Here is a 72,089-nt window from a genome sequence, read left to right as displayed (position 1 = left end):
GTTTTGCCGACGGTACTTTTTGGCATTGGAAGCAAACATACACACGCGCGCGCACTCACAGATACGTACAAATATACACGCATGTGCGGGCATATGTATTTGTGCGTACAAATAGAAAGAGTTAGAGAGAGAGAGAAGAGGAGACATTACACTTCATAACTGATGCGCACACAGAAATAAACTCAGAGAGTGAGAGAGAGAGAGTGAGAGAGAAAGAGAAAGAGAGAGAGAGAGAGAGAGAGAGAGAGAGGGGGAGAGAGAGAGAGAAAGTGAGTGGGAGAGGGAGAGAGAGATTACAATTTAATAATTGAAGGATTTTTGTAGTTTTCGTCACTGCATGTCGAAATCTTTGAAAAAATTTTTAATGCATCAAAGTTTGATAACATTCAGAATTTTCAGCGTATCAGAAAACAGCGCGTTTGCTGACGCTTCCATCATCATGTGGATGGGGGGGGGGGGGCACCGGCACGTTTAAAACATTAAACTAACTATAGTAAACAGTGAAAAAGATTAAGGCATTCGCGAGCAAATTAAATATTTAAAAGCTACGAACAAACCAACAGGAGTTGCTAGAAATAACAGAATATACATGCATGTGCGGGCATGTGTGTTTGTACGTACAAATAGAAAGAGTGAGAGAGAGAGAAGAGGGGACATCACATTTTTTAACTGAATACGATTTATGCGCGTATAGAAATATACTCGGAGAGTGAGAGAGAGAGAGAGAGAGAGAGAAGAGAGAGAGAGAGAGAGAGAGAGAGAGGGGGAGAGAGAGAGAGAAAGTGAGTGGGAGAGGGAGAGAGAGATTACAATTTAATAATTGAAGGATTTTTGTAGTTTTCGTCACTGCATGTCGAAATCTTTGAAAAAATTTTTAATGCATCAAAGTTTGATAACATTCAGAATTTTCAGCGTATCAGAAAACAGCGCGTTTGCTGACGCTTCCATCATCATGTGGATGGGGGGGGGGGGGCACCGGCACGTTTAAAACATTAAACTAACTATAGTAAACAGTGAAAAAGATTAAGGCATTCGCGAGCAAATTAAATATTTAAAAGCTACGAACAAACCAACAGGAGTTGCTAGAAATAACAGAATATACATGCATGTGCGGGCATGTGTGTTTGTACGTACAAATAGAAAGAGTGAGAGAGAGAGAAGAGGGGACATCACATTTTTTAACTGAATACGATTTATGCGCGTATAGAAATATACTCGGAGAGTGAGAGAGAGAGAGAGAGAGAGAGAGAGAGAGAGAGAAAGAGAGAGTAAAAGAAAGCTGTAGATGGCAGGATTTGGTGAGTGCGGTGCTGTAAGAACGTTGCATTGGATACCCTTGCAGTATTTAGTCTTCTTCGAGTTCTGAGTTCAAATTCCGCCATAGCCTACTTGCGGAGTAGACTTATTCCATCGCCTTGATCAACGACACTAATTGAGATCCTCGCATTTAGCGGAGTGCATGCTGTTGCAAGCATTTGGTTTAAGTAATCGGTTTGAACATATCTTCCTTCATTGGAATGAAACGATTTGACACGAGCAAAGTTAACAATGGAAAACATTAAAACGTTCGCGAGCAAATTAAATATTTTAAAACTACGAACAAACTAACAGGAGTTGCTAGAAATGGCAATCAAGCCATTGTTTAAAACATGCATTTATTAGTTTTAAAAAATTCAAGAACGAAAGTTGTGGCCATCTCGTCACTGTTCTAAAATCTCTATATCGTTCTAGAATCGAATTCCTTCTGTTATGAAAATAAACAATTATAGAACACGTTGTGGCTACACTGCTTGTGCGCATGCGTAGCATCTTTGGTTACTATGAAAACAGATTTCTTCGCAATCAGCAATAGAGCACGTGGTGCTACTTTGCTTTGGTTACTATGAAAACAGAGTTGTTCGCCATGGTAATGTGTAAAATACTCGGTTCTGATTGCCTAAAATACCCAAATTTTGCAAATTTTAAAGGCTAATAACTTTTTAATTATGGATTTATAGGGAAAATGAATTTCATTTTCCTAATTAGTATACAAAGCTTAATCCATATACCACATTTGAAAGCAATTGGAACAAAATTGTAGACAATGACGAAAACCACAAAGATCCTAAGTGAACACGATTGACATAAACATGTTACCCCCTCCTCGTCCACAAAAAAAGAAATATGCTCACACACATAAACAGAGAGAGGGGGAGAGAGGGAGGGAGAGAGAGAGAAGGAGGGAGAGAGAGGGAGGGAGGGAGAAAGAAAGAAACATTAAAACATCTGATGTTAAATAAGTCAGTATCGAATCGATGACACCACAAAGTGACGCCAAAACAGCCGTACCCAAACGTCTCATACTCTTCTTACCCCAACTTTTTACCAGTCTGGGGTGCCAACTATAAATTAGAAATAAAACGCAACAAAAAGCGATGTTTGTTTATAGGAAGCGATGTACCAACTGACCAACAGCATTAATAGATGAATTCACACTTCTGGTATTTTGTCATTTTGCATGCAGATGGAGTCCAGTACATAACATGTTCTATCTAATTAGTTATCTTAATTACGTTGATCCTTAAGATAAAATGCTAATTTGACTAATGCTGTTTGTGAACCCAGTATACAAAGATCACAATCAAAACAAAATTCACTGAGCTAACGCTATCAATAACTAAATCTAAGCTTCCATCTTTCTTCTCTGCAATAATCCTCCAACGGAACCACCTACTCTTTTCTTCGACGTCAAGTACAATGCCGTTTTCTGTGACGTCAGCGATCTGGAGCGCTATCGGTTTCTAAATTCTGCTTTATCTAGGTTAGGTGGAACACATGCAGATGTAGAAAGTCAAGCTGTTTTCCTTTTCTGTTCTTTTCCTTTTTCTTTTTCTTTACTTAAAATAGAACAAAGACAGTTAAAATATGTCTAGCTTTACATGTGAATCTCCTCGTTTTAAAAGTACTTCAATCACATGAAAATCAGCAGTGGGGTCTTTTTCAAACGCATATTCATCTTTATCTTGTTAGATTTATTCTTCATCTTTCATCTTTTAAATCATTGGACTACGGTCATGCTGGGGCACAGCCTTGAAGGGTTCAGCCCATATGGCCTTTAGGGACCATATGGACACTTCAGGCTCTGTATCAAATTTTGCTGTTAAAATTTATCTGCAATAAATTTGTTATACTTCTACAATACACAAAATGCTTCCATCTTTTCTTTATACAATTCTTAATAGCATTTAATTATAAAAATGTAACAGGAGGTTTTTTGAAACATGGAATGATTAGGAGGATTCATCCGAATAAAATAGGGATCAAATGGAGTTCATATGTAAAAAAAAAAAAAGATGGTTGAGAAACCATTTAGCCGAAAAAGTTGACCCCAGAAATTTTTTAAACTCTAGTACTTATTCTATCAAACTATTTTGCCGAAGTCGCTATTTAACGAGAATGTAAAGAACCCAAGGATTTAGTTTTTTTCGTTCGCAAAATATGCATTTAAAAGGAAGTAAAAAATCTGAAAATCGGCTATTGAGCGTCAAACTAATACACCTGTTTGTTGTTTATACACCTGTTTTCGTCTTTTGTTTTTCTGTAAATTTCAACTATATATATATATATTATATATATATATATATATATAATATATATATATATATATATATATATATATATATATATATATATATATATATATATATATCTATATATATATATATACTCGTTTGTGTGTGTACGTTGTGTGTTTGTGTATGTCATACACACACACTAGACAACTGATGTTGGGTTCGGATCTAGTCTTTCTCATTCGCAAAATGAGCCCCACTTAATGTTGCTCAGATTGCTGTGTGTGTGTGTGTAATTGTGATGGACTCTCCCATCGAAGACGACCTATGAGTGTTCAGCTTTTGTCGAAAGACCCGCACAAATGATTCGCTTATAGCGATCCAATGCCGTACATTAGCTCACTCTCTCCATAAAATCGACGTTGTCTGAACAGGTGCATTGTGTACCATGCGTCAGGTGTCGAAGCAATTACAGAACAGCGTAAGATAAGGTGTTTTGCTCTACCCTGTCCAGGAATTGAAGCCACGATCGTTAGATTGTGAGTGCAACACAGTAACCACTAGGCCATGCGCCCTCACACACACGCACGCACACACGCACACACACACACACACACACACACACACACACACACACACACACACACACACACACACAACACACACACACACACACACACACACACACACACACACATACCCGTGGCAGTGTGGTAAAATGTTTGTTTCCCAACTACGCGGTTCCGGGTTCAGTCCCATTGCGTGACACCTTATAGCCTCGAGCCGACCAAAGCTTTGTGAGTAGATTTGGTACCCTGGTACTTATATGAATAAATATCAGGCTTGAAAAACTATACTGGAGTCTATTCGTTCGACTAAAATTCTTTAAAGCGGTGTCCCAGCATGGTCGCAGTCTAATGACTGAAACAAGTAATATATATATATATATATATATATATATATATATATAACTTATAAATAAGGGCTAAAGAAAATTATTTCTGTGCAAATATGCTGATAACAGACTTTTAAATCGTCAATTTCCACAAATTATTTACTCGCTACAGAAAACACATAGAGTTGAAAACGGGGAAAGCCAGCCAATAGAATTTTTAAAAAGTTCTATTGGCTGGCTTTCCCCGTTTTCAGCTCTACGTCTTTTCTGTAACAAGTAAATAATTTGTGGAAATTGACGATTTAAAAGTCTGTTATCAGCATATTGGCATAGAAGTAATTTTCGTTCGCCCTTATTTATAAGTTGTTTATAATTTTAACCTTAAAGGTATTTTAATATGCTGCCACATTTTTTGATGGAATTTTTTTCTGTAAAAAAGCTTCATCCTATATTAATAGTAGTAGTAGTATATATATATATTATATATATATATATATATATATATATATATATATATATATATATATATATATATATATATATATAACTATATATATATATAATATATATATATATATATATATATAATATATATATATATATATATATATATATAGTTAATCCAAACATGAAAACACAAAGAGAAAACACAACAACGCGAGGACGTGGAACAAATATAGTATTATAGGACGCTCAGGAAGGAAGGTTTTACGTTTCGAGCGTATATATGTATATATACATACACACATATATGTATACACACACACACACACACATATATATATGATGGGCTTCCACGCTGTTTCTGTCTGCTAAATTCACTCACAAGGTATTGGTTGGCCCGGGGCTGTAGTAGAAGACATCCATCTAGGGTGCTACACAGTGGAACTGGACACCAAATCAGCGAGCTTCTTAACCTCACAAGCATGATGGCGTTACCAACAAAGAAAAAATGAAGAAAACAACGTATATGACTGTTAATATTTGCTTGTATATTGGTTTCAAATTTTAGCACAAGGGCTAAAAATTTCGGAGGAGGGGCCAAGTTGATTACATCGACTCCAGTACTCAACTGGTCCTTATTTTATCGACTCCGGACTGATGAAAGGAAAAGTCGACCTCGGTGGAATTTGAACTCAGAACGTAAAGACGGATGAAATACCGCTAAGTATCTTGCCCAGCGTGCTAACGATTCTGTCACCTCGCTGCCTTCATGTTTGCTTCAATATTAACCAGGCAAAAGTACTTCAATTTTCTTTTTTGTTGTTGTTGAATGAGATTTCACTGATTTGAAGTGATTTAGGCGGGTGAATTGGCCTCGCTACAGCTTATTTTGTCGATCTGAGAGAGACGAACGGGAAGAGCCAATCATGCGATATTGAAAATGGCAATCGTAGAACATCAAACTAGTTATTGTAAGGATGGAATCAAGATCTTTTATTTCTCTGGTAAATTCTTCAAGCACTATAGATGTAGGTACGTCTGCATAGTTAAGATGCCCGCTTTGCAACCACTCGGTCTCGTGTTCAATCCCACTCTGTGGCATTTCAGACATGTGTATTTCACTGTAGCTCCAGGCCAACCAATGTCTTGTGAGTGAATCTCGTAGACAGAAACTGTGGGGAAGCTCGTCGTAGACTTACCTATATGCGTGTGTTTGTGTGGTGGTGATGGTGGTGGTGGTTGTGGTTGTGGTGGTGGTGGTGGTAGTTGTGTGTGTGTGTGTGTGTGTGAGTGCCCTTCCTCCAACGCTGGCCAAACAGTATTGATTTATTTACGTCCTTGTAACAGAGTGTGGTTTGGCAAACATGGCCGATAGAATAAGTATCAAACTTTAAAATAAGTGCTGTGGTTGATTTGTTCGACTAACCCCTTCTTGTCGATGTCCCAGGATGCCCCCAGGCTAATAAGTGAAACAAGTGAAAGGTAAAACAAAGATGAAAATTAAAAAGTACTAAATAACTTGTTGAACGCGCCTGTTTTGATCACAGCTGGCTTTTCGTCCAAAATGTTTGCGGACGATCCATATTGTAAGTCAGTCATTATCGTACGTATATAAATGATAATGATACGTTTTGACATTTTTGAGCATCGTTATTTGCCCAACGGACTTTCTTCTGTTTCAAAGGTGAACAATTTCGATTCACAAGATCTTGGAAATTATAAGTGACGAGAAAACGAAACACAGTTTTTCAAGAATAGGACCAATGGCAGTATTATCAATTCAGTTTGTGACGAAGTGTATACACTTCTTTATAGCAATGACAGAGAAAGCAAAAAGAAGTCACACAAATCTATGACAAACATGCTGTTGAAAACATTCAGTAAAATGTTTATTGTTCAAGCGAGTAGTTTATTTCCGGTTGCAATCTTTGACATTTGTGATTGAAGGGGATATATCGCTGCAGTTATGAAGCTGTGCTTCATGTTAGAACGTGTTTTGGTTATATATACTTATTAACATCTGCCTAAGGATGAACTAAATCTGGAAAGTTTATGTTTTTTGTTTTTTTTTTTAGTTCTTGTTTATATGTTATTTTCCCTCCCTTTAACCTTTGTTAACAAAAAGTTCCATCTAGCATAGATTTTCACCTTATGAAAAGTATCAAAAAAGACCTTTGTTGGGAGATATTTGATTCCATTTTCCTCACTCTAACTTTTGTTAATAAAAGTTGCATTTAGCAGAGATTTTCATCTTGTGAAAGGTATCAAAAAAGATCTTTTGTTGTCGGAGACATTTGTATTATTTATTTATTGCTCGTTGGTCCTTCAGGATGCGAATCAACAATTAATTCTATTAATGGAGATTCTTAAAGCCAAATTCTTCCACTGGACACTCTCATTTATTTTTCTCACACTTTTGCAAAAATGAATGTGTTGCTATTCGAAAGTGCATTTATATATTGTAACAATAAAAGTGAATTATTTTTTCATTGCTGAAAGCAGCTATTAAAGCAATGGAACTCAACGAGAAACAAGTCAACAATTGTTCAGTTATGTGTAAAGAATCAATTTTAAGTATGTTGTGAGTATTACAGGTCACGAAAAAAGTGTCCAGTGTTGAACAAAGCTAAAGTAATTTCCTTTCTCGCGTCAGCTACTCCACGACCTCTCATCAAATTGAAAAATACAAAAAATTAAGAAAATAATAAAACCCACTTCTCTTTCGTTTGTAATGTCTTGATCACTTGATAACATCTCTAGGCACCTGGTAACTTTCAATTTACTACAAAACACATTTACAACGACAGCAATCCCTCACCATATCGCATTTTATTATTTAAGCTTACGTCGATTCCTCCGTGTTATTGTTTTGCATCTATAATAATTTTAGCCGAATGAATCGACCCCAGTACTTGTTTTTCAAGCCAGGCACTTATTCTATCGATTCGTTTGTCGAACCGCCAATGTACGTAACGCCGCTATATATATATATATATATATATATATATATATATATATATATATATATTATATATATATATATATATATATATATATAATGCAAAATGGGACAAGAACGCAAAACATCCAGATAGTTAGGTGATACAAAAAAAAAGGGACAACAGACGATACAAAGAAAACAAGGACGGGTCATTCGGAGTTTTCTTTCTTCGGTCGAGTTCCAGATTATTTTTGCAATTTCGGCTGGTTATACTTGTGTATATATATATATATATATATATATTATATATATATATATATATATATTTATGTATACGACGGGAATCCTGCAGTTTCTTTCTACTAAATCTACTCACAAGGCATTGGTCGGTCCGAAGCTACAATAGAAGACACTCGTCTAAAGTGTTACGCAGTGGGACTGAATCTGAAACCGTGTGGTTGGGAAGCAAGTTTCTTACCACACAGTCACGCCTGAGTCCTGTAGCTGTTAACACCTCCACAACGTGTTGCATGCTATGGCTGACTGAAGCCGTAAAAGCAAATCACATAATGAAAAATTCTATGACAGAATGAAGCCATGTGTTAGCTTTGTTGATAAGTAGGGCAATTTTTTTAACCTTAAAAATTGCTTTCAGACATTTCTAACCTTATTTTTTAACTTCATTGACAGATTTTAACATCATTTTAACTTTATTATTGTTGTTGTTGTTATTATTATTATTATTATTATTATTATTATTATTATTATTATTATTATTATTGAGTGAGAGAGCAGTGCATGCCATCAAAGTGACACTGGGGTAAAATATACGAAGCTCAGTATACCCATCATGACTACCCGTCTGATAAGGGTACACCAGGCACATGCATCGCAACCATATCAAGATAAACAGCACATGACCTTGCAAGTGGGGCCCAGTTAGAATTTTCTTCTGGTCGAGTAACCCGTCCCGCTCAAAAGGTCCCTGAATAAGGATTGTTTAAGGATGTTGAATGAACCACACATGTTTCCAAAGGTGAATTATTCAAACCTCTAAGAATTCCTTTCAACACACGGCTATGATGCTCCCCCACTAGTTCTGCTCATGATCAGAGATGCACATATCGTCAGCCACAAAGGGACATGGTCAACTGGTTACGGTCAAACAACTGACAAGCAAATCTGTGGTATTGAGAAGAATATTTGCTGTAGCCCATCTTTTATACCAAGACAAACAATTATTATTATTATTATTATTTTATTTTTATTATCATTATTATTATTATTATTATTATTATTATTATTTTTATTATTATTATTATTATTATTGATGATGATGATGATGATGGTAATAATAATAATAATAACAATAATAAATCCATTAACATTAGGGAGTTCACTCTAGTTTTGATTACTTTGTGATATACGAGTATTACCAAAACAATTTTAAAAAATAACTACTGTAGAATTTATTATAGTACAATAAGATGAAATGCTTTTTATTTGAAGGCAAAAAAAAATTCCTGCCTTTTGCAAGGATTTTTTTCATCATCGAAAATCTGCGTTCTACAACAGCTGATGTGCTTGGCACTGTATCAAATCTACATATTCTGCGGATGAAACTTCGGGGAATTATCGAATTGATTTCGTTTTCATTCAATCTAAAATCAATGTAATTCATGATGCATCAAGGGTCTTCGTTGAATTTCAGTTCTTTGAGACTTTTGTAAGCATCGTAGATGGTGAAGGCTGTTGGCTCAGCTTTCAAAATCAACTCTTTCAACTGCAGATTGTTCGAACAGATTTGGATGAAGTCAGTCCTGATCTCAAGATTTCGCACAGTTTCTTTTGCTCTCTGCATTAAAATGCCTTCATCCTCAAAACTCTACAATTTGTGTAACTTCTGCAAGGTTCTTGGCATAGTAATTTCAGGCATCCAAATAGCTGCCCCACCTGGTCACGATTGGCTGAAGTGATGGCGGTGGCGGTGGTGGTGGATTTATCCGATTGTGCATCATTAAAAACAATGAACTGTGCGGTTCCCTTTGAAAATGATACCAAAAACAAACAGGATAGCATCGTGATTACAGGATATTAAACACCGGATAAATATCCTAATCCACACATCCACGATTTTGTATATTCCATGCACGGCGTCACGGTGTTTTCCAAGGTTCGGGCTTATAACCAAATTTCAGTTGAAACTGCTGATGTTCGTTTTAAAAGCGTTGCGAGTATTACGGGTCACGAAAAATTGTCCAGTGTTGAACAAAGCTAAAGTGATTTCCTTCCTCGAGTAAGCTACTCCATGACCTCTCGTCAAATTGTAAATACAAAAAATAAAAATAATAAAATCCCAATTCTCTTTAACAGCTGTAATTACGCCTTTTAGACTCTTTGAATTTGAGTTTTCTTTCCATTTCCGAAATGCACCCAATTCTTTCCAGAGATTCATAGATGGACTTGTAGTTATTCGTGCTTTAGATTTTGTTTTCTTCTATCTTTTACTTGTTTCAGTCATCTGACTGCGGCCATGCTGGGGCATCGCTTTGAAGAGTTCTAGCCGTCCAAATCGACCCTAGGACTTTTTCTTTTTAATCCTAGTACTTATTCCATCGGTCTCTTTTGCCGAACCGCTAGGTTACGGGGACGTGAACACACCACCGATTGTCAAGCAATGGTGGGGAACAACCACAAAGACACATACACACACACTTATATATGTATATGTGTGTGTGTGTGTGTATATATATACACTTTTTTTTATTAAGCTGCAGGATCTGTGGTTTTCTTCACTATTTACAATTTTGTTGCAGTTGTTTTCAAATTTGGTATATGGATTGTTTCGTATATTATTATGAAAATGAAATTCCTTTTTCCTATAAATTCACAATTAAAAAGTTATTGGCCTTTAAAATTTGCTAAATTTGGGTATTTTAGCCAATCAGAAGCGAGTATTTTACACATCACCGTGGCGAAGAACTCTGTTTCCATAGTAACCAAAGATGCTGCGCATGAGCACAAGGAGGAGAAGGAAATAGATAATCTACTAAAATAATACTCTTGCGTTTTTCTCCGTCACAACATATGAATGAGAAAAGTAGGGGTGATAGATGAATAAGGAAGGAAAGGATGATGGCAAACTGGTAGTGGGAGCGTTTCAACTCTGAGTATATGAGTGTGTATGTAAAAGGGAGGTATGTTAATGTGTGTGTGTGTGTGTGTGTGTGGTGTGTGTGTGTGTGTGTGTGTGTGTGTGTGTGTGTGTGTGTGTGTGTGCGTGCAATAAAAGTGGGGTGGTGAACATTCAACGCTGAAAAGAAAATCAAACAGTGTTTCAACTCTGTGAGTGTATGTGTGTGTGTGTCTAGCAATTTTCTGACATGCCAATTCCCCCACCCCCGATGATGGAAGAGGCAGCGAACGCACTGTTTTCTGATTGGCTGAAAATTTTGAAAATTATCAAACTTTCAACACCTGCAACACTTTTGTAAAAATTTTCTGGAAAAAATGAATAACAAATTCGGAATCAGTGTCAAAAATTACATCGATATAATACATTAAAATATATTTTTAAAGATAATTGTAAACACTGACGGAATCCACAAAGATCCATCGCAAAAAAAAAAACCGCTACTCAGAGTTTCACGTTCCCGTTCGTCGGGCAGTTGTGATCAAAAATGGAATAAAACTGTATTTTATTCCACTATTGATCACAACTGCCAGACAGGAACATGAAACTCTGAGTGGTAGTTTTTTTTAGATGTTTTTGTAGCTTTAATAAAAAGCATATTACTCTATCTTCGGTATTCGAGTACTATTTTTTCCACCTTGTTTTGCATTTATGTGCTTACTCGCACGCACGCACGTACACGCACACACACACACATATATACGACGGGCTTCTTTCAGTTTCCTTCTATCAAATCCTCTCGCAAGGCTTCGGTCACCCCAGGGCTATAGAAGACACTTGCTCAAGGTGCCACGCAGTGTGACTGAACCTGGAACCATGTAGTTGGGAGGCAAGATGCTTACCACACAACCACGCCTGGCAGACAGTTCTTCCTATCACAGGATAAACATCTACAACTGACTTTTATTTGGCGATTTCAATATGATGCAGAAATGCCATGTGTTTCATCTTAAATATTCTTAGGACACGTTATGAATAAAAACGGGAGTCTACCCGCGCAAAATAAGGTGAAAATTATTCTACAGTTTCCACTACCTACATCTCTATAGAAATTTCGAGAATTCTTCGGTTTGGTTATTTTTTATAGATATATCATTTCGCACTACACTGAGACAACTTACGGAGTTATCATATAAAGAAAAGAAGAAAAATGCAAAAATAAACCAGTGGCAAACGACTTACAATAAGATATCTAAAGTTACCTTATTGACCCATCCAATACCAGAGGCATCCTTATCTCTTTTTAAATGGATGCTTCTGAAGTGGGAATCGATGTAGTTTTACAACAGCTTATTCATAACTCATGGCAACCACTTACATTCTTCTTGCAACGATAGAACCCAGCTGAAACTAAATATAGTTAATTATTTGCGGCTTATTCAATAGTTAAACATTTTCATTTCTTCGAAGGACAACAATTCTTCATATACATACCGATCATAAATAGTTGACTTACGTAGATACTTTAACTATTATCAAGTCGTCCATTCAGGTTAAATTAAAACAATTTCTCTCTCTCTCTCTCTCTCTCTCTCTCTTTCTTTCTCTCTCTTTCTTTCTCTCTCTCCCTCCCACTTTCTCCAATCCTTTGTTATTTGAGACGGAGATTAATTCCAAAGTTTCATAATACATTTTTATTTTAAACTTATAGCTTCATTTTATGCCAGTTTAAATTAATATTCTTCTGCTGCACATAACGAATTTTTTATTCAGCCAGACAGCTAATTGCAACAGCTGCGATTTTTCAACCACTGTTTTCCTACATCAGTGACAGCGGATTTTGTCTCAGCATGTAGTTGCCATTTGGTAGTTGCAACTGATGAAGCTCAAAAAGGTATAAACAAGCATCTAACAAGGCCAACAACACTGATGGACGATGTTCTCTGATATATTTTCGTGTTATTTAATTTTGTACGTTTATCAGCGATACTATTTCAAGACAAATACCGCAATTAATTTTGTATTCCGTTACATCTGTGCATCAAGTATGATACACAGATTGCTATTTTATACCAATCCTGCTTCTGTTGCACATAATAAATCTTATAATTTGATTATATTTATCTCTGACAGGTAGCAATGTGTGAGGTGTAAGTTTTACTAAAACTAATTCATGAGATAGAGTAATATACTTTTAATTAGTAATTTAAACAGAGTAACGAAATAATTTTTTTGAGATATTGCAACTTTCGCTACAGTTGAATGCCACTACCGTTATATTTGAATGCTACATATGAAAATATTATAATAATTCTCCCGTGTTCGAAACTCGCACAGTCTTATTTTACTTTTACTTAACCGAATTATATTAGTACAGATTATGGAGATAGTAACCAGAGTATATTAAACATACTGTATTTGCGGGCGTATAAGATGCACCGTCACTTTATTTTGTGGGGGAAATGTATGTTACATCATATACTTGCTGAAAGATATCTTAAAGTGGTTTTGCGAGGGTAAATCTAAGATTCTGTGCAGGTAAGTATGATGCTGTGACAGAATAGTGAAATAACCTATGACACCGCATATCTATCATAAATAAACTACATTATATGAGTGCCATATTTCATCTTCATCTTCTGTATAGTTGTTTATATTTTGATCAAGAGAATTGCCACACAGGATGTAAAACTCGTAGTTATGGCTGTGATGTTTTATGTTGCCACGATCGTCAATTGGATAGCGCACCATCGCTATGATTTTGTTGTCATCCACCCATTGCAAATAGCTGTCACATGTATGAATGTTTAACATTCCTTTCACCATTCTATGGAAATATTTCATTTAAATTATTAAAATGTTTCATAAGGGGAACAAGGTTTTTAAATGATGTAAGACATAAATCAGGAGCAGATTATGTATGCTAGGGAAGGAGGTATAATGTGATGATGTGACCTCCCCACATAACTGCTCACATACCTAAGTTGGCTTGTTTTCAGCATTTTGTTATTAGTAATAATTATTGTGCTTAGCAGACTTATGCACATTCAGTCCCAAGCCTACAGCACTTGGTCTCTCCTCTGTAATACAGCCGCATTAGACGCTAGGAATTTTTGGATACATTTACATTTTTTTTTTTTTTTAAGTGCGTTTTATAAACCAGCAAGTGCAGTACTTAACATGACCTTAATAGCAATCTTGTAATTCACTGTTAATCATTAGTTTTGAATAATACAGAACAGTGAATATATATAAGAATATATAAAATCAGTGGTATATATATATATATGCGTTCGGGATAAGAAAATGCATTACATTGGTTAAAAAGAATAGTTATAGCTTCTAATGAGTTTAGTTAGTGGAAACTATTAAACTGTGCCCAAAGACTAAAACTCTGGTCAGCAAAAGACTACAATTAAGTTGCAAAGACCTGAAGAGTTTTAAGGCTTCGTTGACAGCCTAGTTCTGTAATGTTGTAAAACATCTTAAAGAAATAAAGTAAATTGGGTCTTTTAGAAACATTCGTTGTTGAACATCTTCAAAATTAGAATGACTTAACACTCATGACAACAGCACTTTTATTTCTAAGAAATAAGTAAATGTTTACCACCTATAATATTGATAATTTCCATCAAGAAATTACATCTCTTCCCTAAAATATAAACCTTTAAGAGCCGGTGTAAGAAAGCCGCACTTTCGTACTTCATTAAATACTATTCATTTCATCTCAAAAGATGTAGAAAGATTTCAGTACATTCAACGGCACCTTATGTTAGAGCGTGTCTTATATTAAGTACAATAGCCTTAAGAATTATTCATAAAATTCATTTTCTCTTTCAGGCTCGAATATTAATTAAAATACTCAAGCAAATATATGCGATATATTGATTATAATCAAGATACACCACAAATAATTGTAATCCCTTCTATTCAAACAACAGTTATACTTACATTAGTGTTCATTTAACTGCTTTTCATTCAAGATCAAACTGAGAAGGTAGAATTAAACGTATAATATCTCTTCTCTTCAAATACTCACACACAAAAAAGCGCGAATAAATTCTATTGTGAACATACGTTCTGGAAACTTTTTTTTTTAATCTTACATTTTCCTTGTCTTTCCTTCTCTCGTTCTGCTCGCTAATGCAAGTCAAAATATAATTTGTCAGGGAGCTGTGTGAAAAATGAAGAATATATTTTAGTATGTCACTGGTGTATTCTGATGTGGCTAATAACTGCGCCTGAACATAAACTGACATAACTATAGTTAAAATGAAGGTCAATGTGGGTTGAGTCATGCTTAAGCCTTTAGGCTGCAACAACAACGACTACGGAAAGATGTTAGTTTCTATGTTGCTCGTTTTTTATTTGGTCTGTTTCTAGGCAAAAGGTATACATATATATAGGCAAAAGGTATACATACATATATATGAACGAATGTATTTTTTCTTTAAGCATCAGATATTTTCCGACACGAAGCTACAAATTTCTTATATAAGAATAAAATTACACATGTATTGTAGAAATATGTTAAACCACACCCTATTACTAAACTACTATGGTCTACATACGGCGTAAAAGAATAAAATAGAAATAAATTTTGTTTCAACAGATACCAATAATAGGCCAAAAGATGCTGGTAGTATTTTTTTTAAATGAAACATAACAGAAAGGAGAAAAGAAAATAATGTGTTAAGAAATCACGAGGAGATCCTCCCAGAATGTCGGCAGGGAGGAGTAAGGCCTTCCATAACAACTTGTATCTATCTCAAACAGCGAGATATTTCAGAAGGCTCTTTAAAAGATAACCGAGTAGTAGAAGTTATAGTAGTAGTATTGATATGCTGGCACATATATCGATGAATTGTTTCGACATTTAAAAAAAAATGTTAAATGGAAAAGACCAGATATTCTTTAACAGGCGAATATACAGATTTGAACCTAGAGTAAAAAAAGAAAAATACTCTAGTTGAAAGCATTTGATTAAGTAGGATGGGCAAATTGAAAGGGGGAAAAGGCGGTTAACGCTTTGGTCTGGTTAAAAAAAATTCGTTTTAGTCTCTAGATAGTTTACATTCTAAGGAAGACATTCTGAAGACAAGATGTTTAAATTAAAATGCACGAACTGCATAAACAACTGCATCCCTTTTATATATATGGTAGTATATTCACACAAACATGTATATAACTACGCATTTATATACACAAATCTAAACAGATTTGTCACACTTTTGTCATACCATGTCTATAATATATGCACATATACAAAGACATAGTTATTCGTGCATATTAACCCACACTGGAAATATGTGTACGTGCATATAGACACGTACTTTATACATACGCATTCTTACACTCATCTGTTTGTCTATCTGTCTCTCTTTGTGTGTGTGTGTGTGTGTGTGTATATATATATATATATATATATATATATAGTGTGTGTGTGTGTGTATACACAAATACACATTTATATGCACTCTTATATATACACGAGAGAGAAAGAAGTATGTATAGAGAAAATCAAACCGTATGGTTATATTTAAGTATGCTTAACAAAATGTATTGAGAAATTAGCGTGGCTTTATCCAAAGCTCGAGACAAAGTTCTTTGAGAATGTGAAGGTAATTTCGACAATTAGATTTAACAAACTAGTGAACAGGAAAATTGTTTTTCGTATTGTTTTGTTTTTATTCTCTTTTCCCCTTCGTGCAATTAAAGAGGGAGTGGTTCTTTCTACCGACTGGGTGTGCTATCTAGTAAAACCGCCACCAACCTACCAATCAGTACTATAATGGCTGCTACGTCTACTACCACCTAAATCATTTTCCTAGCTACTAGTATCATCTTTTCGTCTCTTTACAACGGTTCTGTTCTACAGCTTCTGTCGCTATGTCTACTACTTCTAACATTTAAAAAAAAAATATCTAGTGGCGGTTTACATTGATAACCACAATGGCAATAAAAACAACACACACACAGCCTCCTCCCCTTCATTTTATTTTATCTGTTGTTAGTTTTTACTACTATGCAATTCTGTTATTGCTAATTTCTAGTAGCAAAGGTCTTACTAGAAACACTACGTGTTGGTTGTTCGTGTCCAAAACACGTATGGACAGGCTATATATATATATATATATATATATATATATATATATATATGTGTATGTATGTATGTATATACTGGAATCGTACTGTGTACACATACGGACACACGCACGTGTCTGTGTGTGTGTTTACACAACACGGTTGCAGCACACATATACAGCAAGTAATGGGTCCACCAAGCTTGCTACTATACGGAAGCTATGAACAAACTAATGAACAGTAGTAAAAATGGATTGATAGTATCCCACAGATATGAAATGCATTTAAACGAAAGAAAGTACTCAATACTGCGAGGCATGAGTGTATGTATGTATGTATGTAGTTGTGTAATATGTGTGCATGCGCGCGCGTGTATACATAGTTACTTTGCCGCTGTATGTATTTTGCTATATTATAACTACTCGGTTTCTTCAATAAATGAATCTCTTGCACGAGAGAAAAGTTACTCTATTTTACCAAAACAATAGGCCAGCAAACCACTGCTAAATTTAAATTCAATATTACTCTGATTAAATTTTTGATGATGATGATGATGATGATGCTTAATGAGTGTTGACATAGTAAGTTAATGTTGTAAGATGATTAATAATAATAAACGGTCGCGAAGGTAATGATGTAAGTTGTGATGTAGATGATGGTGTTTACGATGATGGTTAATGATGTAAGTGATGATGATTGTGGCAACGACTGCGAAAAGGATGATGAGTGAGGCGATATACAAAAGAGGAGTTGAGTTTAAGAATGTGTACCAAAAGATAGAGCGACCCGCCCTGATCCACCGAGCTGGCCACACCAAAATGGGCGTTCGATGTTTATTGTCACCATCACCTAAATCAACAAACCACACTAAAGTTAATCGTTTAATTACATCTTTAAACACCTTGTCATATCTTCGACCCTGACTCATCACAATGTGGAACAATGTGTTTGGAGGGAGAAATCTATTCAAACTCTACTGCATCAGTACTAGCTAGCTTTCGACGACTGTGTTATGAAAAATAACTTCGTTTTATTTTCCTAAATAAGAGATTTTTCTGAAATACTATAACAATATGCAGGTTATTTACAAACTTGAATGGTTACGGGGCTAATATAATTAATAATTATGTACAGCTACTATAGAGAGAAAAAAATGTCTCGCCATTTTAAAATTCAATTAATGCGGCTGAGAAAATAAATTTCGCAAAAGCAATTTGAGTCACTAACATTTAGACTGACTGAGAAAATAAGGCGGTAATTTGCTGTCTCTTTAATTTTTGTCACATATTGTCGGTTTTATGTCTTCTATAAAAAAAAAAAAAAAGGTCGAGTGAGATCATTTAGCAACAGCATAACCACCGGCTTTTGAGGATCAAACATCAAACCTAATGACCCCACCTTCCTCAAACCGATTCAGCACTCTTAAAGATATTTCTTACGACTAATATTATGGTTTGGTTGTACAGTGATAAAATACCTAGTAACGTAGTAGTTTAGATTCAATGTGTCCTTTTCGCTGCATACATTACGCGAAACCTTATTGCTGTCATTTTCTTAAATCACACATATTAACATATAAATCGTTTATCGAAAGGAAATATGGATGTATTAGAAGTTGCTGAAGACAGCCGAAGCTGTTATTTAACGTTGAGCTTATATTTTTGAACACACGTATTTCAAGAAAAGGAGAAAAAAAACTTTCTTAAAAATAATAAAAGCGTAATGAATTGTTCTCAGTAATGAACATTTTTATTAATTTAAAAATAATATAGTTTGATGGGGTGACAGATTCTTCTTCAAGGAAATGTAAACATTTAGTCAAAAATAGAATAAGGCATAATGAGTGAATGTAAATTATATTTCTACTACAACTACTACTACTTCTACTACTACATATTGTAACAACTTAAGAAAGAAACAAACCTCAAATCATAGCAAGCATTAATATATATATATATATATATATATATTATATATATATATATATATATATATATATATATATTAATTATAATAAATAAGGTTATAAATCAAAGGGAAAAGAGAGAAAAGCCGAAGGGGTGTGATTGATTTGAGTGCACAAGCACATTGTTGTTAGTAAGACTAATTAGTTAAAGGTGATAGTGGGAGGCAGAGCTGGGTGTAAGGCGGCCGCGGAGGAACACGTACGTTAACATGAAATGGTAGTAGGAGTGATAGGAGGAGGTGGAAAGGGCGTTACAGCGACGACAACAGTAAGAATAACTGCAATCAGGCATTTTTCACACAGACCTCCCTCTTCATCGATGGCCTTATCACTTCAATAACAAAATATTTGCCATATGGTGGTCATTTTTGCTGTGTGAACGGCTATTCCACATGATCTAGTTATCATGAACCCATGGCGACTGCGAAAGGTCGACAATCACCAGAGCATATAGTTTAAAGCTATCTAGAATATGTCTCCCTGCCCCCATTAACTGTGATTTATAATTTCGCAGCTAGATACATGCTGTTCCGTTGTACTTTCTCGTTTTTTAAAACACACACGAACGCATCTTTGGATTACACTTCCACATGCGGAAGTTTCACACACACATTGCGTAGAAGTGGTTGTATTATATGTATATCATATAATGCTTTATGTATTTGCCCTCAGAAGAATTTAAAAAAAAACAGCTTCAGTTTATTCAGTATGACAAGTTCTAAAGCAGAGTGGAGAACCCCTTACCTGCTTTTAAATTTGAAAACCGTCTGTTGACGAAGCACACACAAAAAGATGAAAATGGTTTAAATCTTAAATGAAGACAGTAATTTAATACAAGTTGCGTACCTAGGAACTTATATAATTAGAGTCGTTTATCTCAGCAGAAATGCGGTTCCCTGTAGGTTCTTGTGCACTTGTAAATTCGCGCCTTGATACTAGTTACCCCCACTTCTGCTCTTGAATGCTAGAGTAGGGTTAAAGAATGAAAAGCTCTGTATGTTTAGCATATGGAATAAAAATTTAACAAGAAGAGTGTAGTTTATTGCGTTACAAATTTTTTTTTAAAGTTTACGATTTTTCTAATTGCTGATGAAGTCATCGAGAATTACTGGGCATAGATTTGTTAAATATCTCATAACTTTTAGTGAGTTCAACCACTGGACTGCGGCCATGCTGGGGTACCGATTTGAAGGGTTTAATTCAGTAGTTCTCAATCAGGGTCCATATAAGATTGGGGTAGGGGGTTTCACACATGCAAAATAGTAAATTGGGTCTATGAAATTTTTTTGTTTTCGATGTACCTATTGCAAGAAAGAGCTAGGTTTCTTTAATGTTTCACACAGTTCAACCTACACGAGTGAATATGTGAATAAGAAAACGGAATTTTGAAAGAAGTATCTATAAAATTAGTTTTCAAACATTGAATGGTTGTGGGAGTCCACTGGAATAAAACAGTAATCAAAGGGGTCCATAGGTAAAAAATGGGTGAGAAGCCCTGGTTTAGTTAAATAAACTGACCCCAGTATTTATCTTATAAAGTCTGGTGCTTATTTTATTGGTCTTTTTTACTGAACTGCTAATATAAGGTGATGTAAACAAACCAACACTGGTTGTCAACCAGTGGGAAGAACAAACATGAAGACACATATACATATGTATACGACAGTTTTCATACAGTTTCTTTCTACCAAATTCACTCACAAGGCATTGGTCAGTGTGCCATGCAATGAAACTGAACCCAAAACCACATAGTTGCAAAGCAAGCTTCTTAACCATACACCCATACTACACTTATGTATAAGCAAATATTTAATTTCCATTTCGAAAAAGTAAGGTTGAAATCTCAATCATTTGAAAAATTATACAAAATCTCAGAAGCTGCTTATTTTCTATCTTCGTTTTATTGAAATGGTAAAATCGGATGTTACTTGCCATAGGATGGGAGGAAGTTGTGACCATATAACTAAACATAGGTGCAGGAGTGGCTGTGTGATAAGAAGCTTGCTTCCTAACCATATGGGTCTGGGTTCAGTCCCACTGCATGGCACCTTGGGCAAGTGTCTTCTACTATAGCCTTGGGCTGACCAAAGCTGTGTGAGTGGATTTGTTAGACGGAAACTGAAAGAAGCTCGTATATATATACATCCTTCTTCCTAGCTCTCCTGTCTGACCACCTCTCCAGCATTCACCATGATTGATCGCTAGCCACTAAACCTTTCTTATTTTCTCTCTCTGCTTATTTCTGTGTTCCTTTCTGTTGAAGAGCATAGGCTCGAAATGTAAAAAACTTTCTCACTTCCTGAGCATTAAACTAATACATCTGTTTGTTGTTTACACACCCATCTTCATCTTTTGTTTTGTTTGCTTTTTTGTAAATTCCAACTATGTGTGTGTGTGTGTATCCCCCCACACCCCGGCATCGCTTGACAACCAATACTGGAGTGTTTACATCCCAATAACTTAGTTTGGCAAAAGAGAACCGATAGAATAAGTACTAGGCTTACAAAGAATAAGTCCTGGGGTCAATTTGCTCGGCTAAAGGCAGTGCTCTAGCATGGCTGCAGTCATATGACTGAAACAAGTAAAAGAATAAAAGAATACAAGTATATGACACAAGTTGTGATGATACAAAAAGATTGACTCATATATGAGAAAGGTTTTTAACAAATTTCCATGGGAGTAATATAGTTCATCTTAGTTTATCAACACTTTTGAACATAAAGCTGAGATTAGCCAATTTTGGCATTACTGATTCAATGATGACTTATTTGACAATAGACACTTTAATGCTTCTCTTGTTTTCTTTCTCTCTCTCTGTTTATGTGTGTGCACATATTTCTCTTTACATGTATAGGGAGAGGGAAAATTATTATATCAATCATGATCAATTAATAAATTGCAATGCTTCTTTCTCATTCAATGTGTATATTTCTGTGTGTGTGTGTGTTTGCCTCCAGTGTCAAAAAGTACTATAATCCAAACGGTTTCATTGTTCTGTCAGCCATGCCAAATCACCAACATTCAAACAGCAGGCAATTGTCTTATTCTATTGTCAAACACATCTGAAATGTTGAGCTCTGCACAGCAAGCTAATGAAACTGCTATCAGTAAAATAACCTTCTTAGTGCTTCCAACAGTGAATTGCTTGCTTTAATACTACTTATTTGCAGATCAAGTTAAACATTGTGGTTGTTCTACATATTAGAAATGAGAGCAAAGTCTTCCTCAAATTATGCCTTACAGTCCTTACAATCATAAAAATAGAAAAAAATATATCTATATGGCCAGGATAATGTAATCTTGAATACATTCTATCTTATACTTGAATGGAGTGACCATGTCTTAAACTCTTCTGATTACAGATCTGCTTAGTCAGAACTGACCTGAAATAAAACAACAATTTCCTTACAGCTAAGTGAGCAAGATCTAAAGAGATTGTAGTACTTTGTATGAGATAAAACAGCTGACTCTATTGACAAAGTCAGCTGTGATTGTCATTAGTAGAATACTAAAAAAATCATTTGAACTCATTCCTTTTGTAGTTTTCAGTGTTTCAGTTGACTGTTCCAGAGAGAAATGGAGTTTTAATCCATTTTCACCAGTGCAGGTGTGGTTGGTTGATGTAGGCACAGGTGTAAATGTGTGGTTGAGAATTTTGTTTTCTAACCACATGGTTCTGGATTCAGTCCCACTGTATAGAACAGCATTTCTCAACCAGGGTTCTGCAAAAAGTTCCTTCTATGAGAAAGATTTGTAATATTACTATGCATGCACAACATATTATTGGTTATTGTAATAATGTAATACAGACATCATCCTATCTAACCTATTATGTTATCAAAAAAACAAAAATAACTGCCATTAGGGATATATTTTAGTGACGTCTGTAATTTATGGACACCCTATATATACATACATCATCATCGTTTAACGTCCGCTTTCCGTGCTGGCATGGGCTGAACGGTTTGACTGAGGGCTAACAAGCCAGATGGCTGCACCAGGCTTCAGTCTGATCTAGCAGAGTTTCTACATGTGGATGCCCTTCCTAACGCCAACCAATCCGAGAGTGTAGTGGGTGCTTTTACATGCCACTTGGCATGAGGGCCAGTCAGGGGGTACTGGCAACAGCCATGCTCAAATGGTGTGTTTTACGTGCCACTTGCACAGGAGCCAGTCTAGCGGCACTGGCAATGATCTTGCTCGAATTTTGTCTTTCATGTACCATCAGCACAAGTGCCAGTAATGCGACACTGGTAACGATCATGCTCAAATGGTGCTTTTTACGTGCCACTGGCATGGGAGCCAGTCAGTGGCCCTGGCAACAATCTCACTCGGATGGTGCTCTTAGTGCTTCACAAGCACGGATGCCAGTCATAGAATTTGATTTCAATTTTACTTGCCTCAACAGGTTTTCTCAAGCAGAATTTAGTGTCCAATAAAGGAAAGGTACGCATAAGTGGGCTGGTTATACCACTGCCATAGGCCACGGGTTATGGTCTCACTTGGCTTGCTGGGTCTTCTCAAACAGAACAGATTTCCAAAGGTCTCGGTCACTAGTCATTGCTTCGGTGAGGCCTAATGTTTGAAGGTCGTGCTTCACCACCTCATCTCAAGTCTTCCTGGGTCTACCTCTTCCACAGGTTCCCTCAACCGCTAGGGTATGACACTTTTTCATACAGCTATCCTCATCCATTCTCACCAAATGACCATACCAGCGCAGTTGTCTCTCTTGCAAACCACATCTGATACTTCTTAAGTCCAACTTTTCTCTCTGTCAAGTATGCACACTGACATTACACATGCAGCGGATCATACTGGCTTCATTCCTTGCAAGCTTACGCATATCCTCAGCAGTCACAGCCCATGTTTCACTGCCATGGCTGTTCATACACATGCATCATACAGTCTACTTTTTACTCTGACTGAGAGACCCTTTGTCACCAGCAGAGGTAGGAGCTCTCTGAATTTTGCCCAGGCTATTCTTATTCTAGCAGCAACGCTTTCAGAACACCCGCCACTGCTACTGACTTGGTCTCCGAGGTAACAGAAGCTATCAACTACTTCTAGTTTTTCTCCCTGGAATGTGGCAGAAGTTGTTCTCTGCACATTTTCAGTGTTTATTTCTCCTGAGCATCTGCCACATACAGAAACTATCTTCCCAGTTAGCTTTCTTTTGATATTGCTGCACCTCTTATGTGCCCATAGCTTACACTGGATACATCTTATAGAGTTTCTACCTACACCTTTTCTACGGATCGAGCAGGGCCATCTACCTGAAGGGATTTGTGGTTTGCCTGCCTTCCTACTTATTAGGACTTTGGTTTTAGCTAGGTTGACTCTAAGGCCCTTCAATTCTAATCCTTGCTTCCACACCTGAAACTTCTCCTCTAGTTCTGATTGTGTGTGTGTGCATGTATAATAATAATAAATGATATACATATATGAATATATATATATATATATATATTATATATATATATATATATATATATATATATATATATATATATATATATACATACATATACACACACACACACACACATATATATATGATATTTACCAAGTGAACTACAATGAAAAAATATGAGAAAGATATGGTGTGTAATGTTTTTGTGCAGGGGTTCCTTGAGATATGTAATTTATTTTAAGGATCACGCAAGGGTAAAATGGTTGAGAAATACTGGTGTAGAACCTTGGATAAGCATCTTCTAATTCGTGTGTGTGTGTGTTTGGCTCTTCCTGTTTTGACATCACATAATTATTGTTAATAAATGTTGTTCATTTCCAATAATCTGTGAAAATATTTCAGGCCATGGGGAAATATTACCTTGCTTGGAAACTAGTAAGAATTGGCAGCAAGGAGATCTGGCTGTTGAAATTTTGTCTCAATAAACTTCTTCCAAACTATGCAAGCATGGAAAAGTGGATATTAGTATGATGATGATTATGATGATGATGATGATACATGTTTTTGGCATTTAAGAATTAACACAGTACCGTGGCTAGTAACAGGATACAGACAGCCTCTTGATGTCTCAACTGGTTTACCAGTACCCTAGTCACACAACTCTATATAAACATTATCATTTCAAGGAATCTGTGAAAGAGGAAAGTCAAGGAGTATACGGAAAAAGTATTGATGGCTGATCCTCAGATGTGAATCTCATAAAGGTGATGATAGCGGGCCATAATAAATGGCAAAATACTGCATATGGAAAAAAATGAATATAAAATGATGACGAGAATGATTGATTTATTAATTTAGATGTATATAAACAAAATAATTGGAATCATTCCTGAATATTTAATACCTATTGGCAGAAATTTATCCTTCCAGCTTTATAGAATTCGTAAACTTATTTCCCAGCATGCATGTGCAAGCATGTGTGTATGTGTGCATGTGAATGTAGTTGAGTTTAGTCTGAAATAGTTAATTTATAATTTTCTAGTTTGTTAGAACTGTTAAATGAATTAGAAATGTCAATGTTAAGTTAATGGTTTGGTGTTGCATATTCCTATAAATAACTTCTTCAGCAGTGACGGTAGCAGAACACTGAATACACACTAAAATTGTCATTCAAGTTATGTTTATTATTCCAATATCTCCGAGAATTACAGTGACAACCAGTCAGTGAAGGAAATCTTTTCTCCAAAAAACGATTTAAAAGGTTGAGCTTTAATAATCTTTTCTAATTTGGGCATAAGGCAGGCCAGCAATTTTGATTGGTGGAGAAGTTCATTACATCAACCCCAGCGCTTAACTGGTACTTATTTTATTGGCTGCAAGAGGATGAATGGCTAAACTGACCTTGGCAGAATTTGAACTCAATAAATAAAGACATGAAATGCCCTTAAGCATTTTGCCTAGTATGTTAATGATTCTGCTAGCTCACTGCCTAAAATCTATCTAATAATATTGGTTGATGTTTAGAGTTATGTACAATTGGGCAGACTTCAGTCTAACCATGCTAAATCAGATGGGAGTCTGGTGCAGCCCCTCAGCTTACCAGCACTGATCAAACTGTCCAACCTATGCCAGCATGGACAACATATGTTAAATGTTGATGATGTAAAGCATTCCACTTACTAGCAGGGAATTCTAAATTTTCCAAGCTATCCAATACAAATGTGTTGGAAATGAGTTTAGAATCAGAAAGTTGTGTAATCTGCAAAAGATGGAGGAGACAGAAAATAGAAACATGCAATGGGTTGGCTACAATCTTAAATCTGAACAGAAAAATAACGGCCAGGTAGATATAGTTTTATGAACTGCTCTCTCTGCTGGAAAAAAAAAAGGGCTTCTCTTTATGAACAAAATGCAAGTTGTATGAAGCTTGTTTAATCTGTATTATAGTCTTTGGAAGTGAGACTACTGTGAAAAAGGTGTAAATGAGGTCAGAAGGTGATTGATAGCATTCTGCTTTTGATGTTTGATATCAATGGATCATTGAGTGTCATGAGTTGGTTGTGTAAAACAAATTTCCAGGGTCGAGGCAGACTAAATTTCAGTTAAGAGCCATTAATTCTAAACTAAGGGTTATAACATTCTTGTCCACTAAGTCACTGGAGTTTGCTGAAGAGATCTATTAGGACCAAAATATATTCATTACTTACTCCAGTTTGCTTTAAAGACCAGATCCACTCCAATGTATCTTGTCTGTATTGACCAAAAATACAGCATGGCATCCATACTGTTACAAAAAATAGTAAAGGTTATTCAGACTTTTAAATTATTTTTTGTTTCTTAATTCTTTCACAAATTACTTTTATAAGTGTCATTTTCAAATATCTTTAAGTGCCACATTTTACATATGTAAAAAGTCTTTAATTAAATGCTTGAGTATTCTTCTAAATGTCATGGCTCAATACTTTAGCTCGGCTTAATTATTGTCCCCCTATGATGGAAACATGTCAATTTAAAGGTTAGTAACTATATTTTGATAATGACATCTATATAATTATGTACAATTCTGTGCAGTTCACTGCATTTGCTTTTAGTAAGATAAACTCTGATAGTGAGAAAAGCCTTGGAGTTCAGAGTATTGGACACTGAGATTTGAAATAAATGTTCATAATTTCAATCTCAACTAATGGTGAAAATGATCAAAGATTATGCAGATGAAAATATGATTTATTTGTGTATCACAATGAAAGTAAGAAAGACAAGAAACATCTATAAGGAAGGATTAATAGCCATTTATAAATATATGAAAATGATAAGGTGTCCCACTTCATCCAAAGGATTAAAAAATGTTTAATTCCTTATTTAATCAAGTGAAGATTGTGGAGTGTCAGAATTAGCAAAGTGATGGACAAAATTTTCAGTGATATTTAGTTATATACCATATTTGATGTTATATAAAATATTTTTTTGTAAAAAAGAAGTCTCTGGTGTCAGATGAGTAAATCTTAATGTTAATTCAATCACCCATCACAAGACATTGCAGGGATAATTTCATAGATAGACTATATAAATACATGGTCATTCCTAAGCTGTAAGTGTAATGCTGCTCTAGTTATTATTACCTCCACCTTAGCGAAGGCAGAAATATTGTTTTCCGTCATGTTTGTTCATTTGTTTGTTTGTCCTTGGACAAGATAGATATCTCAAGAACCAATGGATGGATTTGGATGAAACTTTCAGGGATGTTTTGCCTCAGGACTGGTATGAACTGATTAGATTTTGGGATCAATCTGGTTCTGAACAAGGATTCTGGATTATTCTTCGTTTCTCACTTAATTTTTGAGAGCGGTCAGGTTCAGTTTTAGTATTCTTGTTTGTGAGAACAGTCAAGTTTATTTAAGATATTCTCATTTTAAAATCATCTCTGGTTAATTGTTGTGAGGACGTTGGTGGAGGTTTGCTCTCTCTGAGTGCTCTTATTTCTTCATTATGCAAATTAATTTGTACCTACATATGTACTTGTTTCTATTGCAAGATCCAGTCTTTGTTGTGGTGAGATGGCTTGTGTGCCTCAATAACCCTGAGAGCTATGAGAGTAGAGTGCAAGCTCCTGTTAGGGCCTCCCATGCTAGACAGGTCAAAGAATAGTAGCCACACTAATATGGATCTCTCCTTCTCCTCCTTATCATCATCAACATTTAACGTCCATTTTCCATGCTGACATAGGGTAGACAGTTTGACAGGAGCTGGCGAATCAGAGAACTGTCCAGGTTTCAATTATCCATTTGTCCTAGAGGCAAAAATGGGTTTACATCGGGTTAACATTCCTACCGAGAATAAGGCAAAGTTACAGAAGCATCTATGACAATTCAAAACCAACAAAAGCTGAGAGAGGAAGACCTTTCATCAAGGTAACATATGAGAGTGCAGCAAAATCTGTAAGGCCACAGAACTGAAAAAGCAGAGATCCAACTGAAGAGAAACACAAAGGACAGTCTGGAGTTGAGAACAATGAAGAAAAGTGAACAATGGCCTATTCTCTGTAGTGAGGTAAGAGCTAAAGATAAAGAAAAAAAAAAGGTAAAAGGCACATACTTATTTTCCTAGTAGTAAGTTGCCTTCAGCTGTTGTCTATATAGGTAAGAGCAGACAAGTGGATTCTGATGATTACTTAATAGCAATGAAACTGATCACTTTTTTCTTGTACCAAGTTGCTGAAAGATCCCTTATTGGTTTAATTTCACAGCAAGACTGAAATACATATATGTGTGAGCCTTTATATTTATTCATATTTAAAAAATTTTATTTAGTGAAGGTACATGGTCTAGTGGTTTCAGGATATAGTTCACGATTATAAGGTTGTAAGTTCAATTCCTAGTAGTACATTCTTGAGCAACACACTTCATTTCACATGCCACTCAGGTGAAAATGGGTAACTCTGTGACAGAACAGTCTTCCAGTCAGGGGGAAAGTTGGCCTGCTTGCCTAACCAGTGGTGTGGCATGATTTGAAAGCTAAAACAATGCAAAGCGCATTGAGACCGGCAATGTATAACAACATCTGATAGTCTGGTCAATACCGTAATACTGTGATATATACCGCCTAGTACATCCATATATGATTTATCACAAAACTTTATGCCCGGCTTTTTTTCTTTTTTTTCCATGATGCAAATTCCATGGTGCAAAAATTATTTTTACCCACTCCTTCCTCTTTTAGTAGCTAAGTAGTTCACTTCCCAACCACATGATCTGGGTTCAGTCCCACTGCATGGTATCTTAGCCAAGTGTTTTCTACTATTGCTCCAGGCTGACAAAATACCTGTGAGCAGATTTGGTAGAAAGAAACTAAAAACTAAAAGTAGCTTGTAATATGTGTGTGCGTGCGTGTGTGTGTTTCTATCTATTTATCTTCACATCACACTATAATTGTAAAACTAAGCATCGCCAACATAGGAGGGAAACTGAAAAGTTCTTGGTTTTGGGTTAAAGAAAATACAGGAGGATCAGTTAATTATGATTTTATTCAACATATTCCTCATCTCAGATTCACACACTTATTGCAGCAGTCCTTCAGTTTTTCTAAGTCCTCTAAAAGGACTTGGAAGGTTGGACTTCTAGCCAGGCCTTTTGCAATACCCTTAAAACCAGGAACTTTTCAGCATCTTGCACAAGCAGTGTCCCCTGTTTCTAGTCTTCTATTAAAATGTGTCCAGCTATGAGGAAATATTACCTTGCTTGGAGAAACAAGCGAGGGTTAGTGACAAGAAGGGCATCCTTCATTTGAAAATCTGCCTAAACAGATACAGACTGACCCATGCATGGAAAGGTGAGTGTTAAAATGATAATGATGATATCCTATTTACTGATAAAGCAGGTTTGTGCTTTCTATGTTTGACTGTTGATGAGGTTCATGAAAATTGAAACATATCCATTCCTATTCTCTTCCTCCACCAAAAGTCAGACTATTAGCATGACAATAGAATTTTTTTTTATAAAAAAATTATCTCCCCTTCTACTTTTTAGATGCCAACTTATGCCACTAGGTTTTTGTTTTCTTTCTCCAACCATGAGAAACATTTCTATTCATTAATTTTTTGTACATCATTCAGTACATCCATACATATTTAATATATCCCAATATATGCCGTTGGCTTATTTGAGTTATTTCCCTTAGCTAATTTTTTTTTCTTATTTCTTTTATACATTTATTCCTTTTAAGCCTTATGGCAAGATACATCATAGTTCTATTTAGTTTTAGTGAACACAGAAGAAAAACAGAAAATATTTTAGTTTTAGGAGGGGCATCCAACAATAAAAAAGTTTTATTTTATACAAAAATCCTTTTGTTTAATCTGAAATGGAAATAAAAAATTTAATGTAGAAACAAAATTTGTGCATGTTTCTATGCAGAATTGCTTCAAGAAGCTACAATACACTTAAATACACACATACGAGTATATTAATACATATAAACGTGTATGCAACGAAGACTGTGAGCTGTTTAAGCTTTGCATTGAAACAAGAGCCTATATTATGCAGCAATCTTTAAAATAATAAAAACAATAGTTTATTGATTAAAAATCGATATTAATTGTAGTGTAGCTACTTGTATAGTCTCCCCACCCCCGAATTTGATTTATATCAGTAAAATGCGACTGCTGGAGTTTATTTTGTTTAAAATTCGTTAAAAAGCTAATAATCTTAAGTATATTTACCTTTACCGTATGTCTTACGAGAATTAATTACCGTCTGAATAATCGATTTCCGAATATATTTCGATTGAATATAGATTTCACCTTCGTTATTGATAATACACACATTTTGGAATCGAACCTGACTTTTTTGTGCACTGGAATGCTATAACTAGTCAATAAAGTACTCCGACATAATTTAATTCTGGAAGAATTAATTATTATTTTTATTTTTGCTTTGTCGTGCATGTGCGTAAACATATGTTTTCCTATATACATAACAATAATAAAAAAGACTAATTTATTCACGTTTCATGTGTTTATTATACTAGTGTTGCAGTTATTAAAGGACAGCGTATTTTAAGATATATATTCACAAGTCGAATACGCTTTAATTATTTAATATATGCGCGTTTAAACATAATTTTCAATTGGAAATACATATTCGTGACATGCGCGCACGCACTTATATATACGCAAACATAATATATATACATATACCCACACCCACACATACTCTTTTACTTGTTTCAGTCATTTGACTGTGGCCATGCTGGAGCACCGCCTTTAGTCGAGCAAATCGACCCCAGGACTTATTCTTTGTAAGCCTGGTACTTATTCTATCGGTCACTTTTGCCGAACCGCTAAGTTACCGGGACGTAAACATACCAAGCGATGTTGGGAGGGGGGGACAAACACAGACACACAAACGTATACACCCACACACATATACATAAATACATATATATGTATACGACAGGATTCTTTCAGTTTCCGTCTACCCAAATCCACTCACAAGGCTTTAGTCGGCCCGAGGCTATAGTAGAGGACACTTGCCCAACGTGCCACGCAGTGGGACTGAACCCGGAACCATGTGGTTGGTAAGCAAGCTACTTACCACACAGCCACTCCTACGCCTGAATATTTGAAATATACATACACACACACAAATACATACATACATCATACATACATACATATGTGCATGAGTGGCTGTATGGTCCAGACGTTTGCTCCTCAAACAATCCTAATATGTGACTCCTTGGGCAAGTGTCTTCTAATATAGCCCTAAGCTGACCAAAACCCTGTGAGTGGATTAGTTCAACAGAAACTGACAAAGATGCATCGTATAGATATGTGTGTGTCATTGAATGTCATTCATTTCCAAGATTCCGTGAAAACATGTCTGGCCACAAGGAAATATTATCTTGCTTAGAAACAGGTAAGGGTTGGTGACAGGTGGTGTTCAGTCAGAGAAAATCTGCCACAATAAACTGTGTATAACCTGTGCAAGCCTCAAAAAGTAAATGCTGAAACGATGATATATCATCATGATGATCATAGGCGTAGGCGTGGCTCTGTGGTAAGTAGCTTGCTTACCAACCATATGGTTCCGGGTTCAGTCCCTTGGGCAAGTATCTTATACTGTAGCCTCGGGCCGACCAAAGCCTTGTGAGTGGATTTGGTAGGCAGAAACTGAAAGAAGCCCATCGTATATATATATATATATATATATATATATATATATTGGCCTGCTCGCTTAGCCAGCAGGTTGGCATCATTGAAGGTTAAAACAATGTGAAGTGCATTGTGATCAGCGATGTGTAGCATCTGATGGCATGGTTGGTCACGTGATATATATATATGTGTGTGTGTTTGTCCCCACAGCATCGCTTGACAACTGATGCTGGTGTGTTTACGGCCCCTTTAACTTAGTGGTTTGCTAAAAGAGACCGATAGAATAAGTACTAAGCTAACAAAGAATAATTTCTGGGGTTGATTTTTTCAACTAAGGGCAGTGTTCTAGAATGGCCGCAGTCAAATGACTGAAACAGGTAAAAGAATAAAAGAATGATCACAATCATTTAACATCCATTTCCCAAGCTGGCATGCATTGAACAGTTTTACAGGAAGTGGCAAACTGGAGGACTGCACTAGGTTCCAGTCATCGTCTGTTTTGGCATGGTTTCTACAGCTGAATGTTCTTCTTAATGCCAACCACTTTACAGAGTGTATTGGATGTTGCTTACATGGCACCAGCACAGGTGCTTTCGTATGTGACACCAGCACAGTTGCTTATATTTCCTCACGTGATCATCTTTCTCTTCTTTCAGGACTGTCCTAAGCACAGGACGTATCCTATCTCTCTCTTCTGTCCTTTCTCTTGTCAAAGAAAATATTTCTCCAGCATTTGTTATTTTACCCTCATTCTGGTCTAGTGACCCTCCATATTTGTTTCCGTTCAGTTGCCTTGAATGTCTCCAATGTCCTGTTTTTGTTCCCAACTTTGACCCTCCATAAATCTTAAATTTTATTTTGGTATTTATGGGAGCAACTGTCTTCAAAGACTCATATGGTTGTTTAATGCATGAAATGAGTAGATAGACAGCCGACAACTGATGAAGGGTCATTCTTTATGTTACATGTCCTGTTTTCCAATTGTTTCTCTCGTTGTTTGCATATTGAACTCATTTGTTTTTGTATTTCATGTTGTTTACTGTTGGTGACGTCTTGTACCCATATATGCATATGTATACACACACACACACACATATATATATATATTATTTATATTATATATGTGTATATATATATATATATATATATATATATATTATTTATATTATGTGTATATTTTATATATATATATATATATATATCATCATCATCATCATCGTTTAACGTTCGTTTTTCCGCGCTAGCACGGGTTGGACGGTTCGACCGGGGTCTGGGAAGCCAGGGGCTGCACCAGGCTCCAGTCTGATCTGGCAGAAATTCTACAGCTGGATGCCCTTCCTAACGCCAACCACTCCACGAGTGTAGTGGGTGCTTTTTACGTGCCACCTGCACAGGTGCCAGGGGGTCCGGCATCGGCCACGATCGGTTGGAGCTTTTAACGTGCCACCGGCACGGAAGCCAGTCGGGGCAGCGCTGGCAACGGCCACGTTCGGATGGTGCTTTTTAATGTACCACCGGCACAGAAGCCAGTCGGGGCGTATGCATGTATATATACATACATACATATATATATATATATTATTTATATTATATATAAATTCAATTAGAGGGTATATTAACGTCGTGAAGGGATGGTTGCATCCAAAGAAATACTGGTTCAATACCCAGTATTTTTGGGGAATGAAATTCCTTTAAAACAATAGGTATATATAAAGTTCTGTTGTGTGTGGGGAGAGTCATTTTTTTTGTGCCTTAAAATTTAACACACTCACCAGTAAAATTTCCACTCATTCCTTATTTTTATTTTCTTAAAATCTTTGTTATGTTTTGCAATGTTTTCAATAGCCAAGACTTTTGAAAAGGTTGCAATGAATTGATAAGACCACATAACATCCAAAGGTTAATTTTTTTTCCTCTGATGAAATTATACATCACACAAATGTAAATTTAATGTACAAATTTGTAATTAAATTACTGAGTATTAACTGAAACGGCTGTAAGAAGCAAAGATAACCAATTTGTTGTTAATGATAAACAATTATTAACTTCCTAATCTCCATTTTCTTTTCTTCTTTTAAATGGATATAGACTATATATATATATATGTAGTATATATATATCGTTTCTATTTTGAAATTTTTTCAATATTTATTTTTGCTTGCAATAGCCTGTTCTTTTGGTTAAACTATCATATCTCTAGCTGCTTCAGATGCCAAGATATAAAAACTTGTCAAAGTATAGTACAACGGTTATGCTATGGAATGGCAATACTATTTTTTCATTTTCTGAAAAAGCAACATTTTGGACTTACAACACTTTTGCATCATAGCACGCACAAACATTTGGATAAGGACAAAGGAAAAGATAAATAAGGCACACAACAAATTTTTGGATTCAAGAGAACAGTAAACGAGTTCCATTTGCCAATAGCAAATGACTCTGAATCAGAAGTGAAAATAACCTAAAAAATTCATCAATTCTACAATATTTACTTGCCTTTACGAAAAAACAGTCTGTGCTTCCTGGAGAACAAGAGGATACCTATGAACATATTTGCTGTTTCAATGAGCATCATCAGCACAGCCTTGCTCTAAGGTGCAGGAGTGGTTGTGCGGTAAGAAACTTGCTTCTCAACTACATGGTTCCGGGTTCGGTCCCACTGTGTGGTACCTTGGGCAAGTATCTTCTACTATAGTCTCGGGCCAACCAAAGCCTTGTGAGTGGATTTAGTAGATGGAAACTGAAAGCAGCCTGTTGTATATATATATATATATGTATGTATGTATGAGCTCCTACCTCTGCTGTTGACAAGGGGCCTCTTGCTCAGAGTAAAAGGTAGACTGTATGACGCATGTGTACCAACAGCCATGCTACATGGCTGTGAAACATGGGCTGTGACTGCTGAGGACATGCGTAAGCTTGCAAGGAATGAAGTCAGTATGCTCCGCTGGATGTGTAGTGTGCATACTCGACAGAGTGTAAGTGCCTTGAGAGAAAAGTTGGACCTAAGAAGCATCAGATGTGGTGTGCAAGAGAGACGACTGTGCTGGTACGGTCATGCGGTGACAATAGATGAGGATAGCTGTATGAAAAAGTGTCATACCCTAGCGGTTGAGGGAACCTGTGGAAGAGGTAGACTCAGGAAGACCTGGGATGAGGTGGTGAAACACAACCTTCGAACATTAGGCCTCACTGAGGCAATGACTAGTGACCGAGACCTTTGGAAATCTGCTATGCTTGAGAAGACCTGGCAAACCAAGTGAGACCATAACCCGTGGCCTATGCCAGTGGTGTAACCAGCCCACTTATGCGTACTTTCCCTCATTGGACACTAAACTCTGCTTGCGAAGACCTGTTGAGGCAAGTGAAATCAAAATCAAATTTGATGACAGCACCGCTTGACTGGCATGTGTGTGAGTGGAGCGTTAAAAGCACCATCCAAGCATGATTGTTGCCAGGTCACTGACTGGCTCCCATACTGGTGGCATGTAAAAGGCACCCACTACACTCTCGGAGTGGTTGGCATTAGGAAGGGCATCCAGCTGTAGAAACTCTGCCAGATCAGATTGGAGCCTGGTGCAGCCATCTGGCTCGCCAGTCCTCAGTCAAACTGTCCAACCCATGCCAGCATAGAAAGCAGACATTAAACGATGATGATGATGATGATGATGATGATGTATGTGTTTGTTGTTTGTGTATCTGTGTTTGTCCTCCCACCATCGCTTGACAACCGATGTTGGTGTGTTTACATCTCCCTCATTTAGGAGTTTGGCAAAAGAAACCGATAGAATAAGTATTAGGCTTACAAAGAATAAGTCCTGGAGTCAATTTATTTGAGTAAAGGTGGTGCTCCAGCATGACCACAGTCAAATGACTGAAACAAGTAAAAGAATAAAAGAATAATAGAAATATTAAAATTACTAAGTCTCTATAAAAGAGATTATGGCAGTGTTTACTGGAAATTAATTGTTATCGCCATATTAATATGGCATTCTTATAGATATAAGAATAATCGCTGCCATGGTCAGCTCCATGAGGCCACCGCCATCAAGATATCATCAAGATAGATATCCATTATAACCTTCGAACAAGGGAGGTCAGCCGCTTCACACTGCCAGTCCGACAGCTACAGACGCGTTTCGGGGTATTGCCCCTTGTCAATGTAGCGCAGTCAGACCCGCAGGTGTCGCCACTGACGTCTCTGTTCGAAGGCTTATATTTACCTAGTTTCAGTGGAATACATCCACTTGTTTTCAATAATAGAAATATTAAAATTACTAAGTCTCTATAAAAGAGATTATGGCAAACGGGTCTGTAGCTGTCGGACTGGCAGTGTGAAGCGGCTGACCTCCCTTGTTCGAAGGTTATAATGGATACAGATCGTGTATCAATAGCTATCTTGATGGCGGTGGCCTCATGGAGCTGACCATGGCAGCGATTATTCTTATATCTATAAGAATGCCATATTAATATGGCGATAACAATTAATTTCCAATAAAAGAATATATAAATATATAATTTTGCATTTTAAATACCTTGGATGGAATGTCATCAGGGTGTACAAAAAGGACAATACAAGGATTACATTAGGATGCGTTTGGAACACTCAGAATATATATATTGTATATATACACATATATATTGTGTGTGTGGGAATGCTTCTGCAAATCAGTTCAGAAGAATTCTAAGCTCTTGAGATCATTTCCACCTTCTCATTTAAAGTCGGTTGCGATTGCCACCAGACATTTGTATATCATCTCTTGAAGCAAAAATAATTTTAATAAAAGGAGACTTTATCCTGCATGGTATTCAATAGGCATTTATTCTTCTTTATTGTGCAAATCCATGCCACTACCCTCACTAATTTTTTTTCTCTTAGCTCATTTTACTTAATTAAAGCAAACTACCTTAGGTTATAAATGTTCCTCTCTTAGTTTTGTATAAATATAAGTGTGGGCATAATTAAGAAATTTGTGTTGTAGTCATGTGGTTTAGGGTTCAGTACCACTCTGCAGTATCTTGGACAAGTGTCTTCGACTAAATCCTTGGACTAATGCCCTGTGAGTTTATATTGGGAAGCTGAGAGGAAGCCTGTCATATATATATATGTGTGTATGTATGTCATTGTTTGTGTGTGTATGTCATTGTTTGTCCCCTTCCACCATTTGATAACTGGTGTTAGTTCATGGTTCATTGGTTCATGTCTCCATGGTTCATGGTTCATGTCTCCATAACTTAGCTGTTCAGTAAATGACAACTGATACGATATATATTACACTTAAAAAAAGAACACAAGTGCTGGCATCAATTTTTTTGACAAAATGCTTTGTGGCAGTGTCCCAGCATAGCTGCAGTCCAACAATTATAATAATTAAAAGGTAAAAGATACCTATATCTTTTGCATGCTAGGGTCAAGGTAGGACTGCTGTGCTTTTGACATAATTATACAAGGTCTATTGAGGTAAATACAAGTGTTCACAGCTGTTCTGTTTGCCCGAGATCCCCACTTCCCCCCAAACCCCCTAATGGCCTGTAAATTCCAAGGAAATTATCTCCCCTTTCCATTTAGAATTCTAGTCATGCTCCCCTTCAATGTCTTTGTTGTTCAGTTTCATGCTACTGGCTTTTGTTTAGAATAGAGAGCCTGGATAGTGGAGATGAGATGAAAATAGGAGCTGAGCGATTCATGTCTGAAGGATGAATAAAGTGATCTGGATGTGAGAAAGCGATAATGAATGATGCCTAGATTGGAATGAAGTCTACAGATACTACAGAGGAAGAAAAATTGTCTAGAAGGTTTACTTTTGGTTTTGGCATTTTGATGAAGAGTAGAGGGTAGCAGTGTTTGGGAAGGTCATGAATAATCTCCAGGTTGAATAACTTTGCAACAGAGCAAGCCCTGCAAAAGGCATCCAAGGGCCAGGTGATGATGACAAACCAGGTGCATCATATGCCTGCAAAGAAAATATATATTTTTTTTCATTGGAATTGTTTTTTGGAGCTCATCATCATCATCATCATCATCATTGGACAGTTTGACTGGGCTGGCACATTTGAAGGTTGCACCAGACTCCAGTCTGATTTGGCATGGTTTTCTATGGCTGGATGCCCTTCCTAATGCCAACCACTCCAAGAGTGTAATGGGTGCTTTTACATGCCACTGGCATGGGTACTAATTTGTATGACACCGGTATTTGCTATGACAGCAATTTTATTTGGCTTAATGGGTCTTCTTCTCAAGCACGACATAATGCCAAAGGTCTCATTGCTTCTATGAGGCCCAACACTGAAAAGGAATTCAGCCACTTTGCCTCCGTGAGGCCCAATGCTCAAAAGGAACTCAGCCACTTTGCCTCCATGAGGCCCAACGCTTGAGAGGAACTTAGCCACTTTGCCTCCGTGAGGCCCCAACGTAAAGGTTTCTTTACATGCCACCACCATGGGTGCACTTGGCTTGACAGGTCTTCTCAAGCACAGCACATCACCAAAGGTCTCGGTCGGTAGACATTGCCTCAGTGAGGGTATCCAGCTGTAGTAATTCTGCATCAACAATTTCCGTCTGACTCATGTAAGCATGGAAAAGTGGATGTTAAATGGATGTATGGTATTGACAATGATGATAAATATCTAATAACAGGCTGACTGAGCTCCACAGTACTTAAAGTTTCGTAAGTGCAACTGTGCTCCTATATCCTTGGACGTACATGTTCTGTATATCTAAAGAGGTTACGACTCTAAAAGAATGCATTGAGTACTACCTTCAGACGAAGGTAAAGAATATGTGCAACCTGGTGTTTAGGGTTAGGGTTTAATGTTTAGGGATAGGGTTAAGACAAAAACGGGGGGTGTGCTTTTTCTTTACCTCCGCCTACCTTCGTTTGTTCACGGATCCATCTATCTATCTATCTACCCCTCCCTCTTTATGTAACTATTACGTATATACATTCCTCCCCAACACATACATATATACATATGAATAGAAATTTATACTCACACACACACAAATGTCTTTTTCCTTTTTTATTTGTTTCAGTCATTTGAGAACCACCTTTAGTCGAGCAAATCGACCCCACGACTTATTCTTTGTAAGCCAAGTACTTATTCTTTGTAAGCCTAGTACTTATCCTATCGGTCTCTCTTGCCGAACCGCTAAGTTACGGGGACGCAAACACACCAGTATCGGTTATCAAGCGATGTTGGGGTCAAACACGGACACACACATATATATATACATATACAACGGGTTTCTTTCAGATTCTGTCTACCAAATCCACTCACAAAGCTTTGGTCGGCCCGAGGCTATAGTAGAAGACAGGTGCCCAAGGTGCCATGCAGTGGGACTGAATCCGGAACCATGTGGTTGGTAAGCAAGCTACTTACTACACAGCCACTCCTGCGTCTGTGTATAATAAATAAAATCTATCTATCCATCAGTATACATACACATACAGCAACAATAATCCATATATATATATATATACTCGCATACATACAATACACACAGACACAAATGAATGACCACCTTAAGGAGAGTTGGCATAAAAAGAAAAAAAAAACTGGGTGGTTTGCTCCGCCTTTGACCTGACTGTTAAATGGTTGTCGGCTTATTTTTCTTGACGGGAAAAAGAAAATGTACTGTTATTTTAGGGGTGGTGAAGGTGAAACATAAGCTAAGCATGGGATAGTTAGACAAACAGACATACAGATAGATAGATAGATAGATAGATAGATAGATAGATAGACAGACAGATAGAATAAGAAAGCGAGCGAAAGAAGAGAGAGAGAGAGAGAGAGAGAGAGAGAGGAAAAAAGAGAGATGGAAGAGAGACAAACTGTAATAAAGGTGTGAGACGTGAGTGGTAAAAAATAATACAAAAAGCACAAAAAAAGAAAACAATATGAGAAAAAGCTAATATATCGACTTAGCAACAAGCCAGATTGTGCCCGTCATTATACACACTCAAACACACACACATACATACATATATATACATATCTATATATATATATATATATATATATATTATATATATATATATATATATATATATATATAATATATATATATATAATATATATATATATATATATATATATATAGTGAACACTATCGGATATTTTGCGAAAGAAACAGCTACTATTATTTATAGCATTTCTGTTTTCCGTATTTCCGATTAGCGACATTTTTATATGCCTTTTTTTCTGACCATTTTTCATGAGGGACTATTTTCTATCGCGGAAGAATAATAACAAAATAAAAAAAATTTAAATCTTCATCGCCGTTCCATCCTCTATTCGTTTTGTAAGCAATCAGGAGGTGTGTTCGGAGAATTCCGCAAAAAAAAAGTTATTCTTAGAAAAAAAGAAAAAGAAAGATTATTTAAGGGAACGTTGTCTGGCTGGACGTGAAAACTTTTTTTCCTCTATGTAAGTAAATATGGTGGAGTTGTGGTGATTGTTTTATTGTGCGTAACCGTTTTAGTATGTTAGTATGGTCTGTCTAGCTCCATCCTTCCCACGTCGCCTACGTAGTGTATAAATGTATTTAATACATATATGTATACATATATTTATATAGAGATGTGTGTGTGTGTGTAAATATATGTGTGTGTATATGTATATATATATATATATATATATATATATATATATTGTTTGTGTATGTATTTATGTGTGTGTATGCGTGAGTATGTATAACTCATCTATTGTTAGTGATATACTACTGTCGTTCGTTTTCCATCCTCTTTCTTCATTAGTCATTCTGTACTTCACTAAAATATTTTTTTCCACTCCCACTATTTCATTCTCACTAATGTCTTAAAGAGAAACTGACTTTATACGTTCCCTCCTTTTCTTATCTCTCTCTCTCTCTTTCTCTCCGTCTCTTTCATACTACACGCACACACACAAACACATATATATATATATACATATACACATACATGTATATGTATGTAGATGTGTGTTTCCTCTACTCTCTTTGTTTTCTAGTATCGTTCCTCCTCCCTCCCTCCTTCGCTCTGGTACTACTTCTCTATCACTGATTATCTCCTCCCATATAGGATTTACTGCGTCACTCTTCTGTTTGGTTACTACAACTTTCTCCCTTCCCCTTCACACGCTTTACAGATATATATATATATATATAATATATATATATATATACACATACATATATAAAAATATATATACATACATACATATATATATATATATATACATATATATATATGTATATATATATATATGTATATATACATATATAATTGTCTATCCATATTTGATAACTGGAAGTTAAATTAGTATATATATATAATTACTTATATGATAATTGAATTTTTACGATAACATTGTATCTTTTCAATTTTTCGTATTGTAAATAACGTTATTATATCAATTTTTACATTATCGTGCATTTTTATCCAACCAACTCTGTCAATCATAGCCCGCCTTTAACAATATTAGGGCCGTTGTCGTCAATGTAGTTCTCCCTCCCACTTATTACTAATATAACATTCTACTCATACTAATATAGAAATTTTTCAATAAAATAATTAAAAATCTCACTAATAATATCGATTTTGTAAACTATCCTTCAAAATCGAATGGAAAGTAATATTTTTTGGTCGCATGCTATTTTCAATTGCGTATGCATATAGACAAAAAGAACGTGTGTTTCGGTTAACGCGGAAGAATACGCTAGCTTCAGTCAGTCGCCTCCATGGCCTCCAAGCAGGGAACGTGGACTTCCCATCTATGGCGAACAGATGCCTGTCACGATCGATCCAGTATCCACATCAATGGTTTGCTTCGGCATTAAATGGCTACACTTGCTATAAGGAGATCGAATGAAGACTATGTGATGCCGACAAGTTCATCTCAGGTGAGTTTTTTCCATCTGTAGAATGTGTATATGTTGTTTTTCTCTCTCTCCCCCCACCATACAACCAGTTCCTAGTAGGGCTGAAAATTTTTTTTGAATGGCCTAATTTTTATGCACACCCCTTTCTTTAACCCCGCCTTGTAGGATAACCAGCCATCCCCTTTGGCTCTGTTGGCCGCTACTTGCAGCAAGATCGGGGCTCCACAAGAAGACGGAATTAACCAAGTGAGTGCAACTCAGGTCCGAATTATTGGTCAGAATCAGGTTACCAATCAAAGCGAGATCGTGGCCGGCCAGAACTGGGTTCAAGTACCTGGTGTCGTGGACTCTACCAAGCCAAACGCACCAGCTACGGCATTAACTACTGCTCCGATCATAGCCCAGCAGACTCCGCAACTGATTGCGTCCACCGGACCAGGTGGAAACATAACATACAATGTCATACCACCGTTCCAAACATTTACACTGGATGGACAAGAGGCCATCTTTGTACCTGCAAATGCTTCCACGGCGAGTGGAGGTCAAGCGATTCTTGCGGGGAATCAAGCTGTCCTAACGCCGACCGGACAAATTGTCCGAACCACCCAAGGCCTCTCGGGAGCCAACATTATCCCCAACAATGTCGGTTTCATGGGTAACGTGCTCAATTTGGGCGGTAATATGGTCAATCTGGCAGGAATGCAGAACATGGCCATACGGCAGCCTCTTATGCAGACAATACAATTGCCTTTGTCTCAACTCCAACAAATGCCCATTATACAAATACCCGTATCAACTGGGAACGGACAAACGACTTATCAAGCAATTCAACTGCCTCTTCAAGCTTTCTCTACACCAACACTCCAAACTGCTAATCTCATGGGTCAGGGCACTCTTCCCACACTTCATTCTTCAGCAACGGGCAATAACTCGAATCAAATCAGCTCCGGACAAAATCTTACACAGCAAGTGCTCGAGATAGCAGCACCAACTGAAATTAACGTTAAGACTGAGCTCAAAAGTAACTCACCGCAACCTCTCGTTACTACGGCAACAGATGTTACCTGCCCCTCTGTCAACAACATTCAACAACAACAACTAAGTGGTGGAACCGCGACCCAAACTGTATCCACGTCCATCTCGAGTACAGCTGCCTCGCCGACTGCTTCAAATGCTGGCTACCTCCCTCAGTCAGCGCTACAGACTATTCCCACTATCATTTCGTTATCACATAATCCTTGCAACCAGTCAGTGGTAACATCAGGCAGCCAAAATGTCCATTCACTGGCTATACCCCAAAATTCAGCCAGTTTATCTGGAACGTCAACTATTACCTCCGCAGCCAGTCAAGGCAGCATGGTGTCTAATATTATTACTCCTCAAATGTTACAAAGCGCAGCCAATATCCAGATTGCTGCTGCAGCAGCAGGCCAGAACCAAGTTATACAAGGCAGTCCTTGGATTCCTACACTCAACATTGCAAACATCCGACCTACCAACATACAGACTATACAAGTTCAAAACATCCAGGGTCTGCAAGGTCTCCAAGGATTCTCCGCCCTACAGAACGTGCAGAACTTGGCTAACTTTCAAGCTATCACTCCGCAAGGACAGATTATAGCGGCCTCGTCGCCTCTCCAAGGCATGGGCGGGCCAATAACGATAGCCACCACCACATCGGCAACTACTTCCAGCATGGCGGCCAGTTTAGGGGGTGGAGGCACAACTTCCTCCCAGTCGCAGGGACAGCAACTCAGCCCACAACAGATACAGACAGTAGCAGCGGCGGCCGGGATCAGCACTAACCAGATCAGCACAACTCCCACAGCCCAGGCTATCAGCGCTACACAGATTTTAGGTAAGTAGTTCAACATTATTTTAATTTTTATCTCAAACTCTTAAACTCTCTCTTTCTCTCTCTCTGTATGCATGTGTTCCAACTTGTACACCCATTTATTATTGCCACTTGGTTACAGTTTTAGTTCTTTTGACAAGTAACTCCCACCTGTGGAGGCGGCACTGTTTATGATGTTTTACTTTGATCGATAACCATGTTTATGATCGATGAGCTTTATGCCGATCGTCAGCCGAATTATTTTAATTTTTTCATAATTTTTTGTTGATCGCCTCTTGTTTTTGCCCACTTATATGTATTTTTTCTGGAACACATTTAGTCCTTTGTGTCTTATCCACAACATGCAGCTGTGTGTGTATGTTGTGATTTGCGTATGTAAACACTACGGACTTCAATACATATTTAACGCAAACCCTATGTATTTGTAACGTAAACTATATGTGCATGTATAATCAACAGCCTGTCTCAGTTATTCCTTCTTTATGAAATTGTAATTTCTAAAACTAGAAGAAAAATATGAATTTACCAAGTAATGTTTCAATTATTCCAACCACTAACAAAAGTTAAGTTTGCTCTTCTCACTTAACTTTGATAAACTTGACTTGGAATATTCAATAAAACTTTGTTTTTGCATTAGTTGTTGCTTGGAAATATTTATCTCTGACAAATGAAGAGAAATCCTTTAATGGCAAAGTAACTCTAAAAATTCATGCAAAATATCTAAATTTGCATACATGTGTCAACTTCCTGTAGAACTGGTGTAAAATCAACGAAGGAAGAGAACTGATCGATAAAATAAAGTGCCAGACAAGTAGTATATCGATTTAATGTTTCTGAAATTGTATCCTAGATGTGAATTATTCAACACTTTTGGCTCACATTTTCATTAGAGTTAACCAAAAAACGTTATTTCCCTTAATTTTACTTAACTATAATTGTACACTTAACTTCAGGTGGTTGGTATTTTTGTTTTTACAGAAGATCCAATAAATCGAATAAGTTCGTTGTAATTCTCATCATTTTCTATCGCTCTTTCAATATATCTTGTTACAAGTTAGTTTAAGTGTTCATCGTTGTACAAATTTATTTTAGAATGTGAAGTTTAGTTTGCAAACTTGGTTGAAGGCTCCAAGCATTCAAAATCGTTATATTTTATATTAACGCCCTGGAACCCATATCATTTTATGTTAATGCATATTTAGAAGATATTGGATTACTACTATTTTGTTAGTCACTAATAATTTGAATTTAATATCACAAAGAAATACGTAATTAGTTAACACAGCAGGTGTTTAATGATAAAAGAACTGACAATTCTTTCCAATATAATGGACATTTCTTTATACATTCCAGTCGCTGCTGTAAGAGAGCGTATTTCCTTTCTGTAGGTAAAATAGTAAATACATTTTTGTGTTGGCTGTTGCAAGGTTATTTTTCGAAGAAAGGATTAGTACAAGATCGACATTTCTCTATGTCTGTTTCTTTAAAACACCAATTTATAGTCCAAAGTTTCTTTGTGATATCCCTTGACGTAGAGATCATAGTTTCGGTCCTTCTAAACAATACTAATATCCTCTAGCTTCGTTTTATACAGGAAATGAAAGATTTAATTTGAACATTATAACAGTTCACTCCTCCCTTAACAAAATATATGAATTATAATTGATTTCTCATAATTTATACATTTATTACTTACACCCAAAGACTTGCTATAACTACAGATGTGTGCCCCCATACTCCGAATTTGTTTCCTCATAACTTACTGAAAAATACATGTTTTTAAGGAAAATTTCCAGAGATACATATTAAATGGTGTAAATGGAGGAGTTGTGTCGGAAATTATTGTGGAAAATGTTTTCAGAACAGTGAAGCGGAGTGTCGGCTAAAACACACCTCCATTTCTTTCCTCATAACTTAACGGATATTTTTTTAGTAAGCATTTTTACATATATTCATTTCAGATGGCGTAGATTAAGATTAGGTGTGGCGGAATAGCAGGATGGCATCAGATAATTCATACACTTCGACTTTGTTTCCTCATAACGCCTTGATGAAATGTGTCAATTATCCGCCCCCGCTAACCCCACCCTAATTTTTTTTATTTCACATCAAATTCCGATATAATCGTTATTCTACACTATCTGAAATGTATTTTTTGAAAATTTCATCGAAAAAAATATCCATTTTTCAGAAAGTTATGAAGAAACACACATCTTTCGTTATGCCAACAATAATAACAAGCAGAAAGAATAATCACGCGACGTCACAGCATTTTGTAATTTGGTGTCTCCACTTCAAACTTAGCGCTATATTATTATTACGAAATATTTTAGCTATTTTGGAGATTTTTCTCTCGTTGTCCTAGAAAGTGGGATGGGCAATCATACCGACAAAAGTGAAAGTTGTGTTAGTTTTCCAAACATCCTGTCTATCATAAATAAGTTTTCACTCTTATTTTGCTAAGCTAGTCTGGAATTTTTTTGGCTCCCGACTTATGACCTTGAATTTATTGTGTATTTAAAAACGCATTTTTTGTATATGTAGGTGTATATTTCACTAAATGTAACTACCCTCCATGTGACCCTCGAATGTCTGTATAATCAAATAAAATGTTATGCGTGTAGTCTGCTCTTTAAGCATGTCACGTTATAATAGCAGCTTGTTATGAAACGTTAATAATAATGTTAGAAAAGTTGACTACTTAATAATGATTACGTTGATTTAAAAACTTTCAGCGCTTAAATTATATTGACTGATCTGTTTACAATTAATCTGGATTGAAACCGTTCCGGTTTATCTTATATATGCATACATGTATATGAAGCAGTAATTGCTATTCCAAAACACCGCCTATACAGAGAAACATACAAACGTGCGCACACACATACACACTCGGTCTTTCTTCCTCTCTCTCTCTCTCTCACACACACACTATGTATGCCGGCTCTTTACGTTTTGTATACCCAAACATGTATCACAGACTTGTCTGTATGGCACCGTCTTATAGACGGTGCTATGTAAAAAAAGATTTACATCGTAAAGAGAAAAAGGAAAAACTACCTTTTTATTTTCTCAAGATGATTCGTGTGGTAATTGTCAAGAATGCCACTAAGAGTCGTTTATCGACTTGATGCAAATATATGTATGTGTGCGTTCACGTATGTATTTATTTTGTATATAAATGTGTGTATGTGTGTGTTGTGTAAGTATCTACACACGTATATACAGCTTCTTTCAACGATCAAAGGTAACAAGCTACCTCTGTTACACTCCATTTATAAATGTCTCTGAATGAAGAATGCATATCACTCAAGTGAGGGATATGAACTGTGGTATCATCACCCTAATGCAATGTGTTAATATGGTAGAGTAGTTGATCAAAAGATTTCTCAGCTACAGTTCTTCCTTCAGGAATACTGAGAAATGGAATGTAACAAAGCAAGGAAATTATATCTGATTATTGAGAAAGCTATAAATGATATCAGTTGGAGAATTTTTGAAAAGTGTTGAGCTTATGAAAATGGTAGCAAAAAATGTGGCCTCTGTACTGCTGAAAAAAGACTAATTTTGAAAGCCCATGGATATTAGATATGTCTTTGAATATGAAATCAGGGTCTATCAGTATTTGCAAACATTCTGATAAGTTGTTTTATAAAGTGACCATGGTCATTCTCATTGAGACAATGTATTTATACATATCTGGGTGATGAGAATGGAAATGCAAGGCTTCCATTCAATTATTTTAGAAAAAAGTATTTCTTTCTTTTATACATATCCTTTCAAGCCTTTTTTAATTGATATTCTATCATCAAACTACACTTCAACTTTAATTGATTCTTTAACTGGACCGCTAATGTTTTTCTATATCTATATTTGTTATTCAGTAAGTTAAATGTAAAGGGAGGTAAATTTGTTTTGGAGTTTAACCTCAGTTATACACTCTTTCACTAAATTTAGGGTTAAGGCAAGGAATAGACAAAATTTTTACAATCTTCTGAGAATGAACATAACAAAAGTGGAAGCAAGAACTATTTCGTTTGTACCTAAAGTGTTGCCTTGAAGTGATGTTTGAAATTGTTAGTAACATGGACTGACTGTTCAGTTATTATAGAAATATGTGAATTAGATCTACATTAGTGATATTGAGAACATAGCACTGTGACATATGAAACTTGGTTGTATACTCTGTACATGTATGTATATATGTGTGTGTATTTATATGTTTATATGTATTTATGTGTGTGTGTATATAAAAGTGTACATTTATATAAATGTATCATACACGTGCTTAGACTTTTCCTTCTCTGCACCTTTCCTTTCTCCTCTTTCTGATGAAGAGCTATGCTCAAAACTTTATAAAAGCTTACACCTTTTACCACCTTTACTGAGTGACAAGCTAATACATTCCATGTGTACATCCTGTTGGCTTTTTGTTGTTTTGTTACTTGTGATTTTTAATTTTTTAATTTTTGATTTGCCTATATGTGTGTGTGTCTGCGTGTAAATGTATGTGTGTTTATATGTACATAACTATATATATATATAATATATATATATATGTACATAACTGTGTGTATATATATATATATATATATATATATGTGCATGTGATGTGTAAATATGTGTTTATAGAAGTAAAAGTTCCTCGAAGTGTGCAGTGAAAATTTATTAATAATGTTAGAGAAATAAGGCAGAAATGATGGAGATATCTTAATATGTATATACAGATGCAAGAAGTTTGGATTTCCTTAAGGGAATGAGAGAAAGGTACTTGTATTTTGTTATGCCAGCATAGGTTAGATAGTTCAACAGGAGCTGGTGTGCCAGAGGACTAAACCAAGCTCCATTCTGTCTTGCCTTGGTTTCTATGGTTGGATGCCCTTCCTAACGCCAACCACTTTACACAGTGTATCTGGTACTTTTTATATGAGGTCACCAAATAATTCACAAGACAAGATCCTTTCAACTGAGGAGGGAGTTGTATTGACAGAGGTGGCTGGGACAGGATTGGTGTTTTGCTGTAGGGGAATTACATTGTAAATTCCAGCTAGAGAAAGGGGATTGTGGAGATGTGTCAGGGTGTACTACTAACTGAAACTTTTCTTTGGTGGGTTTATTTTAAGACTTTAATTCTAAGCTTTGCTTTTGTGTTTGGAAAGAATGATAATGTTTGCTATTTGCTATGATGAACTTGTTTCTCATCCCACATGGGAAGAACATCAATGGCACTATGTCCTATCTCAGATATGAACTGCATCTTATTTAAACTAATTTCCACTCTTTCTATAGCTGATGCCTTTGCAATTCTTTCTTTCTAGAGTGTCTCTTTTCCTCTTGTAGCAGTTACTGCAACAGTCATTGGAAATTACCCTTTTTTGTATTACCTGATTGATTATGTGGGTGGCAGGGATATTTAGTCCATTTGTTGAGTCTACCTGAGATAGTTCTTCACTTTTCCCCCCAAATTCTCATTTAGCACATCACATTGTTGTATTTTCTATGCTTCCTTCATGATATCAGTAAGAGTGAGTGCCTCATTATCATTATGTACATGCTTTTCCATATTGGCTCACTGTTTTGCATTTTGCAATTTGGATGTCTTTGATCCTTTTGACAAAACATTGGAAAACCTCTACATTCTGCTTCTCTCTGCTAAATTATACAGACAACACACATCTATAAAAGCAAGCATAGAAAACTGAATGTTAATGAATTTATATATATATATATATATATATATATCTTTTTACTTGTTTCAGTCATTTGACTGTGGCCATGCTGGAGCACCACCTTTAGTCGAGCAAATCGACCCCAGGACTTATTCTTTGTAAGCCAAGTGCTTATTCTATCAGTATCTTATGCCGAACTACTAAGTTACGGGGACGTAAACACACCAGCTTCGGTTGTCAAGCGATGTTGGGGGGACAAACACAGACACACAAACATATACACACACACATACATATATATATATATATATATATATATATATATATATATATACACACATATATACGACGGGCTTCTTTCAGTTTCCGTCTACCAAATCCACTCACAAGGCTTTGGTTGACCTGAGGCTATAGTAGAAGACACTTGCCCAAGGTGCCATGCAGTGGGACTGAATCCGGAACCATGTGATTCATAAGCAAGCTACTTACCACGCCTATATATATATATATATATGCACACTCCTCTATATATATATATATGGGGATGAAACATTTTGGTATTGCTAATTCAATGCTGACTTCTTTGACATCAGACATTTTTATGAACCTCTCATTTTTTCTCTCTCTCTCTCCGTCTTTGTGAGCATCTAGTTTGTATGTATGTGCATACCTCTGCATGTGTGTGTGTGTGTGCCTTCAGTGCCAAAATGTACTGTTGCCAAAGCAATAATAATAATTTATTGGAGATAGAGTAATATCTGTCTATGTGTTTTTCCTTCCCATTCCCCTTCCATCCATACCCCACTGCCATCACTTAGTAGCATTTTTCTTGTCTTCCTGATTCTTCTGGAGCAGTGATTTTCAACTATTTTCTGCATGTGGACACCTTTGGTCCCTAATTTACTTGGGTGGATCCTCACTGTCATTTGATGTTTAACCCATTTGTTACCATATTTCTGTTGAGATGCTCTGTATTTCTTTCAATTATTTCAAATATAACAACAAAATTTAGTAAAATAACTTAGTTATCATTCAGCTAGTGTTAGGAACATAAATTGTGACTAAGTTTTGGTGGAAGATTTTAATTCAAAACTTATGAAAACAAGACATTTGTACTACAGAGACAGAGCCGACTTCAGCTGGGTTGGTAATGAAAGGGTTAAAAAAAAAAACCTTATTGTATATTTATGATTAATTATTCTTAGGAATCGTGTATAAAATTGTTAAAATATTTTGTGTAATATAGAAGTATAACCAGTTTATTGCTCATAAATTTTAATGACAAAATCTTATTTGGACATTGGGTGAGAGACACAAATATATTCACATACATAACAAATGAGTACACACACATGCATATGTATACACATATATGTTGCCCAGTCTTACTACAATTACTTTTAATATCCATTTCCCTATGCTGTATGGGTGGTCAGTTCCTCTCCATCATTGCTTGTCATTAGTCAGCATGGTCATTTGTCATTTCCTCCATGAAACTCAGCATCTTAAGATAAGCGTTCAACATTTCATCTCTGCATCTACCTTTGTTACAGTTTCCACCTTCAAGGTAAATGGCTTAGTGGTTAGTGCATTCAGCTCACAATTGTAAGGTTGTGAGTTCAGTTCCCAGTGGGAACAAGACACTCTGTTTCATGTTGCTCCAGTTTAACTCAACTGACAAAAATTAATTGTACCTGTAATTCAATGGGCCAACCTCGACACATCCTGTGTTGTGCTGAATCTCCCTGAGAACTACATTAATGCTACATGTGCCAGTGGAGTGCTCAGTCACTTGCCTCTCAATTTCATGAGTAGGCTGTTCAACCCCAGCTGTTCTGTCTAGTCTTCACAGTTTGTCTGCATATGGTACTCATATCTCTTCATACCTGAGCATTATATAATCTGCTTTCACTTCTGAGAGAGTTTATTTTTTACCATCATCTTTCTCTCTCTTGCTCTCAACTCACTCTCCTTTCTTATCCATTTATGTATCTGCTCTACAATAAGTCATTTATCTCTATCCTTCTATACCTTTAATCTCTCAACTGGCATAAAACCACACCCACATCAATACTACTCCTCTCTTCCAGCTGAGGGGTTTTTGTCTTATGTACTTGTCGACCCTATCAGTTCTGGTGCCATGTAAAAAGCACCAGTGCTAGTGCCACATGAGAAGCACCCAGTGCACTCTGTAAATTGGTTGACATTAGGAAGAGTATCCAGCTGTAAAAACCATGCCAAAACAGACGATGGGACCTGGTGCAGCTCCCAGCCTTGCCAGCTCCTATGAAACCATCCAACTCATGCCAGTATGGAAAATGGACATTAACCTGTTCTCACTCTGGCTGCTATTCTTTTGGAGTACTCAACTCCACAACTAATTAGGACATTTTGGTAACAAGCTACCTACTGCTTTTAGGGAGCCATTCAGACATTTGAGAGAATCTATTTCCTGCTTTTATTGGTCCTGTGCATCTGCTACACAAACAGTACTGATTTCACTGTAATTATTTTACATCCATACTTTACATTGCCCTGAATGGAATTCTCTCTCTCAGGCTACCTTGATTACTTCATCTATCTATTTCTTTACCAATACTATGCCTTCTTCATCCACAGTATTGCTACTGCTCATGCACAAGGATTTGTTCCTTGCTTGTGAGGAGTGTGGTTGAGAAGAGTCCTTTCCATTTAACTTCTTGCATAAAGCACATATTTCTACTTGCCTCTGCTCTAGCATCTCTAGAGTCCAGTATTGGGGCACTTACATGTCCAGATATTTTCAAGTAATGAATTTCATTTTACCATTAATTGCTAAACCAAGTGGACTCAAGTGCATATGACATGATGACCACCTGGTCACGAACAGGATTTAACTGAAGATAGATTTGGATACTTAGCAATTACTATAGAGGAAAGTTGGGAATAATGAGTATGCATACATATACAAAGACATTTTACACACACACATTCATTGACAAATTATGAATGAATTCAAAACAATAATTGCAAATGAAACGAATCAAGTTTGTCTTTAAGAAAAATGTTAATGGGGTTAGAAAGTAGGAACAGGATGAGAGAGAAATAAGCATTGATTAAATTAAAATCATAAGATGAAATGTTACTGTTTCTTTTAATAAACATAATCATCATCATCTAAGATCCACTATTCCATGTTTTCATGAGTTAGACAGAATTTGTTGAAGTAGATTTATTATGGCTGGGATGCCTTTTCTGTTACCAGCCTTCATAGTTGTTAACAAGCAAGGTAACATTTCCCCATGGCCAGATATGGTTTCATGAAAGAGTGAAAATGAACAATATTGCTTGTATGGTGGTGATACATGTTTATTGCTAATATGTAATGTCAAGGTAAGGGTTCATATACACTTACCCCCCCCCCCATCTATATACATATAAGACAAGCTTAGTTCTGTTTCTTATTTCTTTATTGCCCACAAGGGGCTAAACAAAGAGGGGACAAACAAGGACAGACAAAGGGATTAAGTCAATTACATCAACCCCAATGCATAACTGGTACTTAATTTATCGACCCCGAAAGAATTAAAGGCAAAGCTGACCTTGGCGGAATTTGAACTCAGAACGTAGCGGCAGACGAAATACCGCTAAGCATTTCGCCCTGACTGCTAACGATTCTGCCACCTCGCCGCCTGTATTTGTGTCTCAATTGAGGGAGATATCCAAGAACTTAGCTATCATAAGACTGATGTTTTATTGTGATTTGTAGTCCAAGCTGAGTGAAAGTACTAAGATCCTTTGCAAACGTATTACAAGCTTTGATTATTAGAGTTGTGGCTTGACCTTTGTCCCTGTGTGTGCCAGTGTTGTGGCTATTGAATTTTTATGACTTCTAGTATGGGCTCCTGAGACTGCATATACCTGCATGTCTGACCTCATATTAACATTGAAGGTGCCTATAGTGAGAACTGAACTCCAAACATGCTTTAGTTTTGTTAGGATTCATTAGTGAAGAATAGTCTGTAACTGTCAGATATCAGGATGATTAAAGAATGTAGAATTGTAATTTTAATGAATTTTTTTTTTAATTCATGTATTGTAATTTGCTGTAATATTAGACTCCTCAGAAACATGATGGCAAAGCAGGAAGTTGCAATGCAAATGGTAGCTCACTACCATACAACTACTGCTGTCAGATTCCTCTGATTCATTCATTGTTTAGGCACATATTAACTTGTTCTCTGATACTATGTGAATACATTTTGTTTTATTGATATTTTGGTCTTAATTTATAAAGAGTATTAATTTTGAGAACCATGCTATTGAAATTACATAGCACCTGGAACAATCCATTTCAATTTAAAGCTATGTGAGTGAAATAGAGTAGAGGGAAGCTGTATTACAACCTGTGAGATAGCTTGTACCTGCTTTTGAGTGGTAGCTTTTAACCCTTTAGTATTTGAACCAGCCATGTCCAGCCCAAATGTTCTACCTGTTTTGTAAGCATTGCATTTGGCAGAGTAATATGAATATGAAGGAGTTAATCTGTTGCCTGTTTAAAACCACTAGGTAGATTCCATTGAAAGCCCTCAGGATACCTGTGCTTGTTTTTACTCATTTGTAAACATTCTGATCAGGTCTGCTGTGTGTTTCCCTTTTCATGCACTGGGAGGCAAAGAAAGACTAAAATAACATTACAACAAACAGGTATGGTTGTGAGGTTAAGTAAGAGACTCATTTTGCTACCACATAGTTTTGAGTTCAATCCTAGTGTGGCACGTTAGGCAAGTGTCTTCTACTATAGAGCTGGGGTTACAAGTGTTTTTACAAGTAAATTTGGTAGACGGAAACTGTATGGAAACTTGTGTGTGTGTGTGTGTGTATCTTTGTGTTTGTCCCCTCCTCCTTCACTTGATAACCAATGTTGATTTGTCTCCATCCCCCATAACTTAGAGGTTTGAGCAAAAGAGACCAATAGAATAAATACCAAACTTTAAAAAAATAAGTACTAGGATTGATTTGTTTGACTGAATCCAGCTTGGCCATATTCCAGTGAGTGAAACGAATAAAAGATAAAAGATATTGCATTTTCTTCTCTCCGAATTTGCCTGGTTCCACAGAAACTAAACTGTTGTGAAAAGAAAAGTTATTAGGTTTTATACGTTATTCGAAAGATGGCTGGGTGGTAAGAAGTTTGCTTCCCAACCACATGGTTCTTGGTTCAGTCCCACTGCATGGCACCTTGGGCAAATGTCTTGTACTAGAGCCTCAAGCTGACCAAAGCCTTGTGAGTGGATTTGGTAGAAAGAAACTGAAAGAAGCCCTTCGTCTGTGTGTGTGTGCATGCATGTCTTTTTGTTTGTCCCTCACCACAACTTGGCAACCAGTGTTGGTGTGATTATGTCCCCATAATTAGGAGTTCAGCAAAAGAAATTGATAGAATAGTACCAGGCTTTAAAAGAAAAAGTACTGGGGTCAATTCATTTGTCTAAAAATTCTCCAAGGTTGTGCCCCAGCATGGCCACAGTCTAATGACTGAAACAAGTAAACGAATATAGAAGCCTTTTATTTTGTTAGTTTTTGTGTGAATGAACCTTCATTTTAAATTAATTTTCTAATTTTGCTTTTAGTTAAATATTTTTAAAACTAGCTTTATACTGAAAATTAGTTTTAAATTTTATCATTTATTTTCAGTTTGTGCTTCGTGCAATTTAAAAAAAAAATTATTCAAAAATCCAACAGATAAATTTTTTACTCTTTCTGAACCTTCAAATGCATTGAATAATTTACTGAAAGGAAGCTGATCTGTAGAAGGAGTTTTTGAAGTTGAAACAGAATACTTAATTTATTTCAAGTAATCTGTAGGTGCAGGAGTGGCTGTGTGGTGAGTAGCTTGCTTACCAACCACATGGTTCTGGGTTTTGTCCCACTGCGTGGCACCTTGGGCAAGTGTCTTCTACTATAGCCTTGGGCCAACCAAAGCCTTGTGAGTGGATTTGGTAGACGGAAACTGAAAGAAGCCCATCATATATATGTGTGTGTGTTTGTGTTTGTCCTCCCAACATCACTTGACAACCGATGCTGATGTGTTTACATCCCTGTAGTGGTTTGGCAAAAGAGACTGATAGAATAAGTACTAGGCTTACAAAGAATAAGTCTTGGGGTTGATTTGCTCGATTAAAGTCGGTGCTCCAGCATGGCCACAGTGAAATGACTGAAACAAGTAAAAAAAATAATTTTGGTTTGTATTGAAGATATATCTTTTATCTTTTACTTGTTTCATTGGACTGTGGTCATGCTGGGGCACCAACTTGAAGGGTTCTAGTCAAACAAATCAATCCCAGTACCTCTTTTTAAGTCTGATATTTATTCTATTAGTCTCTTTTGCCAAGCTGCTAAGTTATGGAGACATAAACAAACCAACACCAGGCATCAAACAGTAGTGGTGGGACAAACACAGACACAAAGACAGGCTGTGCAGTGGGATTGAACCTAAAAGCACATGGCTGTAAGGCAAGCTTCTCAATCATACAGCCATTAATATAAGTATATAAAATCCAAATACCCTTCTCCCTGCAGCATACAAATTGCAATCTGTATGCTGCAGGGGGAAGGGTATTTTACTTTTGATGATGTGGAGTAGCATTTTTTGTTGTTTGAATATTGAGACAGAATGATTTGTTTTTGTAACTGGTCTAATTAGATGTACCATGTTCATTTTTCTCTTGCCAAAAAAATTACCACATACAACACTCCCAGGTTGATGCTACGTAAAAAGTAGCTGTGCTGGTGCTACATATAAAGCATCCATGCTGGTGCCACATTAAAAACCACCTGTGCTGGTGTGATGTGTAAAGTACTGGTGCCGGTTCCACTTGAAAAAGCACCCAGTACACTCTGTAAAGTGGTTGGCGTTAGGAAGGGCATCCAGCCATAGAAACCATGCCAAAACAGACAAAGGAATCCTGGAGCAGCTGTCTGGCTTGCCTGCTCCTGACTGACCATCCTACTCCTGCCAGCATGAAAAACAGATGTTAAATGATGATGGGGATTTGTGCAACAAGGCCTTTATAATTTCTGCCATTTTTGTATGAAATTATGGAGAATGTTTGGATAATTGTGGAAAGGTTATTTTTAAGGTTTGTTCCATCTCTAATATCAGGAATAACAAATGAAACTTTGAATATATATTTAATTAATTACTCTGAAAGTTATTTATTGCTATTTTATTGCCTGGCTTTCTCTTTATTAATATGCAATTTTCAGAGATATCCTAACAGTTTGTTAGAAATATATCAATATTAATTCATTTCTTCATTAAGATGAGACTACAGATTTCTTTCTTTCTTTTTTTTTTAATGAATTTTGCACTGTGTATTCATCCCATCTTCTCTGTCCAATATTTCTGGGAGGGTTGTGGGAGTAGAGTCTTTGGCACTTCCTTCATAGGGTCCTATTAGAAGCAGCTGTCATTATACTCTCCTACTGGATTCCCAAGCATGGCCAACTAAGACTTAGGATATTATCCAATCATCTTGCACTTGGTCTACCCCTGCTCAGCTTGAAGAACCCATTTTGCAATTCTTTCCTGTGGCATTCTAATCACATGTCAGAAGTACCAAAGTATGCTTTTTTTTAATTTAGAGAAGTAGTGGCTTGATGTGGAGAGACTCCTTGGTCTTCAAGCTACACACCCTGTCAAGTAACTTTACTTTAGAGGGCCATTAGAGGAGCCCCATTTCATCAAGGAGGTCAATCCTATTTGGATGATATTAGTTATTTGCTTTAGCTACTTAAATATTATGAAGGAGCCTCTCAAGCACAATATTATTGTCCCCCGTCAACATTCTCATAATTTTAGTTCCACACTCTTAGTTTTCTATTATCTGTTTACTATCATTTTATACTTTGTTTTGAAAGCATTTATGTTATTTGAAATCCTCTTTAAAGGATACAATAGATTTTTGAGTCCTAAACAATGGCTCCTTAATAAAACTGTTATTGAAGTGACATAGTATGTTAATGTCACATAGACAGATGTAAAACTTCTCTAAGATATTAATTTACAAGGTGTGGTATGTTCGTTCTCTTTCGCTATTAGTGTTTATATATCTACTATTTTCTAAAGAAAACATTTTTATTGCTTTCTGGAATTATATACAGCTATTTAATATATTTTTGTCCTTTATTTATGCTCCTGTATGGGGGTTGTCTGATATATTCCATGGCTTGTTGTCACCACTAAGTTATTGTGTAGGTCACTGATTTAATTAGCAGTTAGATCAAGGAATTGACTTTTAAATACAGTCAATGAATATAATTTTCTAACAAAGCTGCTGACTTGTTGGCTCAACTCATAGTTAAGCATTTCGATTCAAATCTTCTTCTAGTCGGGTTGTTTGGTTGTAGTGTGACCTTCATTTTTATCACCTTTTGTATATGTCAGACTTTGTTTATCTCCCCTCCTTTATAATCTCCCCTTCCTACACTAATAACATGCTTGTCACAACTTATTACGTAAGCAGCCAATGCAGAGGACACTGCATTACTGCCATACCTTCTGCATACAGATCTCAACCAGATGCATCATTGACACATCACTTCATGTCATAACATAAACATTCTCCATGATCAGAAACGTAACAGAGCCTCACAAACCAACAAACAGCTTCTTTATCATCGACATCATTTAACGTCCATGTTCCATGCTAGCATGGGTGGGACGGTACCACAAAAGCCGGCTAGGCCGAAACCTGCACCGGACTTCTGTGACTGTTTCGGCAGGATTTTTATAGCTGGATGCCCTTCCTAACACCAACCACTCAGCAGAGTGGACTTCGTGCTTTTTATGTGGTACAGGCACAGGCAAGGTGAGTAGTGCTTACCTCACCTGTGCGTGTGCCACATAAAAACTTTATAGTTGCTCATTCTGCAAGAAACAGCTAAACTTCCCTCAAATCGTACCCTATTAATCTCTCTCTAATTATGCATCTTTCTGTTATTTAAGTTATTTCCCTTAATGTTTCACAAGTGATTGGTTCATAAGAATATACTAATGTATGGCACCACACAAAAAACACCCAGTACACTCTGTAAAGTGACTGGCATTAGGAAGGGCATCCAACCATGTAAACCATGCCAAAACAGACAATAGGAGCCTGGTGCAACTCTCCAGCTTGCCAGCTCCTTTCAAACCATCCAACCCATACCAGCATGGAAGACAAATGTTAAATGATGATGGTGAAGATTGCATCACAAAAGAACTTTTTTTTTTTGTGCTAGAAAACACTTCAGCTCTGAGCAGATACTGATTGTATTGAAGGTAGAAATATGCACTGCACTGCAGGATTGTTCATATATTTTAGACAGTATAACACATGCAAGTTGTTACCCATATTTAGAAAAAATAATTTATTAAGTAAACCATCATTCACCATCAAGTAGTGTCCTTCTGTCTCTTCTATGTTATGTGCTCTTGCAGATGCTAAACCTAAACCTTCTCTTTGCTTTTTATTTCCTACTCTTGTCATCAAACAGACATCAAGCACAAAAAGCTTTGCCAAGCTTTTGGTTCCTAGGACCATATCGTTTCCTCATGCATTTTCCCTCCAACTGCTAAACCTACAAAAATTAAATCTGAGGAAATTGCAATTGATAGCTCAAATTACCTTTTACCATTTTAAATATCCTGTCAGGTATTTTTCATTACTCTATCTCACCTGTCTTGGTCTTAGCTGTTATAGATCACCATCAAGGCAGATGTCTGCCACTATTTTGATTTTTCTATTTATATATTCCACATATAATATAAGTGCAGGCATGGCTATGTGGTTAAGAAGATCACTTTGCAACTATGTGGCTTCAAGTTCAGTCCCTCTCTCTGTACAGAACCTTGTGCAGGTGTCTTCTACTATATCCCAAGTCCAGCCAATGCCTTGTAAGTGAATCTGGCAGACAGAAACTACCTGGAAGCCTGATATATATATATATATATATATATATATATATATATATATATATATATACATACGTACATGCATACACACTAATATATCTATATCTATACACACACACACACACACACACACACTCACATGTTTGTCACCTACCCCTCTGCTTGACAAACAGTGTTGGTTTGTTTACATCCCTGCAACTTAGTGGTTTCACAAAAGAGACTGATAGAATAAGAACCAGATTGAAAAGCATAAGTATTGGGGGTGATCTGTTTGACTAAAACTCTTCAGAGTGGTACCACAGCATGACTGCAGTCCAATATCTGAAATAAAAGACAAAAAGATAAAAATCTATTTGAATAGCTTCACACTAGGGGCGGACTGAGCTGTTGGTCAATCAGGTACTGCCTGAGGGGCCTGCACTCTACATGTTAACTCTTACTAAAACACATTCAAAGGGGCCTGGTAAACAGTTATGTCTTGAGGGCCCCTAATACTCAGCAGTCTGTCCCTGCTTCACACTGTCCCAAGCTATGCTTATGACAGCTTCTTAACTCTTGGTTTTGTCATTTTATATTAAAAAAAAGAAGTGATTTTTATTAAACGCTCTTATTTGCTCAGTGGTTTCATTTGACATAGTAGATAGTTTCTATTACTAAGATAAGTTTATTAGTGTTTTCAGATGGATTGTAAATGTGGGGAAGAAACCCAGGGAGCTATAGTCTGACTGTGCATATGCAAAAGGTAAACTGTATAATGCATAAAGACGCAATATAAGATACTGCAGATTGAACGTAGAAAGGCAACAGAGGCTGGCTTAAGTAACTCAAGTAGGGTCTTTTTGTTGTAGGAAGTTAATTTCAATGAGAGAGAGATCAAGTGAGACTTAATTAAGTAGATGAATATTGAAAGGAATATCTGATGTGTGTAAGAGAGATATATGCAGAAGCTGGTGTGTACCAAAGTGTCTTTTGGCACAAAGACTTGGTGGGAGAGGTACTTGTGGCAAAGAGAGTCATTGGAAAGGGAGGAAGATAAGATTGTTGTTGTTGTAGTCATAGGCCGGTGATGGACGATTTCCATCTTTTATGGTACTTTTATATTACCTTTTTTTTTATCTTTTACTTGTTTCACTCATTGGACTGTGGCCATGCTGGGGTACTACCTTGAAAGGTTTAGCCACACAAATTGTCTCCATTAAGTTTGGTACTTATTCTATCGGTGTCTTTTGCTGAACTGCTGAGTTATGGAGACATTAATAAACCAACACCAATTATCAAGCAATGAAGGGAACAAACACAAAGACACATTCACTCACAAGGCATTGGGTTATAATAAAAGACACTTTGTCAAGGTGCTGTGCAGTGGGACTGAACCTGAAACGAGCTTCTTAACCATACAGCCATGTTTATGATTGGAAGCATAAGATTGATAGCAGTGATAATATGATATGTTATACTGCAAACCCTGTAGATGCAGGCATGGTTGAATGGTTGAGGAATATGTTTTGTAATGATAAAAATACTTGAGTCAAAACCCAAGGCTTGTGACTGTAATTTGGGAGAGAAATGGAAACTTTCAAAGACTATCAGGTGTACTCTACCTGGAAATTCAAAGGACCAGCCTTACCACACATGATTATACAGATTCATCATCATTTAATGTTTGTTTTTCAAACTGGCATGGGTTGGACAGTTTGACCAGAGCTGGTAAGCTGGAGAACTGCACCAAGTTCAAGTTGTCTGGCATCAGCACAGGTACTTTTTAACATGGCACTGGCACAGGTGCTTTTTATGTGGCACCTGTACGAATAAGGTTGCCAAGTAACTTGCAAGATGAAGGCCCCTTAGGTGAGAGAGGGAGTGGGATTGAGAGAGATGTCTGAGTGCCTGGTAAGAAGTTAGAATATGATAGAGGGACAGAGATAGTTGTCTTACTATTTTCCTTGTAAATTATGTTAGAAGTACACATGTTTGTAGAATCCTCAGCCAGTTGCACTCTAATTCAAAGCGAAAACTGTTCTGTTAATTAAAGAACTGGAACATTCTTTATTGAAACCAAAAGAGATCAGTTTGCAATGTGTTTGTGTGTGTGCGTGTGCGTGCGTGCGCACTTGACTTGACATTGTGTCATAGTTGTAACTGAGTGCCACTGTCATACCAGCTGTGGTATTCATTACAAATATTCTGTGAAGACATGCTTGGTCATGGAGAAATTTTACCTTGTTTGGAAATGAATAAAGGTTGGCAACAGGGTGTCCTGTCACAGAAAATCTGCCTCAATAAACTCTGTCCAAACCATACAGTCATGGAATAGTGAATGTTAAAATTGTGATGATGATTTTTATTGTCTCCATCCAACTGAATATATGATGACAACAGCAACAATTGCTGCCACTACAACTATTTAATGTCCAGGTTCCATCCTGGCATAGTTTGGGTGGTTTTGGCATGATATGACAAATCAGAGGTTATTCCTATATTAAAGCTTGCTATTTTCTGCAGGTTATGTTATCTCAATAAACTTGACATATCTCAACAGAAAATAGTTTCAAACACAACATTCTAATGTATAAAATTACATTCCACAATTAACAGGTTAAAAGAATAAGTTTATTTTTTTTTTAATATTTTTAATACAAAATAAGTTTTCCCTTCTTTTGTGAACAATAGATTACAGTAAAGCATCCAGTTCATGATGTCTACTTAATTGCTATGAATTTGTTTTAAGAAAACTAATGACTCTGTTATCTTACACTTTTTCTTTTATTATTTCCATGTTATCCATCCTTGTTCACGTTTTTATGATGCCTTTCTGTGTGTATGAATAGCTTTGTATTGTAATGCATTGAAAAGCTTTTGATAACTCAAGTTTTGTCTTTATCTTAATCATGATTCTTATTTGGGTTGTAGTTATTTCCTTTCTTTGTTGATTTAATAATATACAACATTGTTAACTTATTAAGTATTTTCAGTATTTTTGTCTATGTATTGGCTTTTATTTATATTTTATATAAGTTTTATCTGCTTTTGTTAGACATATTTCTTGTCTACATTTTGTGTAATTGTAAATACAAAACAAACATATCTACAATAGTTTAGGGTTTTCCAGAAACTCAGATGTCTAAAATTTTACATAGTTAAGGCTTAAAGGTGACCAATCCTGTAGCAACACCATGAATTTAAATACAGAAAAGGACTTCTGTTTAGCGTGTTTTATTCTCATACTTATTGTTTATGGTTTTATCGGCTATAAAGTACAGTGCATGTGGTTACTTTCTGTATCATAGTTTTATGCCAGCATCTAGGAGTTTAAACACGGTGATTTTTAGTAGACAGAAGGGAAAGCAACTTTTTTTTTATTTATTTAACTACAGTGCATATCACCAAGGCACCAACCAGAAAATATAATATAGAAATAATAACTGACACTAAACATGTATGTCAACAAGCTTAGTACTTCTCTCAGAGACAGGCAACATTCATAAAAATATGTGGCAATGATCTTGTTCAAATTAAGATTTATCAACTATTTGCCCCCTCCCGAAAGATTGCACCATCAATGTTACAGCTATATGAGGAGTGAAAGTGTATCACAGTGAGTGAACAATTATGATGAAGTCTTGTTTCTGAGTTTCAAAATGTATGTATGCATATATAATATAATATATGTGAAATTATCTAATGAGAAAATAATATTTATATTGCAGTAGTTATTATATCTGTTGTGATATGTTGCTTTAATAATTTTGCTGTCATCATTTCAGCACCTCATGGTCATCTGCAGCCGGACCCTAGTGACCCTTCAAAGTGGCAAGTGGTTCAAACCACATCTCAAACACCCACTCCGATCGGCCCCCTTAGCCCTGCTGACAGTCCACAGCAACAGCAGCAGCAACAAAGCACAGATGTGGTACCTGGTAAGAGACTACGAAGGGTTGCTTGCACTTGTCCCAACTGCCGAGATTCCGAAGGGAGGTAGGTTTACCAAACAACTCACTGCTGTCGCACTTCACTGTTTCTAAATGCTTCAGTCATTCATTTTTCTCTCAACGCTTTTGTTACTTTATTCCTGCTCAACTATACTGTCTTTGTTTCAATTAATTTTGGCAATAACAAAGAATTTAGTAAGATAATATTAAACTGGTGTTTGGAGCATAAATTAGTATGAAATTTTCAGATCCTTTTAAAACAGGGAGTTTGTATCAGGGAACTAGAGGCAGTTTCAGGCAGGTTGTTATCAAAAGGGTTAAACTCTTTTTTGCTGCATAGTTTTATTTTCCATGCTTTTTACTTCCATTTGTATTTTATTCCATTTTCATGGACTATTACAGTCCATCATTATTGTTATTAAGGTAAGGTGGCGAGCTGGCAGAAACGTTAGCATGCCGGGCGAAATGCTTAGCGGTATTTTGTCTGCTGTTACGTTCTGAGTTCAAATTCTGCCGAGGTTGACTTTGCCTTTCATCCTTTCGGGGTCGATTAAATAAGTACCTGTTACGTACTGAGGTCGATATAATCGACTTAATCCGTTTGTCTGTCCTCTCTGTTTAGCCCCTTGTGGGTAGTAAAGAAATAGGTATTTTGACTGTCTTTATGTTCTGAGTTCAAATTCCGCTGAGGTTGACTTTGTCTTTCATCTTTTCGAGGTCGATAAATTAAGTACCAGTTGTGTACTGGGTTCAATCTAATCAACTGGTCCCCTCCCCCGAAATTTTGGGCCTTGTGCCAAGAGTAGAAAAGAACATTTATTGTTTTCTGATTTTATTCAATAATTGATTATGAATGAAGAGTTCAGGTGTGGGTATGGCTTTGCGGTTAAGAGGTCCAATCATGGGGAAATATTACCTTACCTGAGTAACAGGTGAGGGCTAGCTACATGTAAACATGGATATGTAGATATTAAAACAATGATGGTGGTGATTGTCTCTTCTAATCTAGTAGCTAATGTTTTTGGTTCTTTTCTACTTACTTATCTCACATACACTTTAGATTTGATAGTATTCAATTTGTTTCTTTCATCTTGCTCCTTCTTGAAATTTCAGTTTTACATTTCTGTAGTGTCATAAATCATACAAAAAAACAAATCACAATAGCAACACAAATTATTACCTCTGCTGTAGCGAAGATGGAGGTAGTGTTTTCAGTCGTGTTTGTTTGTTTGTCCGTGGACAAGATATCTCAAGAACTAATGGATGAACTGATTAGATTTTAGGATCGATCTGGTACCGGACAAGGATTCTGGATTATTTTTTTGTGTTTTTTTTACTTAATTTTTGAGAGCAGTCACGTTCATTTTTAGTATTCTTGTTTGTGAGAGCAGTCGAGTTTATTTAAGATATTCTCATTTTAAAAATCACCTCTAGCTAATCATTGAGAGGACATTGGTGTTGCCTTGGCGGAAGTTTGCACTCTCTGAGTGTTCTTGTTTAAGATAAATCCCCTTTAATAATTCAACAATGATCAAATATAAATTGACAAAAACTTGTGTTTCTATTGAAAACAGTTAACTTTAAGGAATTTTCCTTTTATTATTTCAGAAATAGTGAGAAAAAGAAGCAACATACATGTCACATCCCTGGATGTAATAAAGTCTATGGTAAAACTTCACATTTAAGAGCACATCTAAGGTAAGTCACAATAGTATTATATGCATTAAACAGGATTGATTTAATAATTGTTGTGTGATGTCTATTGATAGCTATTAGTAGTTTGAGTGTTTCTTAGAGTTGGATCAATCTGTAAGAAGTGTATTGACAGTGTATATCATTTCAACAGTTGTTCATTATGGGATGAATTGATAAATATTATAATTCACCTGAATTATTAACCATAACTTTACAGGGTATATTTTACAATATTTACATTATAATTACTCTACAGTTAGATTAGCTTGATCTCTCTCTCTAGATCTATTTGTCATAAATGTTCTTCATTGTGTAGTAGCATTACTTCCCTTAATGTTGAAATTAATTGTCCTGTGGTTCAATGTAGTCTCAAGACCCGATTGATATCCAAAATCAAGACACCTAAATGATTCTCAGAGATCAAATTGTTTGAAACATAGTGTAGATGAAAATATTGTAAATATACACTTTAAAGATACCGTTAATAGCTTATTGTAAGTTGAGTTTAAACGATGTGCAGTGAAGAGTCTGGTGATTTGGTTTTATTATGGAATTAAATGAATTTGCTGAATTTTTCTCATGAAACAGGAAATTGTGTTTTAGAAGGCAGTGGTAAGTATTAAGGCTTAATTTAATAAACTTTTGTTGCTTGATAAAGAAGCACGAATTCTGGTATGTTGCAACTATTATATCACAGAACTGCTGTAAGTATGGAAATGTAAAGAAACCATTTTGTTCCTTTCCAGCTAGTTTTGCACTTTAAGACTTTATTTCCTACATCTTACTGTGGCTGATCTATGCTTGGATACATTGGTTTCAGAGTATTTTCTGCTTTATCCAGGACACAACACTTTGTCACTGGTTCAATTTGAAATCATAACTCTTCAGTTAAGTGGTTGACACTTGGCTTCTTTAATATTGGAGAGGGGACGTTTAGCAGTTGTTTCTATAGCTGGAAGCAATTTTTTGCTTTTAGTAAAGAGCGTGCATATGACTTTTTTCTATTAATTATGCAAACTAGGGCAGCTGACCACCTGTCTGCTTTTCTCAGGAATACAGCACAATGGCTGTACTATTAACACTGAAATTATATTGTCCAGTATCTTCACCTAAAACTTAGCTTGTAGAACATATCTAAATAATAATGATGATGATGAGCACTGTATACAGTGCTCAGATGCACTTCAACTCATCAGAAAAAGTAGCCAAAAGGGCATGAATAGCACATAGAATAATGCACAGGATGTGAACAGTGAATGTACTTGTGGCAGTGGGTTGGGACCTCATATCAATTTATTGAAATGCATAATTCCAATGTTTTTTTTTCTTTTTATTGGATTTCAGTTAATGAGGATATTTTTTTTCTTCAAAAATTGTCCGCTCATTTTGATCCTGTCATATTCTTTTGCTTTCTTAGATGGCATACTGGAGAGAGGCCTTTCATATGTAACTGGCTGTTTTGTGGCAAACGCTTCACACGCTCTGATGAATTACAGAGGCATCGCAGAACTCACACAGGTAATTAAACCCTAACTACATAAGGTTACTGCTTCTGTTTAAAATATTACCAAATGTTTTTAAAGTACATGATGTTATCTTAAAATCGTGCTTAGATTTTTGTTTGCAAAGTATAACAGAGATATAAAGAGTACATGATGAGAACGTATGTATAGAGTACATGAGGAAGAGAATTAAGATAGGAGAAGCATTTGTAATTTCTTTATATATACCTTTTAATGTATGTATATTTCACTTTTGATTGTAAACATGCATTGGTCATTGAATTTTAGCTTAACCAAAACAATATATTGTGGATTTGTGCTGTTGTGGAAACATTGGTGCAAGTCCACAAATTTTGGTGGAGTGTATGGTCAGTCAAAATGACCCATTGAACTTTATTTTATCAGTCTTAGATAGACAAAAGGTAAGATTATTTCTGCCAAGACTTGAACTCATAACATAACTGAATATATCAAGGCTCTTGTCTTTTATAATTGTGGATTCTCCTGTCATAAATCACAGACGAGGCTTCCACAAATGTTTGCTCAACAACCTGCACAGATTATTCATTTATAGTGATCAAAATGTTTTTGCCATTCATTAGCTCACTCCTTCCATCAAATCAACATTGTTTGTACAGGTGTACAGTGTGCTACATGTCAGTGATCGCAGAGCAACATGAAATAAAATGTTCTACTCAAGGACACAATACAATACTTCTAAGAATCGAAACTACAATCTTATGATTGTAAATGCAACATTGTGACACTAGGCCACACGTCTTCACTATGTCTTTTATAATAATCCTTTCTGCTGAAAGCACAAGGCCACAAATTTTGGGGAAATCATTAAGTGCATAAATGGTACTTATTTAATCGACCCCGAAAGGATGAAAGGTAAAGTCAACCTCAGTGGAATTTGAACTCAGAACGTTGCAATAGGCAAAGTACCACTAAGCATTTTGTCCAGCTTGCCACCTTATGTCTTTTATATTACCATAAATGGAACAGTTTGCTTGGTGAATTGGCAGATTCATTGAGGAGACAGACAAAATGCCTTGTGGTATTTCTTTTGGTTCAGAACATTGAGTTCCAATGCTGTGAAGGTCAGCTTTACCTTTCATCCCTCCAGGGTTGATATGTCAAGTCCTGGGGGATCGATGAACTTCTCCTGCCCACTTATTGCTGGCATTGTGCCTAAAACTAGAAACAATTATTTTAGGTTTACAGCAAAATTATTTTTATTCTTAAATAATTCAACTAATAGTGAACTAATAGGACCGTTAACATGCACAAAATGCTTAACAACATTTTGTCTCTCTCTATGTTCTGAGTTCAAATCCTGCTATGGTTGACTTTACCTTTCATTTCTTTGGGGGTTGATAAAATAAGTACCAGTTTAGTATTGGGGTTGATGTAATCGACTTCCCCACTTCACCGAAATTGCTGGCTTTGTGCCAAAATTTGAAATCAAATTATTAGACTAACAGTTTAACTGAACTGACAAAATTCAAGTTTTGTTTTTTTTCAAGTTTTCAACAAATTTTTTTTCCATCTCTGTTTAGGAGAAAAACGTTTTGTCTGTCAAGAATGTAACAAACGCTTCATGCGAAGCGATCATTTAAGCAAACATTTGAAGACTCATCAAAACAAACGAGTTCCCCAGGTTGCCCAAACAATAATGGGAAACCCAGGTAAGTTTTTGTCTTGTTTTTCCTCTCTAGTTTAAACAAAAGGTTTTGATTTATCCTGTAGTAGTAGTAGTAGTGGCATGTTGCTTTGAATATTTACTCTAGAAGCAATTTTATTAATAAAAGTAGTTATATGGATTTACTAACTGTGCTTAACACTGGTTATTTTTTGCAGATGATGAAGGTGTGGCAGATAACAGTGGTGTAGTCACTATGGATGAGGACTCTCCATCTAACTTTAGTGTATCATCTCCGTCAGTTGTAGATGTGTCTCAATCTTTACCTGGACAAGGTTGATAAATTTTATTCTCTCTTCCTCCTCCTCCTCCCCAATGTATCATTCAAGAGTGAAATTTAACTGCAGCTTATTACACTCGTTTTTTTTTTCTTCCCCAAAATAAATGGTGTGAGTATAGCTGTAATGTTCTCTTTTAGTTAAAAATTCATTCCAGCACTCAAAGAAAAAAAAAAAAGACAAAAACTAAAAAAGAAAATTGAAAGTAAAGAAAATCCATAAAAAAAAATCACTATATTTTAATTGGAATTATTTTTATCCCATGGACAAAGCTATTGAAATGGGGAAAGAAAACTGAATAAACAAAAAAAAATAAATATATATATATATATATGAATATAGATTTGTATATTAATATATAAATATATGTGTAATGGAGAGTGGCAAAGTGTGTTGTCTTAATGTGTGTTTAGTCCCTTGATTCCTATTGTCCTGCCTCCATGCCATTTGCTATAACGTCAGCACTTGAACCACTATAAATGCTCCTTAGGCAACCCTCCCAACATTAAATCTGTTATATTGGTGTGCTGTGTCTGCTGACAGCTATTATTCATTCACTTCAATATATGTTATGAATCTTTTTGTCAGTGTTTCAAAATATTCACCCCTCCCTCCTTGTTTTTTTTTTCTTCTTTCTTTTCAAGACAACTAAACTTCATTCTCTTATCTTGTGACATACAACTTTGGAAGCTGTATCTAAATGTGAGCAAAATTCTTTAAGTGTTTGTAGTTTATTGTGCCAGTCTTAAAGCAATTCTACATAAAATTGGTACAAATTATATAAGAATTGTAATCTTTTCTGTTATGCATTCATGGATTCTGTTGTTTCAATGAACAAAAAAAAAGAAAACCTCCAAAAAACTAGATTTATTTTCTGATGTAAACTTAACTCCTCAGCTCATGTTGTTGTACAGAATCAAATATTTCAGCTCACTGCCAGCTATTGACTTTGTTTTGATGCTATTCCTAAAAGTTGCAGGATCATACATGGTAGAATGTAGCATTACTAAATTAATTTTGAAATTACTTATGGTTTTAAAAGCTGTGTTTTCCCATTTAGTACTGAGATTGGTAACAGTTGATCTTCCTGCCAAGAAGTTTACTTTCGAGATTTGGAATGTTCTAGAAAGAGTGCTGTGTGTATCTCACCAATACAAACATGTATTTTTGTATAAGTTTCATCATAGCTTATCAGAATGTGGTCGGCATTTAATTTACAATTAATTTGATTTAAACGAGGAAACAACAGGGGTGGGGTAGTGTGGGTTGGGTGAGTTGAACATGAAGTTTTTGATAAAGTTTATGAGCTTATGACCCAACAGGCATATGTCAGAAATCTAGTGGATCACTGTGCTAGCTATTAAATTATATGAAAATACTAGAATAAACAAAAGCATCAGAAATCAAATTTAGAATATGCCTGAATGAAATTGAGCCAGGGCTTGATCTCCCTGCCAAGATGTTTTACTTTCAAAGTTGAGATTGTCTCTAAAAAGCATGGCTGATATATATATATACACACATATATATATAAATAAATACTGTGTAAATCACATTGAGGCAAATATGTATTTTTGTATAAGCTTCACCCATAACTGATAGCAGCAATTCAGTCAGCATTAAATTCATTTAGTGAAGGAATTATTAACGAGGGATTAAGTGGGGAATAGGATGTCCCTTTAGTCTGAAGTTGTTTGATCCCAACCTTACATTTGTAATCAGCTGAGAGGTTTGATGAAAGTTGTTGAAGCCTCTGTGGTCATTACGTTTCTATTCTCTCCCTCCCTTTCCTCCTCCTAACTGGTTTATTGTATAAAGTGTACATACCTGCATTGGACACCAACACAACCATCAAAATAAAAATTGTTTCTGCAAAATTCTTGTTTGTGTTATGTTTTTATCAACTTGCCCCTGAAGAGTTCTGAAAAATCCCTTCCAATATAGCAGTGAAGCCATTTTTTTTTCTTTTTCGTTTAGCTGGAGAGGAAGTAGTGGTGGCCTTTAGATGTCATTAATTCTGATTACATAATGGGATAGAAGTATCATTACCACACCAGACATAATGCTTAGTACCATTTTTTTCAGCCCTTTACACCCTGAGTTCAAATTTCACTGAAGTGGACCTTGCCTTGGGGTTGATAAAATAAAGTACCAGTTGAACACTTGGGTTGATGAAATCAACTTAATCACTCCATTAAAATTGCTGGCCTTGTGCTAAAATTTGAAACCATTATGTCTGACATCCTGCCTGGACTTTTATGGTTGGAGAAGAAACTGGTCAGAGACTGAGTTGTAAAAGAAGGATTTTGGCAAAGGATTGGTGGCAGGGAAAGCATTCAGCTATAAGACACTGCCTTAGAAAAATTGACCATCACATACTAATATAGAAAAAGCAGACATAAAATGCTGATGTAATTTTAGGCCTGAAAAAGTGAGGCAAGGAGGTAACAAGAGTAAGAGATGACAGTATCAAATAAGTTTAACCCTTTTGATACCAACATTCCTGAGACCATCCCTGATCTTCTGAAATAAACTTTCCCTCTTTGAATTTAAACCTTCCATCAAAATTTCATATTCATGTTCCAAACACTAGCTTAACAATGACAAAGTTATTTCAGGAAATTCTTCACTATTATCAAAATTAATCAACACAATGGTAGTGTATTTTAACAAATATGGTAACAAAAAGGTTAAATAGAGCCTAACACAGCTGGCAATTTCAAAGAAGCAGGGACTAATATTAGAAAAGAGATGCAAGCTTTGTGTCCACTATTTAACTTCTGGTCAGCATAGATTTATGATCAAAAGCATTGCCTCATGTCTGTGGTATGTTGGAATATATTATCTATTAAAGTTATGTTCTTTCCTTCCCTAGTATGGTAGGGTGTGATTTGAAGGAGATTTCAATTGCTATTTCTAGCAAGTTAAGGCAGCATGAGACGTTCCTTTGTAGTAGGTTCTATGATTGTTGGGAAAATGTTTTTTTTTTTTTCATAAATTGAAAAAGAACATTTAATTTTATAAAAACACTTGCTGTATCTAATAATATAATTGTGTTAAAACCAGTTTTGTTTTTGTTCAAATTTTAAGTTGCATCATCTTTAATTTGGGATTACCTTCAGTGTTTCACCTGGTTGTTGATAGCTGTTTACAACTCAAATATTATAAGAAAAAAAACAAAACAAAGGAAAATGGCAGCAATGCACAGCAAACGAGACGAAAGATATAGAAATATTGATGTTGCATTTAGGAACTTTACTGTTCTAAATAAACGGCAAGGAACTCAAAGAGAAAAAATAATGATGCATTCATTGCTTTGCTGGAAAACTTTATTATACAAACCTGAGGAGGGGAGAATGAGTGAATATATATATATATATATACATATATATATATATATGTGCACACACACACAAACATACACATACATACAGACCACACACAGTTGTAGACATACATATCTCAGACCATTGAAAGAATGACAGTTATTGTTAGTAAGAGAGCAACATTTGACAGTTTAATAAGATGGGACTGCTACTCTCAGCAAAGTCTCTACAGAGTGTTAAAGCCATTCTGTCTGACCAGGTC

General features: G+C 36.1%; 1 protein-coding gene across 2 annotated transcripts; it reads left to right on the top strand.

The window, feature by feature from the left end:
• Window positions 1–40,353: 40,353 nt before the first annotated feature.
• LOC115214759 (transcription factor Sp4) lies at window positions 40,354–70,380 on the top strand. 2 transcript variants are annotated; one of them, XM_029783783.2, is made up of 8 exons: window positions 40,354–40,499; window positions 41,732–41,955; window positions 42,100–43,792; window positions 63,157–63,367; window positions 64,930–65,019; window positions 66,434–66,534; window positions 68,081–68,209; window positions 68,382–70,380. In XM_029783783.2, the coding sequence occupies exons 2-8, from the start codon at window positions 41,893–41,895 to the stop codon at window positions 68,501–68,503; spliced, it is 2,409 nt and encodes an 802-aa protein (XP_029639643.1). In that variant the 5' UTR covers window positions 40,354–40,499; window positions 41,732–41,892; the 3' UTR covers window positions 68,504–70,380. The 2 variants fall into 2 exon arrangements, with proteins under 2 accessions (XP_029639643.1, XP_029639644.1); XM_029783784.2 differs by lacking the exon at window positions 40,354–40,499 and having other exon boundaries at window positions 41,438–41,955.
• The last annotated feature ends 1,709 nt before the right edge of the window (window positions 70,381–72,089 follow it).

This window comes from Octopus sinensis, linkage group LG8, assembly GCF_006345805.1.
Source record: "Octopus sinensis linkage group LG8, ASM634580v1, whole genome shotgun sequence".
Taxonomy (NCBI): domain Eukaryota; kingdom Metazoa; phylum Mollusca; class Cephalopoda; order Octopoda; family Octopodidae; genus Octopus; species Octopus sinensis.
Note: the sequence above shows the minus strand (reverse complement) of the source record. Positions and strands in the feature narration are given on the sequence as shown.

Bases quoted from the DNA above. Each gene is read 5' to 3' on its own strand.
- LOC115214759 (XM_029783783.2), top strand. From the start codon at position 41,893: ATGGCTACACTTGCTATAAGGAGATCGAATGAAGACTATGTGATGCCG. The intron at 43,793-63,156 runs GTAAGTAGTTCA...TCATCATTTCAG, and splicing joins CAGCGCTACACAGATTTTAG to CACCTCATGGTCATCTGCAG. The intron at 66,535-68,080 runs GTAATTAAACCC...ATCTCTGTTTAG, and splicing joins GCATCGCAGAACTCACACAG to GAGAAAAACGTTTTGTCTGT.